The sequence below is a fragment of the Sus scrofa genome, chromosome 11 (genome assembly GCF_054392235.1).
Source record: "Sus scrofa isolate SSC_HxYL_T2T_F1_AM1 chromosome 11, Sscrofa_HxYL_maternal_Yorkshire_Landrace_v2.0, whole genome shotgun sequence".
Taxonomy (NCBI): domain Eukaryota; kingdom Metazoa; phylum Chordata; class Mammalia; order Artiodactyla; family Suidae; genus Sus; species Sus scrofa.
Genome location: NC_139393.1, coordinates 61,369,469 through 61,441,557, shown reverse-complemented (window position 1 = coordinate 61,441,557; position 72,089 = coordinate 61,369,469). Strand labels below are relative to the sequence as shown.

Sequence of the window (72,089 nt, the reverse complement as noted above, 5' to 3'; positions counted from 1 at the left end):
AGATTAATTTCATTTCTCATTTCATAAACATTCTGACTTAAGTAGGCTTTGGGACCACAATAGTTTTCCCCTATTAACCACTCCAAGGTCAAGTTTTCCAAAGAGCAATGCTATTTCTGAAAACTAGTAATCACTTACAGGAGGAAATAAGAAATTGTATGGTATAAAGCATTATTTTAATAGAGGAGTATACAACATAGACTAGTAGAGACCAAGCCGACTTTCTCTTTCTGCATCCACCTTTCGTAGCATCCAGAATGGCATAATATTGCAAGCCTAGCTGTATTCTCAATATTACTCAATGAGTTCATATACCACGTTTTGCTGTATTCAGAGGTAAACATAAAGACCCATTTCTTAGATGTTCCCTTAAGTTTTCCAAAACTTAGGATGCAGATATAATTCTCCAAAGCCTGCTTTTCTCATCCAGTGATACATTATGAAAATAATCCCAAGTGTCCTATATAATAATGACTAGTGATGAACCAGTCAGCTTAATAATAGTCCTTAGAAACCTTGGAAAATAAGTATAATACTTTATCAGCTTCTCCCATATTGATTCTATTTTTTGCCTTTATAAAAAAAAAATTTCAATAAACTTTCCCATGTATGTATTCTGGTTAAAAAATTGCTATATACTACATTCTCCAGAATAGATTGATGAGTTGTATTTTTAATTTTTATATATTTTCCACATTGCTTACCAAAACAGCTACTAACAGTTCACACTTCACTCAGCAATGTATAAAAACACTTTTTCCCTCACTTCTGCCAAAAATAGATATTATACATAGGTATATTTTAATATGTTAGTTTTATAAGTGTTAGGTCATAGGTCATGGTTGTTTTAATTTGTATCCATATTATCAGTAAAGTTGGCTATGTTTCCAAGTTGTATTGACTATTTGCTTTTTCTTTACAGTAAAGTCGTCTTAATATATCCTGTCCAATTCTCTATTAGATTTAGTTCTTTCCTTCTGGTCACCATTTAAGTGTTATTTGTTCAGTATAAATGCCAAAACTTTGTCATTTCTATTTCAACAAACTTCAACATATATCTCTTGAATTCTTATATATATATATGCCAAATTTTAAATTATATATATATCATTTATTTATATTTAATATCCAATGAATCACCCCTTCTCCCATCCTTTTTACATATTTTGAAATATATATAGAGAAAAAAAATCTCCTTTTCCAAGGTCATTTCACATCAAGGTATAAGCTTGCTACATATCCTGCAAGGTTGACTATTTGTTCATTCTAGGAATATATCTAAAGGTCAAACAGATGTTGACTCTAATTGAACCTGTCATTAGAAAGATTAGGCCATATTCTGCATCTGAGATAAGAAAAATAAGTTTTTAAATGTGCGCCTGATTACTGTTTTTCCCATCAATCACAAAAATGTCTTATCAATCTGATATTACTCACTCCTCAATCTAGGAAATAGCTCTAAGTATCTCATATTAGTTCATGAAATCCTCGTCTCCTTACTCAACCTAATTCTTCATTTTCAAAAGGTCAGATGAATGATCTCAAGGATGATACAAATGTATTCAAAGAATACCAACATAAACACTTCAGAAGTATGTTTAAATTACTTTTTCTCAGTCTCTGTGAATATAAATTTGCTAAAACATACATAATTATCACTTCTCACAGAAAAGTCCATGTTAATAGCATTAAGCTATTTTTTCCCATATTTGTGTAATAAAATACAGTATTTTATAGTTGATTTCCATAAATCATTGCAATTATTATCTGATTAAATATACCTAAGTACAGTTGTGTTTCAATAAAAAAAACACAAAACACATCACAGTGTAAAAATATAAAACCTATCAACATGCCCACCATGAGTGTAATGCCATATTTAAGACAGAATTGTACATGATAAATGTGCCTTGTCATAGAGTGTCCCAATATAACCTAGGTAATATAAAATGTATTAAGTACATTAAAATCTAGGAGAATGATAAATATAGAATATTAAACTATAAGGAACAAATATTTAAATACAATGTAATATTTGCCATATTCAAGATAAAAGCAATAGAATGGATAAGAAGAAAGACTGATTCTTTAATGTATATGCACCAAATACATACAAAGAGGCTATATGTGCCCATGTAATATATATACATATGTATATGCTAAAATTATTGATAGATACAATTATATATGCTACACATTTAATATAGTATAGATCTAATATATCATATATAATGGATTGTATATAATGATATATATGTTACTTAAATATATGCTTAAAGGTAGCACTTTAAGAAACAAATATAAATCAGTGTTTTAAAATTTATACTAATTATTCAATGAGTGTCGTTAATGTGCTAATATTAATAAAACACACAAAAAAATCTAAGAATTACTTTCAGGCATGAGCATATATGGCATTTTTCTACCAAAGCATAAGAATTTTCTTTTTAATCTAACAGATTTTTCATGAAAACTAATTCATATGAATAAATGGAAAATATTGAATTATTTAATGTCTTCTTATTTAAAAATAGTTCTTAATGAAACTCTAAAACAATGGAAACACATTTGTGGCAGGAAAGGGGACCCCTTTCCAGGGCCTAAGAGTGGGTTCTTTTCTAATACTTTGAAATGAATTGTCTGAGGAGACACAGGTGGTGACAAAGGGAAAGACTTTACTGGGAAGGGGCTCCTGGGAGGAGAGCAGCAGGGTAAAGGAACCCAGGAGAACTGCTCTGCCATGTGGCTCGTAGTGTCAGGTTTTATGGTAATGGAGTTAGTTTCTGGGTTGTCTCTGGCCAATCATCTTGCTTGGCCCAAATTTGGTTTGACTCAGGGTCCGTCTGGGTGGCATGTGCATCTCTCAGGCAAGATGGTTCCCAGCATCAAGGATTCTGGGATGCTGGTCATCTATCTCCTCTTTCCTAATGGCCCTCCTGAATCCTTCCAGGTAGTTTTATAAGACGTATTATGGGCTTGCATCTCTTTCTGGTTTTGGGCCCCTCCCAAATTCACCTGGAGTAGCACCGTGTTCCTTACTGGGAACCTCTTGTTAGGAGATAGTTCATGCAGTTATTATCTTGGCTTGCAAAGGTGGGCAGTGTTGGTCAACAGTTCCCTAACACATTCAGATATCTAAACATCTAAAATTTAAGTTTCTATTTGGGGAAATCTGAAATAACAACTGCTAATTGTCTTGGAAAACTTTAAGGGATATTCATTTTGGAAGAGACTGTACAATGTAAATATTGAGTACAATACTTTTCTAATTACTTAATAGCCATAAAAATAGAAATTTAACCTGCTTCTTAATTAGCTATTTAATCAAGAAGTTATTAAACCAAGAACAGGTATAATTTGAAATTTCATCCTATGGTTTCACAAAACCAGAACCTTCTATTTTAAAGATACAAAAGAGAATATTTCAAAACTAGTAAAGTATTTCCCTCAGCTCTCTGGACCAGAAACAAAGTAGAGGACATCAGTGTCACTTTGGGAACAGTTCTGTCAAAAGGACAGTGAAAAGAAAGGTGAAAACAGCTAATGCCAGTGCAGGTCAAATCTAATCTTATGCAAGCAGAATGTAATCAGATCAGCACAGTCAAAAGTTATTATTCAGGTAAATTCTCTAATTTAAAATTGAATTCAGATACTCAAACAGACTCCTGGTAATGGCAATTAAAATTTTATACTCATGTTTAGCTTTTAATACAAAGATATATTTTTTCCATTAAATATGAATGCTTTTATATATCGCTTATGTTGAAACCATTTTTTTCTGTTGTTGAAACCATTTTTGAATGTCTATAAGCATCTGAGAATCACAGTTGTTGAACACACACATATTAGTGTTGGGCTTAGAGACTGTACACCTTAAATTTAATGAGTATTACTGACATTGTGCTCGGTGTGGATCTCTGTGTGTCCATTTGTCATAGTTATCCCATGTTAAAGTAGTCTATTTACCATCATTTGAGCAGATGAGGAGTCCATGGCTTATAGAATTAAAATAAATTTCCCAATGTCACACAGCTTGAAAGACCCAGGATGGGAATTTTAATCATGCCCATCTGCAACATACTAGCTTTATTCTTCTCCAAAAATCACAAAAGCGAAATGGAAAAGGTACTATAAGAAAGGCACTAAAAAGGAATATGACAATGTTAAATGTAACTTTTTTCTCACTCCCCAAAATAGAAAATCTAGCAATATTCATTTATATACCTTACAGAAAAATCTGAGAATAGAAAACTACTTCTCATTGATGATAATTATGTCTGTAATGAGATAATTCACTATTTAAAGGAAAGCTACCATTTATTTTTTTATGAGCACTGATCTGAGATACAATTAGTAAGCCTTCTTATAAGTTTCTGATCATCTCTCTCCCAAATCTTAGACATACAGAAATAAAAACTTTCCTATTACAGCACACTAAATTGTACACATTTCTCAAATGTTGAGTCATTTTAATCTATAACACTTTTCTCATTTTATAAGTCTCCTTCATGTAAAAAAAAGTTTTAAAAATCCATTAAGCAGCACATATATTTAAATATGCAAATGATTACTTCATTTGTTACCAAGCAAAACAATGTATTACATTCTTATATGTCTTATATATACATTTAGATTCTATGATACTATTCTTTCTCTGATTTCTGCATGTATATGTATCTTGTACACACACCACTTTTAAGATAAATTCCACTGGGGAAAATATGTATCATTTCTGAAATTCTTGAGCTCTTCATGAGTGACATTCTTATATACCCATGTCTTGAAATGAATGGAGGAGAAAAACCCAAAGACTTACAGAGTACTAGAAATTTGCCTAAGAGGCAAAACCAGGTTCTTATACAGCATTAGGATGATGATGGGAGTGAAAATGCAACATGACTTTCTGGAGAGGCTAATAAATTTGCCCTGATCTCTTATCACACTTTATCTGGAGACTACAAAGTAAGTAGGTCATCTCAGAGGTCCTCCTGGGAAACCCCTTCATGGATTTTATTTTATCTGCCATAGGAAGTTTACTCCAGTCCCCATTTACATCCCTCAATTTCCAAACTGTTTCTAAAAAGCAAATACTATGAGTAAATAAAACTGAAAAATGAAATCCTTATTACTTGTTAACACTAGGTTTTGTTTTCTTAGACCAGAACTTACGACAACTGATTATGAATTACTCTGTTCTATAAAAGTTCATCTTTCATTGTCATAGTTGAGGCACAATATTAAGCAACAAATTTTGAAAAAATAAAACTTAGAGGCTAGTAAAAACAAAATTCTGAAATGTAAAGCTGGGAGAAATCTTGGCCACATCTACTCCACTATTCCCATTGAAAATAAAGAGATCAAGATGCTAGACTACCTTAGTATCTCACAACCAGGTTACAGATTTTGGTAGACTATTGTCCATATTACTTACTCTTACGTCGCCTAAATTCTAAAATGTAAATTTAATATTACAAATTTTATAAATGTTGAAGTTTTTTACTCTGACTTTATTTAGGGAAACTGAAAACTATATTAACCAAAATACTAATATCCTCATTTAACAAAGCACTGCTTTAAATTTTCCCCAGGAGGTTGGCGTGACTTTTTTCATGGTTTCTTACGGTAAAATAATATAGTTCTTCAAGGAGTTAGATTTATGAAGCACACTAACAATATTTATATATGATAAATCAATTTATGTAAATTAAGAAATTTTGTGACTGTGAAACATTACTTGAAACAAATATATATAATTAGAAATTATAAGATTCAAAAGTGGTCAATAGTTGTGTCAGTTCTATTACATCTGTAGCCACTCATAAGATCAGTATCCCCAAGGCTTTATGAGAATTACTTTAAATGATACATGCCTGATGTAGTAGAAACTCAGACTCTTTCAGACTTCTCTAGAGAAATTGCTCAAGAGGCTGAAGAATCATAATGCAGAGTATTATCTCACAAATACTTTTGAGGGTTTATTCTCAGGCTTAGAATCATCTTGCATTTATCTAGTTTTTCACAATATGAGAGGAAGACATCAAGAATGACATCTTACTGTATTGTTCACATATATTACCAAGTAAAAATAAGTCACTGAAAACAAATATAAGGAGAAAATGTATTTGCAGAAATTATAAACTGAATATAAAATACTAATTTAAAAAAAAATTGATTCAAATAAATAATAAAAATTTCTCCATGGTTCAATGGACATATTTTCAAAAATCATTGATAGTTGATATAGCAACAATGATGCTATCAACACAAAGTGAGCAGTGCAGGAGGCATTTAGTTACTAACAGAAAATAAGCATTTATTATATTGATTCAGATCATTAATAGAGTAATCAGTATCCATTTCTATCTTGTGAGTATCTTGGACTTAATTGATAAACCTCTCAAATGTATCAATATTATAACATCAGTGATATAAGCAAAATCAAAATTTTAAGACTAAAATCACTCATAGGTTTATTTTTTAAGCTAGTATAGTTTATTCTGGGGAAGAGATTATTCAACAACTTTCAATGAAACCTGGGTTTCCCAATTAAGGTTTAAATTCAAATTTAATGGACATTAGTTGCATACTTTGAAGGTAAATGTAATTATTATATGTAAACCTGAAACTTAAAATTTTAAAAATATCCAAAATACCATTATAGTCTCCTAGTTAAAATCTCTGAAAAGTAGAATTGAAATGGGATGGCAACTTAGTTAACTAGAACTTTATTATATCATTGCTTCTCTGAAGAAAGATTGTAATGTGAATGAAGTGGCAGTGAATGATACAAAGCAAAATAAAGCCACAAAGTGCCAAGTTAGCACGAGGTCTCCAACATCCTTAAGAAACCCCTGGCTCATGTTCTCAACAATCACGCTCTTTGAAGTGATAACATTCCTTTTGTAGAGAAAGAAATGTAAGCATATTATAGCAGAATGGAAGTAGTTGCCCGGGACTTACTATGGATGAGGAACTGGTCTAAAAGCAGTGATAAACTCCGCAACAGCTCTGTAGATTGGTAGTTATAATCACCATTGCGCAGGTGAATAAAATGAATCACTGAACAGTTAAGCGATTGGCCCAAAGTGACAGGTGTCAGAGTCAGAATTTTAATCACTGTAACTAGCTCTAAGTCCTAAATTTTAAACCATAAGGATTATTATATCTATTTACATATAAAGTAATACATATCATCATATATTTACTCCAATGGCAAATTAGAGATTTCAAATTTTCTATCTATCTCAAAAATAAATAAGCAATGACTCTTCACATGGAACATAAAATGAAAGGCAAATAAAAATATTATAATTAGCCACACACACTCCCCCCTCAACTACTTAAACTGAATCTTAAATGGAATTGTCAGAGATTCTTCACTTCTTCCATAGAGAACTCATGTATTTTAAACTTTAAATTTCCAGTTTTTTAATAAAGCGATTGTTACCTAGTGGGTACAAAGAATATGCTTATTTTTTTTAAAATGAAAAAAAATCTACTTGTGTCAACTAATTACCTAAAAAGACTTGTTATTTTCCTGCTTCTGAGCCACATTTCTACATTTACTCTGGTAGTGTGTTTTCATCAATACAAAATGGCAATGCTCTAGGAACCCTCCCACACTGTTCCTGGGAATGTATATTGGTATGGCCACTATCGAGACAGTATGGAAGTTCCATATAAAACTAAAAATAGAGCTAACATACAATGCTGCAATCCCACTCCTGGGCATAGATCTGAAGAAAAACATTATTCGAAAAGATACTTGCACCCCAGTCCTCATTCTAGCACTAGTTACAATAGCCAAGACATGGAAGCAACCTAAGTGTCCATCAAAATGAATGGATAAAGAATATGTGGTACATGTACACAATGGAATATTACTCAGCCATAAAAAATGAAATAATGCCTTTTGCAGAACGTGGTTGGACCTAGAGATTACCATACTAAATAAAATAAGCCAGATAGAGAAAGACAAATACCATATTATATCATTTATATGTGGAATCTTAAAAAAAAAAAAGATACAGATGAACTTATTTACAAAACAGAACTAGACCCCCAGACATAGAAAAGATACTTAGGGTTACCAAAAGGGAAAGGAGGTAGAGGGTAAAATTAGGAATTTTAAATTAAAACACACAAATCACTATGTAAAAAAATAGATAACAATCAAGAACATACTGTATAGCACAGGGAACTATTCTCAATATCTTGTAAAACCTATAATGGAAGAGAATGCAAAAAAGAATATATACACATATATGTACACACACATACATAACTGAGTCAATTTCTTGTATACCTGCAGAGCATTGTAAATCCAGCACATTTCAATAAAAATTTTAAAAATAGACCTGCTCTATGGAAACCTTTTTTTTTTGTTGCCACTTCTCAATGGTGAACCACTGCCTGTTGATATTTTTTTATATTCCTTCCTCTATTCCACTAGGTCCATCACTAAAGAATATGGTTGTTCAGATTCCTGACAAATATGGTGGTTTTCTCACTATTCTGTACTTCCTGGGGTCTAATACATCAAAACTAGGATAAAGAAAGACTTGAAGATTAAATCAAATGAGTGATATACCTGATGAATTTGAAGAGATTCACTCAATGGAGAGGAAAAAAATAATAAAAGAAGATTGGAAGTGTCAAAAAAAGGGGGGGGGAATTGCTTTTGTGAAAACACCTCAGGAAAGGAGCACCCATGCAAATGGAATCCCATTGAACATTAAAGATCTCATGGCCTTTGAGGAACTGGGTGATGCACTCAAGAGGATAAACAGGGTGGCATACCTATTTCCTTAAACTTCATTCTCTTATAGACCCTGCAATGTTTGCAAGCCTTATCAAAACGTTGAATTCAAAGACATTTCTCTGAATGTGTGTGTGTTTTCTTACAGTAAGATCATTTATGATCAGTGGTACTGCTCTCACATTCCAGTAGGCATTAGGTTACATCACTTTGCAGTATCGTTAATGGAAGGAAGCTGGGATTTTTGCCAATGAAATATAAATGGCACAAATAATCAGCTAATTCTTGGTATCTGGATATATTCCTAATAATTATTCATGGTCATTCAATAAAAGAGAATTAGTAATATAGTAAAAATACTCTGTTCTAAAAAGCAGTAGCTTTTTTTTTTTAATTTTTATATTGTTGGCTGCACCTACAGCATGTGGAAGTTCTTGGGCCAGGCATAAAACCCATGTCACAGCTACAGCCAGAGCCACATCAGTGACAACATGTGATCCTTAACCCACTGAGCCATGAGGGAACTCCAGTAGTAGCTTTTTAAAGTCCTGAAATGTAACTATAGACTTTAGGAATGAGGTGCCAGTTAGGAGCAGTGAGGTACCACCTCACACCAGTCAGAATGACCATCATTAGTATGTCTACAAATAACAAATGATGGAGAGGATATGGAGAAAAGGGAACCCTTCTCCACTGTTGCTGGGAATGTAAATTGGTACAACCACTATGGAAAACAGTATGGAGGTACCTCAGAAAACTAAATACAGAACTAACATATGATCCAGAAATCCAGCTCCTGGTCATGTATCTGGACAAAACTTTCATTCAAAAAGATACACATACCTCTACATATCTCTATGTTCATTGCAAAACTATTCACAATAGCCAAGACATGGAAACAACCTAAATGTCCATTGACAATTGAATAGATTAAGAAGTTATGGTACATACACACAATGGAATACTACTCAGCCATCAAAAAGAACAAAATAATGCTATTTGCAGCGACATGGGTGAAACTAGATTCTCATACTAAGTGAAGTAAGTCAGAAAAAGACAAATACCATATTATTTATATGTGGAATGTAAAACATGACACAAATAAACCTTTCTACAGAACAGAAACAAACTCTACAAACATAGAGAACAGACTTGTGATTGCCAAGGGGCAGCGGGAAGGAGTGGGATGGACTGGGAGTTTGGAGTTAGTAGATGCAAACTACTGCATTTGGAATGGGTAAGCAATGAGATCCTGCTGTATAGCACAGGGAACTATATCCAATCACTTGTGATGGAACATGATGGAAGATATTATGAGAAAAAGAATATATATAAATATATATATGTATGTATAACTAGGTCACTTCGCTATTCAGCAGATATTGACAGATCAGTGCAAATAAACTATAATAAAATTTTTAAAAATAAAACAGCTTTAATGAAAAAAAAGAGCAGTTGAGAATTGGTTTGTCACAAGAAAATCATGTAATTCTCTCTCATCCAAACTCTACCAAAATCTCAGAGACATAGACTTGATTTTCCCATAATTAACATAATCTATTAATGATATAGTTGATCATATATCCCACAGCATGAACATTATTGTCTGAAAGACATGACCCAGACTTTCTAAGTTTTCTTTTCTTCTCTTTCTATTCTATTGTGTACATTGTCTTTATATTGTAGGAAGTTTTATTTCCACTTGCACTAAATTTGTATTTATGATTCTACAACAAAAGGGGGGTGGACTTATATAAAAAATGGATTGGCAAATATTTTGTTTAAAAAGAAGACAACAGTAGTGTACTTGGAGAGGTCATTATGTTCTTATATTAGTCCTCTTTCTTTCCATCACTGTCACCTGCATTTTCTGATTTATAAACATATAAGGAAACAAAGTAATTACTTCAGCATAGTTCCATATTCAGTGAAATATCTCAGAGAGAAAGGATGCATCCAAATTAATTGTGATAAGCAGACATCTACAAAATCTGATCCATTAGAATAGCTTATGTATCCTCACATTTCTTTTTTCTTATCCATGCCTATGGTAAGTGAAAATAGAGGATTTCTTCTGAAACAATACTTTTGATTTTATTTGGAAGAGAAGTCAGCTCTCACTTCTGTACTCTTGCCTTTTTTCTATATAATGGCATGATCCTTGTTACAGCCATGGATGAAGGCTACAAAACTATAGCTAACTAGAGGATAAGTGGAAGGGGTACATTTGCTCATTCTTGTTAATTGATTAGTTCCTTTTTCTCTGACATTGTTGAGTCTGTCTTTGATAAACATTTATTCTCAATGCAGTGGTAAGCTCTGAAAAATCCTGTTTTTAGGGAGAAATAATTAAGGGCCTACAGGAAATATCTACCATACGGGAATTTGTTTTAACAGCAAGTAAATAAGAACCAGAACTGCTTTGGGGGACAAAAGAACTATAAAACTTTTGCACAGACAATGGTGGCTATTTTAATGTCACTGAAACAAAAGAATTTATAGTAAGGATCTCACTTCAATGTCACAGTATGTTTCACAGAAAACACAACGTGAGTGAAAGAGAAATTCCTTCCCTTCAGTTATGAACAAGGGAAGTCCCTTTTACATATGGACTAATGTAAAGACAGTTCACCTTTTGGATTCTGAAAGGAAATTAGGCTTTGTTTGGGGGAATAGAAGACTCGGTTCAATACAGATTTCTTCCAAAATATACCTACGAGCTAGGAAGATTTAACAGCAACTGTTAATACTGTACGATATTTAACAAAAGCTCTTTTCATTATTTCTTCCCTGACTAGAAGAAAATTAGACCAGCTGTTGAATATAAAGTCACATGCTATCATCTGAATGGTGTAGTAACAACCAGAGTACAGTAAATAAAAATCTAAGAAAATGTTTTGTCTATAAAAATTTTGTGGACATAGGTTATTACTTCTCATTATGTTGTAGAAGGTACAAGACTTAGGAAAAGTCAATAGGATCACCTGAGATTTTCCAGAGTATAGAAAAATCTGATAACAGCACAATTAACTTCTTCAGGGAAAATTCCTTTCAATTGAGTTAACATTTGTAAGTTATTGTACACATTTACCTGATATGGGCTAGTAGTTAAACACTGATACTGAAGTCAACATTGGAAAAATATTGGCCATAAAATATTTGGGAACTGATTACACCTCCAAAGTACATAAATTTATTTACTACAGACAATAATAAAATAAAGGTTTATATTATAATTCCTAGGGCACAACTAGTGTTAATAAAAATAATAATAGCAATAAAAGAGATGTAGCTAAAAAGGCAATAGAAGACCCAGAAAGAAATAACTAAAATTATTCAGTTAATCCAAATAAAAATAGCAAAGAAGGAACAGAAGAGATGAGCCATTTAAAAGTAAATAGGAAGATAACACCCTAAAACCCAGCCACATCATAAATCACATTAAGTGTAATTGAGGTAAACTTTGATAAGACTAATATTATCTTAATTAGATAATTTTAATAAGACAAAATCCTAAGTCTATGTTTCCAACAGATGAAATGCAAATATTAAAAAAAGATTAATTAAAAGTGAAATGATGAGAAAAGACATACCATTGCAAAAGCTAATCATAAGAAAACTCTGTGGTTATATTAATATTTGAAAAGTATAATTAAAGGCAAAGTATACTATGAGATAAAATGGGATGTTCCATCATGATAAAAACTTTAATTCATCAATAAAACAATCCCTAGTATGTATGTATCTTAAAACAGAGCTTCAAAACACTTAAGAGCTAATTTTAAGACACCTAAAAGTATGAAAATACAAATCTGTAATTATAGGTGGAAATTTTAACATTCTCAGTAACTGACAGAGCACACAGATCCACACACAAACTCACACACATCTATGTGTGTATATGATACATACACATATATATAAATGCAATTAAAATATAAATATTTGAAAAAATCCTTAAATAACATGACCTAATAGAAACAGTAACACTACTCCCACCAACTCTAATACACATTTTTTCAAGTGCACTTTAAATGTAAACAAAATACACCAGAGTTATAGCACCATAAAACATATATCAATATATTCTAAACTATTGAAATCAGTCATAGTCTGTCCTCTGACCACCAGAGAAATGAATTAGAAAACTATAACAAGATGATATCTAAAAATAGGTGGGTTTGAAGCTGTCTTGAATCCAGTATTTTCACCCTTATTCTTCCTGTTTATATGCCCGGACCCTGAAAGAGATAGGCAGGCTCACTTCCCCTTCTGGTTTTAAACACATGTTCAAAGGAAATTTCCTAAGCACCTGCTCTCGACTTTGGCCTAAGTGCAAGTAAAGTGTCATAGTTTATTTAGTGATTAACCTTTGTGTGTGCATCCTCTAAAATACAGAACTTGGAATTGTAGCATGGGGTGGGGGCAGTAGGATTCAAGTATGAAAACAATTCAGAATTAATTTCAAGATCTTACTACCAAACAAGAAGATTGAAAATATTTTTAAAATACTGTATTGGGTATAGGAAATAAAGTTAAAATGTGATGCTGTTAATTCTTAAAAAATAAATATTGTCCCTATGATTTTACTTATCTTCTTTTATAGGTCCTTAAATGCATTACTAAATAGTTCTACAGCAATTTAAAAATTACATAATTGTATAATAAAACTTAATTTCTCTATCTGGCTAAGATTTAATAGTTAATATTCCTTAATGGTTATGATAATGAAAATCTCTAAAATCTTCTAAAGTTAAATATTTTGTTATGAATACTGGAGAAAAATGTCCATTGGATTTTCTCTTTGACTAACAGAATATAATAGCATATTATATTAGAAATAAACAACATTTCTGGACAAATTAATTTAGTTGTTAATAGGTTTCAAAACCTATTGGACTACATTTTAACGAACATAAAGAGAACATTAAAAGTTTAATAAGGGAGAAAACTATCAACTTCCTTGTTGATTCTGTTAGTCTCTATTTTGTCTTTAGCATTTAATCTGAAAGTCATAATGACATTAAGATAAAAATATTTTTTCAAAAGGTGATATATTTACTTTCTCTATTCTTCATTATTCAAGACTGTTATACAAACTGGTTTGAGTTTTGGGGCTATCTTACAATCTGGATAATGATGGTGTGATAATAGGGTATAATATTTGACATCTCTTTTTATGACATCATTATTTTGGGGAGATTTTATAGTATTGTAATCCATAAGCAGAGGAGAAAAACTGTGGATTGTTTATATAGTTTTTAAAATCTTCTTTCATTTGTTGAAATTAGCTGTGGTCATACTTACTTGGTTATGGGGAAATAGTCCCATCAGGGTTTTCTAGAAAAGACATTTGCCATTTCATCATCATAGTTAGGAAATGCCTCAGTTTATTCTGCAAGTTCTATAATGGTCTTAAACACATGTTCAATCTTAGCTTGAAGGAAATGAACATTTCCTCTATATTTACACGGAATGCTGTGCTTAATTGTAGTAGAGATATGAAAAATCACTTTCATGGAACAGGATAGCAGTGCTAAGCACATGAAAAAATGCTCAACATCTCTGATTATTAGAGAAATGCAAATCAAAACTACCATTAAATACCATCTCACACTAGTCAGAATGGCCATCATTCATAAGTCCACAAATAACAAATGCTGGAAGGGCTGTGGAGAAAAGGGAACCCTCTTCCACTGTTGGTGAGAATGTTAGCTGGTACAACCACAATGGAGAACAGTATGGAGGTACCTTAGAAAACGATACATAGAATTACCATATGACTCAGCAATCCCACTCTTGGGCATATATTTGGACAAAACTCTCCTTAAAAAAAAAACACATGCACCGCATTTTCATTGCAGCTCTATTCACAATAGCCAAGACATGGAAACAACCCAAATGTCCATCAATAGATGATTGGATGAGGAAGATGTGGTGTATATATACACAATGGAATACTACTCAGCCATAAAAAGAACAAAATCACACCATTTGTAGCGACATGAATGGAACTAGAGACTCTCATGCTGAGTGAAGTAAGTCAGAAAGAGAAAGACAAATATCATATATCACATATCTAGACTCTAATAAATGGCACAAATGAAACTTTCCAAAGAAAAGAAAGTCATGGACTTGGAGAATAGACTTGTGGTTGCGAAGTGGAGGAGGAGGGAGTGGAATGGATCGGTAGCTTGGGGTTAACAGATGCAAACTACTGCTTTTGGAATGGATTAGCAACGAGATCCTGCTATGTATCACTGAGAACTATGTCTAGTCAGTTATGATGGAGCATGATAATGTGAGAAAAAAGAATGTGTACATGTATGTGTAACTGGGTCACCATGCTGTACAGTAGATAAAAAATTGTATTGGGAAAATAACAATAACATAAAATAAAAATAAAAGATAATGTGAATATAGTTGGGCATCCCCAATGGATGACATTCAGTTGCACACAATGAATCACAATTATAGCCAGACATATATTCAAAGCTAATGTGAATCAGACACTGTATCTAGTTTGAGTGAGTTTGTTTCAACCTTAAATTTATTTCTTTTGAATATATTTTCTTAAACCACCCAATGATTGAATATAATTACTCATTTTAAAGGCATATGTGGTTACAAAAGGGAGATAGAAGGGGGAGGGGTAAATTGCAGTTATGTAATATATTGTGTAGCTCAGGGAATTATAGCCATTAACTTATAATAACTTTTAATGGAGTATAATCTGTAAAAATACTGAATTGTTGTGCTGTTTGTCTGAAACTAATATATTTTAAATCAACTGTTCTTCAAGAAAAAGATGCATATTTGATTTTAAAGCATACATTGCTTTTTACATGTCCTACATTTCAAGACATAAATTTCATATTAAAATAAGTATAATTTAGGAAGAAACTATGAGATAAAATAATTGTTGCTGAAAGTGAATTATTTGTAAAAGAGAAATAAGGCAGTAGGAAGATGGAAAAGCATCATGTTAGCCTAGCAGAATTAGAAAGATCTAAAGAGTGGAAAAGTTGTTACAAGACAAAAAGAGACAGGCAGGGGCTGCAGGGGAGAAGAGAGAGCTGAGAGAGAGACAGAGAGAGAGAGGGAGAGATGAGATGAAAAAATGAATGAGACTGTGAAGGGAGAAATTAGGCAGAAGTTCAGATTATTTTAACTACCAAAATATGGGTTTCCAAGATCCTGGTTTATTTGATAGAATTAAACTCTCTGATAGAATTTGAGCCTGGGCTAAGGCTCCTATTTTCCACTCCTCAATGTCTTGGTAATAGAAACTCCCACTTGGTGATAATGAAATTCTAATGAGAAAAACTCCATGAAAATAAAAAAGGTAATGTGAACAAGGACTATGTTTGACCTATGTAGTTGCACCTTCTGAGAATGAATGAAGAAAATTCTGAGTGAGGTTTTCCACATAAAAAGATGCCATCCTACAGAGGAGGAATATGATTTATGATTTATGTTTTGAGAGGCACCTATAAGCCAGTGAGATTCCAAGTCTTTTTCTCCTGCCTGGGAAGCCTTAGTATAGTCAGTGTAATGTTTACTAATCCATGATGTATTTGTGTGACCAGCTGTTCTAATTTAGGCTTCTCATGCATCGCTTTTCATAAGTGAAAGCTGAGGTATTAAAAATGCAATGCTGAGGAAACACGGATGTCCCTTCTCCTGGTACTCTATATAGAGTTCAGGGTAATCTAGATAGCCTTTAATCCAGAAGGTTCTCCATGCTCTTATACTTTACTTTGAAGCTTTGGGTCTCCTCATAGGAGAGAGTTAGATAGGAGTTAACAGCTTAGAAGAGTACACAAACAGCAATGGTCCAGGTTCTATGGACCTAGACAACCATTCTATGCTGATGCGGGTGTAGAATGACTTTGTCAGAGCCCAGCATGCTTACTTGGGTGTGGTTTCATTAAGGATATTAGACCTAATTCCTGTATTCTTAGTTTCTTGCACGGATGATTTAGAAATAAGAAAGACATTTTTTTTTCTTCCCCTCAAGGAAATATAGAAAAGAAGTGTTCAGTTAATGGAGAAGAAAGATTTTCATCAGTGGAGAAAAAAAAATCTTAAAAGCATGGGTATTTTATAAAAAAAGTTTTCTTCTCCAAGATACAGCCATCTTGAAGTCCAAGAATATAAAAACAGAAAATAGGGAACAGGGACAGGTGATAAATCTGTAAGACATGAATATAACATATCCAGAAATTGAGAGAGAGGATAAAATCACTTTTTAAAATTGTCCATCTAGAATAGCTGCAACAAGACAGCAGGCCCTTAACAAGTACTTATATTTGAAATGATGAACAAAAACCAAAGCCAAAAACTCCTTATTTATATTCCTCCCTAAATGTGCAGTTTACTAAATCATGTATGGGACCTATTTACTCGCCATGCATTTAATTTGCATAATTTTTCTCATTATAAATGATTACCGAAAGTCAGCTAAACTGATCATTTTCTGATTTTATTCTTTAATATTTTTTTAACTACTAACTAATCCATATGAGTCTTCCCTTCTTCTACACAATAGACTTTTTCACTGACACTTTCCTATTAATATTCATCTTACATCTATATCAAGAATAATAAGAAACTATAAGGCATGCTTAGAAGAGATTATACCATATTTTAAAAGGTTTTTTTTTATTTAGGTATAGCATAAAGATTGTGAAGTACACATTAAGTATATAGTTCAAATAATTTTTACAAACCTAAAATACCTGTGTACCTTTTTCTACTCACACTTTAAGTGTTGACTTGTCTATTTTCTGTAACTAACTCCTCCCAATCCTACTACTTTATTTTGAACACTTTATAAATGTAGTAATCGCAATATGTTCTCTTTTGTATCTGACTTCATTCAGGCAAAATTATGCCAGAAGATCCATCTCTGGTGTTCTTTTATATTTCACAATTATGTTTAGTTGTAGGAATAAACCTCAGTTATTGTTTTCATACATTTAACTGTTGATAGTTTTAAAATTAAATACATAATGGAGGTCAGATCTGAGAATCCTTGAGGACAAAATCATTTAAGCCACATAAGTAAAACTAAATCTAGCTTATTTCTCAAACATAAGCAAAACTTAATTTAGGTTATCTCTCATAAATTCCTCTGAAATTATAAAAGAAACTCATTTTCCTAAAAATGATATGATAGTCACTTTTTTTCTTTTTAATCTTTTGTCAAGGTCTTAAGTTATTTTTTTTTCTCATAGTCTGTGGCTTCTCTTTTCATTTTTTTCCCCATTGTTTTAAGTTTAATTGAAGTATAGCTGATTTACAGTGTTGTATTAACCTCTGCTGCATGACAAAGTGATTCAGTTATACACATGCAAATAGATAGTCACTTGTAACCAATCCCCTGTGGTCTGGAAACCCCCCACTGCAATGATGAATCATTGTAAAGATTAAGTAACATTCTCATTTTAATTTTATAAGCCATCCTGTAATGTCACACCTCTGAGCTTCCTATCAGGTTTGGTTTGAAAGCTCCGAGTTCACAAACTGTTCAGCACTTTCTTACTAAATACTATTTTGTTGATCTAGTAGTTTTAATTTTGCTATTTCTGGATTTTTAACAAGAGGGATTTGAAATTTTCCACTTTGAAGCTTTACAAATATTGCTTTGAACATTCTTGTACATGTATGTTGGCACACAAATTTATGTATTTCTCTTAGATATATATCCGGGAGTGAATTCTTACAGCCATAGATTATACACAAGTTGGATTTTTAATAGTTACTGCCAAATGAGTTTCCAAAGTGCTCATAAAAAATTTATACTGTTAAGGAGTTCCCATCCTGGTTCAGTGGTTAACAAATCTGACTAGGAACCATGAGGTTGCAGATTTGATCCCTGGTCTTGCTCAGTGGGTTAAAGATCTGGCGTTGCCGAGAGCTGTGGTGTGGGTTGCAGATGCGGCTCGGAACCCGCGTTGCTGTGGCTCTGGCGTAGGCCAGTGGCTACAGCTCCGATTAGACCCCTAGCCTGGAAACCTCCATGTGCTGTGGGAGTGGCTCAAGAAAAGGGCAAAAAGACCAAAAAATAAAAAAATTATACTCTTAATACCAAAACACCACTAATTTATTTAATATTTTCCAACAGTTATTACTCAAAATTTCGTTTCTTTTCGTTTGAATATTAGCCATTCAAGTAGGGTATTGTTGATAATAGATTTTGAAGCATAGGGGATATAAAAGGTATCTGAGGTTTCTAGAATGGAAATTGAGCTTTGTTTGCAAGGCAGATTTTTTGTTGTTGTTGCTGGGGGCATGACATTTGCTGGTGCACTAATCATTAAAAGCAGTTCTTATATGTCCTAAATATGGAGAAACTAGACAACCTCAGTGCTGCAGGATACATTGCTTGATAAGGGCTCCCTTCTGAAATGTCATTTTAAAAACAAAATAACAGCAATGTACTCCATAAAACAGAAATTTCTTTGTGTTTGTGTTTATCTATGTATGTATGTTTGTGGTAAAGTGTTATGGGACCACTGACTGCAACTGCCCACCTTGGCCAGTCATGATAATAGCTGCTTGCATGAGTTGTCTCACAACAGGAGATTCCCAGTAAGCAACACCGCGCTGCCATGAAGACTTAACTGGGAGAATTTGGGAGGGGCAAGTTGGAGGGAGAAGACATCCAACCTTCCAGAATCTTTAGTGTTAGAATCCATCTTGGCTGAGAGTGTGCATACACCACCAAGAAGGACCCTCAGCAAGACCAGGTATAGGCCAAGCCAGAGGACTGGCCAGAGACAAACTGGAAACTAACCCCATTCCTGTAAAACCTGAGACAGCAAGCCACATGGCAGAGCAGTTCTCCTGGGTTCCCTTACCCTGCTGCTCTCTGTCTGGGCTCCCCTTCCCAGTAAAGGCTTCTGCTTTGGCAGCATGTGTGTCTCCTCAGACATTCATTTCCAAGTGTTAGATAAAAGCCCATTCTCAGGCCTTGGAAGGGATACCCCTTCCTGCAACAACCCCTTCCTATTGTTAACTGTAGGTACTAATGTTGCACAGTGGATCTCTAGAACTAGTCATTCTGCATAACTGAAACTTTATACCTACTGAGTGACAAATCCCCATTTCCCTCTCCCTCCATCCTCTGGCAACTAGTATACTATTCTCTGCTTCAATGAGTTTGACTATTTTAGATTCCTCATATAAGTGGAATCATGCATCAAAAAGAATAAAATATTTCAGAATAAATTTCATCAAGGAGATGAAAAACTTGCACACTGGAAGCTGTAAAATACCAATGAAGGAAATAAATACAAAAAAAAAAATGAAAAGACATCCACAAATTGTTTTTTTAAAAATAATTTTGACCTGTTTCACTGGAGACTAGATCCAAGGAGCTCAAATACTGCCATTCTATATTTAAAAGTAAACAGAAAATCCAAAACACTACATGTAGTCTTTACTATGCCTGAACATTTTTATAATTATCAAAGATGTAACTATTCATACCCAAGAATTTCTCTTTAAATTGGATACTATCAGGGATAGGACAACAGCAAGTAAGGACTGATTTTTTTTTTCATCTTTCATCAGTGAAAAATGTCAAAAATGCAACCCAGAATTTGTTTATCAATACAGTTTTGAATGGATGACACAATATATTATTTAAGAGTATATTAACTACATTTTGGGGGCCAGCATGAACTCTTATGACATTTGCATATGCTATTGAGCCATCAGGTACCTTCTGGTTATACTGAGAGCTTCCACTGAAGGAAACACCCTAAAATGTCTATAATTTTAATTAATAAAACAAGACAAACCATGGACTATAGAAGAAATGAAGTTCAACATTCTCAAGGGGTTGGAAATGAAGACTCTTGTAGGAATTTGAAAAGAGTGAAGGAATTTTGATTGGCTCTAATGAATGGTTACACTTGGAAATTCTTATTTGAAAAGTTTAGCTGGACAAAACCACATGGAAGCTTGCTAGTTCATTGTCTCAATGTACAATCTCATCTAATAAATTATTAGTTTTTATTATACCTAAGTATAAGAGATATTATGTTAATTTCATTAAAAAGTTGCTGGGGTGCCAGAGTGAAGTACAGTCTGTGTGCTGATTTTTGTTCACTAAGAGAAATAGGCTTATAAACTGAAGTCATTCGTGACAGAATCCTGGAGAATTATGAACCCCTCAGCAATCAGAGATAACATTATGATGACAAGAAGGCTAACAGGAGAAGAATCCAAAACTTGCTCTGGTGTACAATCAGTAGACTGCCCCTGAGCTCCCATCTCAAATACTCTCAGAATTAAAATAAATAAATATTTTGATTTCTTATCAAAGAATTTGATAATTGATGTTGCTACTCTACTCACACAACAAAAAGAACAGCAACGTAAATGGAAGAGGTCACATTTATAATTTACTGATTTTATTTTAAAAACAAAGAGATCACTGAAATCATTTTAGTGCCTTAATCTCTGTTATTATTAACATAGCCTTTAATATGGCTATACATACAATAAATAATAGAAAGTCCTACTTTCTGGTAAATAGGATGATGAGAAGATCCTGATAACATAATTTGTATTCCTATACGTAATGCCAAGGAACATACCTTCTTTATATGTTTGTTGGGGGTAATGACTGAGGTGATACATATCACCTTAGCAAACAAAGTAAAATCTCAACTATTTTTTCCCCATTTTTTTGCTTATTTCAAGAAAGTAATAATGAAAAAATTCAAAATAAAACAGTTCTTTATATTTATGTTTAGATTGTATACCATAAAGGATCTCTAATACCATAAAAGATCTCTAAAAGCATCAGAGGAATGTAAAAGACCATGAATTTTACCTACAGATGATAATTACTTCTACAAAATTTGAATAAGGATGCTAAGGGCTAGTTTATTTCTAACAATGAAGATGTGCACTATTCATTCAGAATGAGAGAGGAAGAGCAAATTATAGGAAAATCAGTTCAAATTGAAGTATATGCATTAGCAATATAGAAGACACAATTGCTATATAAAAGAACAAAAATTGAGAAGAAATTTGAATACAAGATTTTCTAAATTGGAGGGATGAATGTGATTGCTCTGTCTGGCAACAGTCTAATCTTTACAACTCTTTAACAGTAACATATGAAGGTTAGATTCAGATTCTTGTGATTCTATACAAAACTCTTTATCATCCACATGGTCATGTTTTATTACTTTTAAAGAACGTACTTTCATTTACTATATTTTGACTAACAAAAATACAAATCACCCCAGTTGTTTGCATAATTGCTGAGCTTCCAGTAATTGACTTGGAATTTTCAGGAAAATGCTGATTAGTTTAAAGGAGATTTTTAGTTTGTTTTTTTGCCTTAGTAGCCTCCCACATAAATCTCTATAAATACTTGTTGTTTGGGAAATAAAGCAACAAGAGTGAGTTATTGTATTAATTTTTCATTCTTATGAATAAAATATATTTATTACAAATACTGTAATTTAATGAAAAGAGGAACAATAATACAAAAAAAAGTTTATTAAGGCTACCTGAAAGCAGTGATACCTAAATGGATTAAATATAATCAATAAACATTGAGTTCAATTATTGATATATATCATAATCATTTGTATCATTTGTGTATCCTTTGTTTTCTGTTTATTCACTTTAATGTTTTCTCTTTCTCTCTTTTCAAAAGTTCTTTGAATTTCGTAGAATTCTTTTTTTTTTTTTTTTTTTTTTTTTTTTCGCTTTTTATTAGGGCTGCACCTACAGCAAATGGAGGTTCCCAGGCTAGGGGTCTAATTGGAGTTATAACTGCCAGCCTACGCCACAGCCATAGTAACACCAGATCCAAGCCGCGGCTACAACCTATACCACAGTTCGTGGAAAAGCCAGATGCTTAACCCACTGAGCAAGGTCAGGGATCAAAGCCCCAACCTCACAGTTCCTAGTCAGATTCATTCCCACTGCATCATGACAGGAACTCCAGAATTTGTTTTTAATGTATCTACTGTTTGTGGCCTATGAACTGGAGATTGTCACTTGCCATCTGCCTCTACATGGATTGAATCACAAGGCATTACAGCTGCTAACCCTCAATGCCCCCAAAAGGAACTCAGGATGGAGATTAGGAGTGAGGCACTCTCTGCTCTGGGAAAACTGGCAGACTAGGTCTTTAGATAGTTAGATATTTTCAGAAGATTTTATGAGTCCAATTCTCGTGTCTCCTTGTACCTAGAAAAGCACTAAAATCTTCCATAGTGACATCTGCTCCTCATGACCAGTAGTAACCTTCACAAGACTAGCAGCTCCCTTCTGTAAAATGTGTGCTTAGTTACATATACCTCCCCCTTCACCAAAATCACATACGACCTTCCCCCCCTACCTCTTTGGAAAGGTATTTCAGAGCTGTATGAAATGCTGCCTGCTGGGCTGCGGTCCTCATTTTGCCCCAAATAAAACTGAACTCTCAACTTTTAGGTTGTGCATATTTTTTGAAGTCAACAAGCCATATATCCTTACATATTTTTGTGATGTTCTAGACATGAAATGCATCTCTAAATTCTCATAGTCTACTGAGAAGTAATACTGTAGTACTACACACAAAATATAGAAAATTTTCAATCATAGATATATTCCCATCCTCTGGATTCCTTTTTTGTTATAGTTATCACACTTACTAAATCTATAATTGCTATATATCCATAAGACAATGTTATAATTTTAGCTTTTAGTGGCTATGTAGATTTTAATAAAAGAGAAAAGTTTGTCTTTCATCGGTATCTGGCTATCTGCCTTTTATTTGTCTGCCAAGAAAAATCAATACCCTTTTATTGATTTCAAAAAGATCTGAGTTTACCTCAGTATAATATTACTTGATATACAATAGTACATATGCCACAGGTATATAATAGAGTGATTCACAATTTTTAAAGTTACATTCCATTTATAGTTATTATAAAATATTTACTATAATCCCTGTGTTGCACACTATATCCTTGTAGCATGTTTTATACCCAATAGTTTGTATCTCTTAGTATAAACTATCTTGCCTCTCCCCCATTCCTCACTCCACTGATAACCACTATTTTGTTCTCTCTATCTACCTACTGAATATATCCCCTGGCATCATTTTTCTTCGGATTGAAAAACTTCCTTCAGGACAAGGGTAGATATGGTGACAAAATATATTCCTAGGTTACTTTATCAGAAACTATATTTATTTGATTTTCATTATAACAGGTTATTTTACCACATGTAGAATTCTGAGATTTTTTTTCTTTAGGCATTTTAAAGACTTTTTTGCATTGGGTCCTAGACTGCATGGTTTTTGATTACTACTTGTAGTTACTGAAAGATTATTCCTTTAATATGTCATTTATTTTCCCACTTGCTTTCAAGATTTTCTTTATCACTGTTTTCAAGAGTTTGTCTATGAGGTGCCTCGGTTTAATTCTCATTAATTTTGCCCGCCTTTGGGCTCAATTAGCTTCTCAAGTCTATATAATTATATATTTCACCAAATTTGGGACTTTTAGCCATTATATCAAACCTCTTTTCCTAATTCGTAAAATTCATAATCCATTCAAGTTTTTGCCACTATACCTGAAACCAGGATCAACTTTTATCTCCTTTTTATTTTATTTATTTATTTATTGCATTTTAGGTCTGCACCCATGAGATATGGAAGTTCCCGGGCTAGGAGTTGAATTGGAGCTACAGCTGCTGGCCACAGCCACAGTGGATCCAAGCAAAGTCTGTGACCTATACCATAGTTCACAGCAACAATGGATCCCCAACCCACTGAGCAAGACCAAGGATCAAATCTGCATCCTCATGGATACTAGCTAGATTTTTTTCTGCTGCACAAAACGAGGTCTCCTTATCTCCTTTTTAATCAATTCCATGTTATCTAGATTTCTTAGAATTTTTATATTGTGTTTGTTCTCCCCTATCCTCCCACTTCTCTCTTTCTCTTTACTAACTTTCTCCTATATCTTTAGGTGTTTACAAATTGCCTGATATATTGGAAGCATCCTATATTCACTGAATAGTTTAATCCCTCACTTTTACTATCTTAATTTTATCCTTAAAATTAGTATTTTAACCTGATCAATGTTTTCCATCCTATATTTTGCAATTAAAAATAATTTCAGCTAGCACCTTATTTCTTTTTTAACTATTTAAGCTTAAAATACAGCATACATGTATACATTTGCAACACACATTTTAGGTCTATAATGTGGTGATTTACTGCAAATTGAACAAGCTTATGAAACTCTTGCTTCAATGAAGAAATAATCAGCTGTATTCTAAAAACATCTTCTAAGTCTCTTCATAATTGCTGCTGCTTATTATAGATTTAAGGAAAAATACAGTTTTTTCTTCTTCCATTAAATGTCTCCTCTCTTTTCATTTGTGAGGTCTCTATCATTACTCTGACCAAATGTAATATGGCATCAATAAAGCTGGTGTCAGATTTTGGGCCCAGGACTTAAGGGAATTGAAGCTTATACTTCCTATCTTTTGGAAGACTTATACTTAAAAGCCAGCTACCACAAGAAAAGTTTCACTATCCTAAGCCAAGCACACTCTGAGAAATCAAAGCCATGTAAAAAGCCCCTAGAGAATGGATTAATGGGAGGAAGAATGGGTCAAGGAAATTGAGTGAAGTAGATCTTCCAATTAGAGCCAATCCTGCTGAGATCAGAGTTGAGCCACCCAGTCAAGCTGTTCCTGAACTCCTGACCCAGAAATTTATGAGAAATATAAGTAGCCTCTTAGAGTCACCATGTTTACTATGTAGCAATAGATATTAGCTTGAATAGATAACTGGAACACTACTGGTCCTTATTTCTCACTGTCCTAAATTCTAGCATCACAGCTTAGTCTGATCTGTTTTTGACTTTTATGAAATTTAATTACACAAATATGTGTGTGGGAATGGTTTATTTCACTCAGTTTAGCAAAGATATGTATCTGTGTGTGGAAGGGGGAGTTCTTTTTCATTGTTCTATATACAATGAAATACATGAATATACACACATTGTATGAATATATGATATTTACTGTCAATTCTCCTATGATGAACATTTTAGTTATACCACATTTGGATTTATTATGAATTATACTTCTATAAATATATTTATAAATGTCCTTTATTACCCCTTATATGGATTTCTATTGGTTATGAATAAGAGTGAAATTGCTAGGTTATAAGAAATTTACATTTTCAATTCCACTAAATATTAAACATTACTATAGATGTTGTACCAGTGTATACTCCTATCAGCTATGTTTGAGAATGCAAGTTACCCAAATCTTGCCAAAATTGAAGATTGTTAACTTGAAAACTATCTTATTCCAGTGGTATTTCACTGCTAACCAAATCGTTCTTCACAGACAACAAAAGAGAACATTTAACATTTTATATTTTTATTGGTTACTAAGACATTATCTTTTGCAAAGTGATTGCTATCCTACTTTTTCTATCCATTTTCTGCCTTTTAGGCAGGAATTCTTTTACATTGGAATTATTTCAAAAATGTATTAGATATAAGCTGGTATTGGTTATATGTGTTTTAAATATCTTTTCATGCCATAACTTTTTTTTTTGAAAATGTTCTTAATTTTAATATTGTAACTAAGCAAGACTCAATGGGGTCCTCCAGGGCACAAAAGCCTTTCTATGTCCCCAGTTTCTTATTTGCAGGATAAAGCTTTCAGCCTCCTAGACCTTCCTGAACACCAAAGAGCAGATTCAAACAGTTACTAACCAGGAAAGTAATGGGATGCAGAAACACTGGAGGAAAAATCTATAAACTATAGTGCAGGACTAAAGCAGGATCCTGGTAAGGGATATGCATATTATCTTTGAGCTTTTTCTACAGGAGCTAAGCCCCCCCACCCCACCCCAGCCAGGTTGAAGCTGCTAATTTCAGGCTGAGCACTAGATTCCTGAAACACCTCTGTTATCTCACCACCAAACAATCAGAAGAAAGTCACATACCCTGTAAACCTCACACCAAATTTTGCCTATAAAAGGTTTTCCTTTTATAGGGTTTTTTGAGTATAAGTCATTCTCCTTTCTTGGCCTTGCAATAAATCTTGCTCTGCTCCGAACTCCAATGTTTTAGTTTGTTTAGTCTCACTGCATATCTGGAACACAAACTTTTGTTCAGTTACAATTCATCAAACATTTCCAATCATGTTATGTTTAGTATTTTTGCATCCCATTTAAATATTTTTATAACATGAACGTAATGCTGTATCTTCACACATTTACGGTCCACTCATTTTATTTCTTTTTTGTTTCACATATAGATACAGACCATCTTAGTGTGTTTGTTTTTGTTGAGAAGCAAAAAGTCAACTTTTTCACATGGATATCCAACCTTTTATTGAACATTTATTGAACCAGAACCCATTATTGAAAAGAATGACTCTAACTTTTTTCTGCAAGGCTAGCTTGTTTTAAATAATGTAGCTATATGTACTTGGTTCTGCTTCAGGACTCTATTCTGTTTCATTGACCTATTTGTTTATCCTTGTGTCAATACCAATTCTCTGAACTACTTTAACTTTTATATATGTCTTAAGATCCAGCAGAGTACATTCAAAAACTGTGTACTTTTCCAAGATTGCCTTGGCTATATTTGTCTCTTGTATTTCCATATTCTTTTTAGAACCAACTTGTACATTTTCAAAAACACCTGCTGAGATTTTGATTGGGGTTATATCATCTTTATATATAAATATGTGGGGAAATATCAACTTTATAATACTGATGCTACAAATCAATAAAGAAGGTTGTATATCCGCATTTAGTGAGATATTCTCTACTCTCAGAAGCTTTTTATCTTACTGTGGAGAAATACAACCCAGTTTTTATTTATTTTTAATCATGTGATTCTGATGTGATCCAGATGTTTTATTTCCTATTTTTATGGCCCCACTTGTGACATATGGAAGTTTCCAGGCCAGGGACTGAAACTGAGCCACAGCTGTCAATGCTGGATCCTTTTTGGGGGGTTGAGGGGCTTTTTAGGGCCACACCTGTGGCATATGGAAGTTTCCAAGCTGGGGGTCGAATTGGAGGTACAGCTGCCAGCCTATGCCACAGGCACAGCCACGCAGGATCCAAGCTCAAGGCCTACATCTGCGAACTACACCACAGCTCAAGGCCACACTGGACCCTTAACCCACTGAGCAAGGCCAGGGATTGAACCCACATCCTCATGGATCCTTGTCAGGTTCCTTACTGCCGAGCTACAAAGCAAAATCCCTAATGCTGGATCCTTTAACTGTGCCAGGCTAGGGGTCCAATACATACCTCCACAGCAGCCCGAGCTGCTGTAGTCAGATTCTTAACTCACTGCACCACAGTGGGAACTCCTAAATATTATTTTTTTAAAACTTCACTTTTTAATGTTTACAGTTGCTTTATACAAATAAAAATTGAATCTGTATACTGGCCTTGCATCCAAAAAACTTACTAAATTCCCTTAAATTCTAACAGTTTAATTGTAATCTTACTAAATTAATTTTTTAATTAACAGGTAACAACCAATTGCTATGGACTCTACTGTCTCACTTGTCTACCACACTTATTTTTAATCCCTGTGCCACCATTCCAGTTGAAACCGCCTATATTTTTTCTCATTTGCTGTAATAGCCTCCCCATTCATATCCTACATTCTCTCCTATTCCATCTGGTTTTTCTGCAACATAGTAACCAGAATTATTCTTTCAAATTTCAAATCTGAATATCTCATTCTCATATAAACATTTTAGTGGCATCTATTACTTTTTTCACCTTAGCATATTTTCTTTCTTGGTTTTTCCACACACAAGCTCTCAGCCTGTTACATGGATTATGATGTTTCTGCCTTCCATGTCATGTAAGGTTATCACAATATATATATATAAGATGCCCAGTTAAATTTGAATTTGAGTCAAGCACAAAATATTCTTCATATATTATTTCATGGGCTATATGCTTGTATTTTTTTTAAAAAGTATTTGCTGATACCTAAAATTCTAATGAAATTAGGCATCATTTTCCCACTAAGTATGGCAATTCTACATACAAATAATCCTATGAAACCTAGTATCAAACCACCCGCTTGGAAACAATGATTAGTTCTGGAATAGACCTATGCCCTAAAATAGGACTGTTATGATCCTGAAGATTTTTCTTGGGCTATACAGAAGTATTTAGTTTTTAATCTGTGATTTCAATCGGGTGAATGATATTAGCTTTGGCTTTCTTGTGGACATCTTTGTCTTGTGAAAGAAAATAAAATAGAAAAAAAATGTTGACCAGAGAGATGGAAATAGGAAGAGAATAAGAAAAAGAGAAAGATTACTGATGGCTTCTGTTAGTCCCTGAGTGTAACTGTAGAAATAAAAACTAATCAAAGGAGAATAAGCAAAGGCTATTTTCCACCATCACCTGCATTTTGGCAGAGACGCAAAGGCAGGCAAAAGAGTGGAAGAACTTAGGAGAAAAGGCCGAAGCTTCAGGTTTTCCCTGATTGGAGCATGTTGAGAAGGGTAACCTGCAACTGGGCTCACTAAAAACAAGGTATCTTCTGTGATTGGTAAGAGGTACACATTTGGCTTTTTCTGGGTGACCCTAAATTGGAAGCAGGGACAACAATTTGGGAAGCTGCTAGTTATTCATCAAGTTCTGGCCACTTGGGTCTGATGATTATAAGAGTTACTGTTTTGCTTCCTGGATTGTCAGTAGAGATTGTAATCTGGTTTCCTATAAATATGATTTACAGCAGCTGGCTTCCTAGGCTGGTTACTATAGATAATGGGTTGGTTTCCTGGGCAGATTGCTGAAGGTTATGATCAGAGTTTCATTTATATATGTGGTCTGACTTCTGTCCATTTGTATATTCAGTCTTTCACAGTCATGCATGAATCATAGATTTTCAGCAATGAGAATCAAGAAATTCCCTGTTATGTCTAATCTAGTTTGAGGTGTGGATAAGTCAGTTGCCTCAAGAAAAATTCTTACAAACATGAACACGTTAGATGTTTTCTGCCCATTTTTCTTAAAAAAGAGACAAATTATTAACCTGGCTTACAGTACTCTAAATAACTGGCCTCTGTCTCCCCAGTCTATTGCAGCATCAATCTATTGGTAATTTAGAGACATTAAAGCACTATATTGGCTTTCTTCAATTCCTGTAATGAATGGAGTTATTTTTCTTTCTCAGGGATTTTGTCCCCACATTGTTTCCTCCTGGATTGTTTTACACGTGCCATCTTTCCTGCCATAATTCACCACTATTAGTTGAAACATAACCTTTATGCATTCCTGATCCCTCAAAACAACTCTTCTTCAGGGAGCTTTTTACAATTTTAAGACAACTTCAGATTCCTATTATACACTGTTTTATAAACCAGAACTTGTTTATTAAATACCACACTTGTAATTATTGTAATACTGTTTAACATAGCATTAAATATCTATCCATCCTGTGGGCCTAAACTTTTGGTTAACTGCTTAACCCTCCACATAATGTCCCCAAACATAACAATCAAAATATATTCACTGAATGAAGATTTTACATATAATTTTTAAGTAAACAGATACAATTATATCATAGCAGGTATAATTATAATTAAATACAAATTTAATCAGACTAATAGCTGTAAAACACATTTTTCTAACATAATAACATTAAAATTACAATATGAAAAGTTGTATTAGAAATATGAAAGGGTATTTAACACAGAATTGAAGCATTTTCTGACTTTGGCCTCTCTATAATGAGTTCATGGTATCACTCTATAATAAATCATCCAGAGCTATACTTATCTGTCTAACAGTATAACAAAGCCACACATTGTTTTTCATATGTACATATTTACTTTTAAGCTGAAACATCACTTCAGATTATCAAATACGTTGTAATAACTTCCTAGGCCCAAGATTGTGCTGCTGCTACCCAGAGGGCCACATTGGCAAACCGAAAATTACATGACTTTCACACCCCTATAAATGCTCCACTTAACCAGAAAAACAGTATTGCTAGTTAGTCAATCTCCAAACACCAAGCCAGCTCTCCACATTTTCAACCCAAACAAGGTTGACTATTGGCTCCGGCCAATCAAATATTTTTATTTTTCTCTTCCCTGTTCTTTTTTGTTTGTTTTGTCTTTCCTAGGGCTGCACCCACAGCATATGGAGATTCCCAGGCTAGGGGTCTAATTGGAGCTGTAGCTGCTGGCCTACACCAGAGCCACAGCAACTCGGGATCCAAGCTGCATCAATGACCTACACCACAGCCCACAGCAATGCTGGAGCCCTAATCCATTGAGCAAGGCCAGGGATCGAACTGGCAACCTCATGGTTCCTAGTCAGATTTGTTAACCACTGAGCCAAGATGGGAACTCCTCTTCCCTGTACTTTACTCTTCATCCTTTAAAAACTTCCTGCTCTCTGCTCACTTTGCACTTTTTTGAAACTGTCCACTTCATAAAGGGTTAAATAAACATTGTTTGTATCACCTGAATTGCTTTCTTTAATCATCTTTTAACAGTTTTTGGCAACAAGGAATGGGATGCAAAGCTAAGTGCTAACAGTAGGCCAAGAACACACATAGGCTAGGAGCTCTGTGAAGCCTGAGTTCACTCTTTGTCTCCTCATTAAGGAGTACCCAAGGCAAGTCACTCTCATAGTTGAGGTCTACTCCCTTGCATGAAACTCTCCAATTCAAACACACTTTATTTAAATACATATATACATTATATATGCTGTACCCCAAAAGGTTCTGGGGCCTCAGAAAGGTTATGGCATAGTTGTGTTGGGAGTCCACAAGGGGTGGCAGTCATTAGGGGACTCACAAAGCCTCAAGGTCAACCCATAGCATGAATTACTTAGGGGTTTGGGAAAATAAATTATGATAAGAAATTCAGATAGCGTGATCATCAAAATTAAAATCTAAGTAAGCCCAAATCAGACTATTAAAAGCCACTAGGGTATTTGTCACTATAAAGAAATATTTTTGTGAAAGGAATAATAGATCTATTGCTAATGGGATCTTGGAAGCCAAAGCCCCAAAATTGGTGAGTACACACAAAAAGCTGTTAGAGCAATTGCCACCTAATTCTGAGACTCCCATGCTGACCATAAGTTGGTCACAGAAGGGGTTAATTGGACAGTAATTCACCTGCCCATCTCAAGAAAATTTTCAGGCAATGAGGTACACTATAAAATATCACAAAATCCTCTATTCTGTAGCACATTTCTCTTTGGTAATAATTTGGCTCCAAGAGACCCAAGCTTGAGCTAAAGAAATGGGATCTTCACGTTTTAAAGAATTGAGCACACCAGCTTCTGGCACACCTGCTTATTTTATGGCTAAAAACTGTAGTCCCAGAAGCTGTATCTACATAAATGACAAACCTCAAATTACAATAGTTATTATGGAAAACATTCCTATTAGATACAATCATTCGCTTAAAAAGCACACTTGAAAGCAAAGTTTCCCAAATCGAACAAACTGAAGAGAACCTCTATTTTTTTGTTTTTTTCATTTTCAGCTGTACCCCCCTGCATATAGCATATGAAAGTTCTCTGGACAAGGGATTGACTCTGAGATGCATCTGCGGTAAATGTCACAGCTGCAGTAATGCCGGATCCTTAACCCACCTCACCAGGCCAGGAATCCAACTAGCAACAACATAGAGACAAGCCAGATCGTTAATTCAGCGTACCACAGCAGCAACTCCTTGGAACATCTGTTTTAACTGGCACCCTGAAGCTTCCCTAAGGCTTCAAGATTCCAAAATAGCCTCATTAAAAGATTCATTAGAAAAGGCTAATAAAAATTAAAGACACAAGAAGTACCCAAAACAAAACAATGTAAGACTGATGTGACTCCTACTACTCCTCTCTGTTCTCTTGACCTGATTACTCACAGTCACTAATCCTCCATAAGAACTGCCTTTCCATTTTGAGGAGACTGCAAACCCCTAAGCAAAAGTCCACCAATTCTGGAGTTCCCTGGTGACCTAGCAATTAAAGATTTGGCATTTGTCACTGCTGTGCTCGGGTTTGATTCCTGGCCCAGGAACTTCCGCATGCCGCAGACGCAGCCAAAGAAAAAAAAAAAAAGTCCATCAAATCAGTAGTCTTAAAACTGCAACAACTCCAAGGCCAGTAACCTAATGCCAACACCTTGGGCTTCCCGGGTGCACACTCCTAAGGGTCTGTCATCAAAACACTGGCCCAGAAATGTGTGTTTCATTTGCAATCAACCAGAACATTGAAAAATATGTAGTCTTAGGAGGTTCTGTCAAAATCTTTCTCATCAATTTGATCACCCTGTATCTATTCTCAAGGATGGCCCCCGTTTGGGCCCTCCAAGGGCTCACAGATTCAAAGGGAATTCTCCAATGAACTGTTCCCACTTGTTCTCTTACATAGCCAAGGTGTAACTAAAAATTAATGGAAATAAACGAGTGAAAAGAGTCAGAGCTTACCAGAGTCAGCTCTCCCAGAGCTTGATGTTGCCCTGTTGAGAGAGGCAGGTGAAATGTAACGTTGTCCTTTTCTTTCCAAACCCAGACTCTCGTGACTATGATTTTTGGGTGCCTGCAAGTTGTTGATCCTCCTTCTCCCAGGGAAAACTATTTTCTTCTTGTTTGTCTCACTTGTATCTTAGAAACTTTGCCTGACTTCCCGCCTACCTACAAACACAAGTGTTTGGTTCGTGCTGGCAGCTCTACCGTCTGGCTAGAGACTTGAAAACATGGCCGAACAGAAATCTGGGTTGCTTGGGGACAGCTGTGTCCACTTTCAGCTTGAGCTTCTTAAGGCTGGTGGGGGGGCGGGGAGGTGGCCAATGATTCCTACAGCTGGGCATCATTCGCCAATGTCCAAGCCATGACCTTTTAATGTCAGAGGGCCAAAAACTCCACTCTAGAACATAGAAACTATTTTCTGAACCTGTGCTTATGAAGAAGCACATGGCTTAGCTGCACGTGCGGGCATACTGATAATTGCTTCACCTTTTTCTTAGCTCTAAACACCTTTCCCCATGATCCCCATGCCTCAGCTTTATCTTATAAATACCCCTCACCTCTAGGGAGGTGCATTTGAGATTTGTTCTCCATCTTCGCCTTTGACTGCCTCATAAATAAAACTTTTCTCTGCTGCAAACCTAGATGTCTCAGGGTTTTGACTTGCACATTGTTGGACAAAAGATCCAGGTTCTGCAATAATAACAGTGCAGTTGGATGTTTGGTCACGCCTTGATACCATTCAGGTTGCAACCTGATTCTATGAGGAATTAAAAACACTTTCCTGTGAAAAGTGAGGAAAAGCTGTACAACTTGTCTTACAAATTAAGTCCTTTACAAGAACAGAGAAAACCCATCTTTTTTCCTCAACTTCCAAACCGCCACAATTCCTCTCAAAAGGCTAGCAGGTATTGTAAAAATTCTGGCCTTAGGAAACAGAAGTCCTTCTTGCTGAAGTTGTACTCTTTCTCTGTGCTTTTGAGATGTAAGTGTTCTACCTGGGCTTCTCTAGAAACTCTACTAATTCTTTTTTGTTTTCTTTTTAGAGCCGCAAGTAGGCCAGGGGTAAAATCAGGGTTGTAGTTAGTAGCCTGCTCTACAGCCACAGCCATGCCAGATCCAAGTCACATCTGCAAATTATAGTGGCTTTCAGCAATGCCAGATCCTTAACCTACTGAGCAAGGCCCAGGATTGAACGCACATCCTCATGGATACCATCAGGTTCTTAACCCACTGAGCCACAATGGGAATTGCAGAAACCCTGGTAATTCTTATCAAAAGAAACAAAAGGGAGTATATAAATGTATGATTGAGTCGCTATGTTGTACAGCAGAAATTGACGCAATGCTGTAAATCAAGTATACTCTAAAAAGAAAGAAAGAAAAAAAGAAAAGGTAGGATTAGGTTGGGGGTATTTGGAAACTATGCAAAGGAAAAAAATCTTACGTCTTCTCCACTGATATCAGTAAAAATTTAAGACACCTGAGTAAACACAATTTGGACCCAACTATTCTTTCATATACTAGTGAGTTTTGCCATATCGTACCTATCTCATGACTAAATTTGAAAACAAAAGCAAAAGATCTCTGTTTTTCTGTTTATGTATGTCTATGTATATATGCATTGATGTATAATTTTTTTTCTGCCAACAGATAGTATTGACAAAATTAATTTTTACAAAGCTATATTTAATTGGCTTAAAGTTAAGTGTTTATATAAATTAAGCATAGTCTTAGAAATAATACAAAAACTATCCCAAATGTTTTTCAAGTTCACATGATCTAGAATAATCTTCAGTAAATAAAAGTTTGCATAAATTTGTTGGTTTATTTAAAATGGGCAATTACATGATGTTTTCTTGTGGTCCATTGGGTTAAGGATCTTGGGTTGTCACTGCAGAAGTTTGGGGTGCTGCTGTCTCAGGTTTGATCCCACATGCCATGGGAACGGCCAAAAAAAAAAAAAAAATTAAAACAGCCGTGTCTTTAGAGTTATCAGCACTAAAAGTAATGCAGAGATACAAATTTTATGCTACCTAGGTTTACTAAAAGTTAAATAAGGTCAACTATCTCTGTTGTAATATTTGTTAGCAAGAAAAATAAGATGATAGCTAACTAATTTTCATGAATAATCTAAACATAATTGTTAAGAACAAGTAAGTTAAATACATATAAGTAAAAGTTTATACGTGAATTTTCAACAATAATTACACTTTACGGTAGGTCTACTTAAAAATAACTTCCAAGATCTTTTTGATAATTTAAAGCCTTAAAGTTACACTGAGATAAATTACATGATGGATATTCACTGAATATCCAGATCATTTCCAAAAGCTGAAATACTGGAACATTAACTACTGAACATAGTTTTATTCACTTTTGGCTTTTTTTTAACCAGAAACTAAACTTATTTGGGTTTATTAGCAAAAATATTTAATGTCACATTTCTAAAATTTGTCACTAAAATTCAATAATTCAAGTCTTTACTATTACATTATGAAGGGAAAATGAACAGAGAAAGAAAGAAAAAGAGACCTATAGTTTTCTAAAAAATTACTTTGAATTATAATTTTCACAGAGCTAGACAGTATATCTATGCAAGTGGAAGAAGATAATATGGATTGTACTTATGCAATTTCTTGTCTGTTATTTAATTCTTTGGTTTTAGACTTATTCTATTGTATGAATATAATTATAAATAATAAACATAATAATTTTCATTAATAACTTAGAGAAATTGGTGACAAAGTGAGAAAGATATATAATTTTATTATTTTATATATATATTTTTGTATACAACAGGGGAAACCTATTTATTTGAATTGGAACTTGCACTGACCTTGACTCTTAAGAAATTATGTCCTGTCAAAAGGCAAAACACAATTGTTGCTTCTTGAATTTCCTAGCTGTTATCCTTTACCATAGTTAAAGTAGTTCATTAGCTAATTGACACAGAGACCAAATTAATAGCAACAATTTTAATTTATACGAAGCTATAGACGTCTCTTGATAAATTTCTTTCGATGAGTTTAAAAAAAAAAATGTACTTGACATTTTGCCACACAAAAGTTAATTGCTCTCCAGTTCCAATTAGAATGACACATAATTTGAATTGAGAGCTTAATATGTTGTTCTAAAGAAGGAAAAAAAAAAGACATATAACCTGGGGTGACTATGATTTAGTAGTTCATTGCCACAATTCACACAGAGAGCAATAAAACTAGAAATTTCCTGCCCGATGATGACTAGAGATGTCATTCAGGGTAAATTATTAATTTCTTTTGATGCCAAAGTTCAAGAAGCACCATGTGTTCTAATGTTGACTAATATTAGCTTTGGGGGAAATTTCCTAATTAAAGGCTCATGACAGTGAGCCTCAACATTTAGCAATAATAATAGTGAAAACTGAGAGAGAAGAGGAAAATCCATACAAAGTAAAATAAAATATAAAATGACATTCCATTATATTTCAGACTGGCTTTTTTTAAGAAAATGAATCTTACCTTAGTTTAGCTAATTACAACATATATTGAAAGACAGTAACACAATGAGCAAGAGCTATAGGAGTCTAGGAAAAGGGAGATCAAAGTCGACTGAAGCAAGCTGTGAGGAAATAGTAGGCTCAAACTAGACATTAAAAGATTTTTTAAAAGGCAAAAATAAAGACTTTCTGAATGAAAATGGACAATGAAGGAAAATCATAGCAGACTGACCCTGAATGACAATTATAAAAATTAACTACATCAAGAAAACTTTATAACTTTTAGAACTGAGTTTTTATCTTCACAACAAAAAGTGATAACACTTTATTCAAATTTTATCTATTAAAAATATATTTTAGGTTTTTTTTCACTTCCTCTCCTCACATAAATGTCCATAAGCAATATTAAGTAAGATAACTAGTAGAATAAAAGGATGAAGAGATTCAGGAAAAAAGGGACCCACAGATAGGGCTCCTAGAGTTTGACAGGAGCAAAAAAGACAGATTAGGCAGTCCTAGAAATCTCCAGGATATAGGCTCAGCTGCCTGTGGGGCAGAGGCTGACACTAGGAGAAAAGAAGCCCCATCTCCCTAGTTTGCTTTTTGAGGAATAATGGCAGCACTCTTTTCATCCAACCCACAGCAAAGAGTACTGATCTTCAGTCAGCAAAGAAGCTAGGAAGTGTCCCAAAGACTTTCCCCCGGGGAATGACTATCACATTTCTAGTAGAGAGCATATAGGTGATAGACTGGGACAAATCCTATTGGGTAAAACTACTACCAAGGACAAGCATAGAGTCAAGGTACGCTGGATGAAGTAAGGGCAGCTCCACAGTCAACAGAAACTGGAGATGAAATTGCACAATGGGCAGAGTGAGCTAGAAGCAGAGTGGTGGGCAAGCAGGCACATGTCTTTAATGAGAGGATTCAGACTGCTGACTGTTCAATCTTTCTCACATCCACCCTGGTGCAACCCATCTACATGCCTGTAATGAAAACCCAAAAGGGCAATACTAAATAAAGTGGTGCCATCCTAAGTTCCACCAGCTCAGAGCAATGAGGCAAATTTGCCACTGCTGTCTGCACTGTGCAAATTCTTATAAAGTTTAATTCTACTTTTAATTTTTTTAAAAAAATATATTTCAATTAATTTTATCTGACGAATAAGGCAATTAATCTGAGAAAAGGATGATCTACTTGATATGTACGTAGCAAGTATAACTTCTATTTCATAAAAAGTAGATTATTACATCTCAAGAAAATGTGGTGTTTTTTTGGTTGTTGAGTTGTATGAGTTGTTTGTATATTTTGGAGATTAAGCCTTTATTGGGTGCATCATTTGCAGCTATTTTCTCCGGTTCCACAAATTGTCTTTTTTTTTTTTTTTTTCCTATGGTTTCCTTTCCTGTGCAAAAGCTTCTAAGTTTGATTAGGTCTCATCAGTTTATTTTTGTTTTTATTTCTATTGCCTTGGGAGACTGACCTAAGAAAATATTTGTGTGGTTGATATCAGCTAATGTTCTGAATATGTTTTCTTCTAGGAGTTTTATGGTGTCAGTCTTATGTTTAAATTTTTAAGCCATTTTGAGTTTATTTTTGTGTATGGTGTGAAGATGTGTTCTAATTTCATTGATTTATATGTAGCTGTTCAGTTTTCCCCTCACCACTTGCCAAAGAGACTTTTTCTCATTTTTTTTCTTGCCTCATTTGTCTAAGATTAATTGACCTTAGTTGTCTGGGTTTATTTCAGGGCTCTCTATTCTGTTCCATTTATCTGTACGTCTGTTTTTGTTTGAGTACCACACTGTTATGATTACTGTAGCTTTGCAATATTGTCTAAGTCTGAAAGAGTTATGCCTCCTCCTTTTTTTTTTCCTCAGATTGCTTTGGCAAACCTGGGTCTTTTATGGTTCCATATAAATTTTTGTATTACCTGTTCTAACTCTGTGAAAAATATCATGAGTAACTGGATAAGGATGACATTAAATCTGTAGATTGCTCTGCATAGTATGGCCATTTTAACAATATTAATTTTTCCAATCCAGAAGCATGGGATAGTTTCCCATTTCTTTGAATCCTCTTTAATCTCCTTTATTAATGTATTATATTTCTCAGAGTGTTAGTGTTTCACCTACTTGGCCACATTTATTCCCAGTTTTTTTTTTTTTTTTTTTCTTTTTTTTTGCTATTTCTTGGGCCACTCCCACGGCATATGGAGGTTCCCAGGCTAGGGGTCAAATCGGAGCTGTAGCCACCGGCCTACGCCAGAGCCACAGCAACTCGGGATCCGAGCCGTGTCTGCAACCTACACCACAGCTCACAGCAACGCCGGATCGTTATCCCACTGAGCAAGGGCAGGGATCGAATCTGCAACCTCAGGGTTCCTAGTCAGATTCGTTAACCACTGCGCCACGACTGGAACTCCTATTTTATTTTTTGATGTGATTTTTGAAGGTATTTTTGTATTCCTTTTCAATATTTCTTTATTAGTATACATAAATGCAACCATTTTCTGAACGTTAATCTTGTATCCTACTACTTCACTGAATTTATTAGATTGAGGAGTTTTTATGTGGAATCCTTAGGGTTTTCTATTTAAAGTATCATGTCGTCTACATATAGTGATGATTGTACTTCATCCCTTCCAATTTGGATATCTTTTATTTTTTTTCTTTGATTGCTGTGGTTAGGACTTCTGATACTATATTGAATAAAAGCAGTGAGAGTGGGCATTCTTGTCTTGTTACAGATTTTAGCAGGAAGTTTTTCAGCTTTCTCCATTGACTGTTATAGTGGCTATGGGTTTGTCAGAAGTGGCATTTAATATGTTGAGATATGTTTGCTCTATACTCATTTTGGTAAGAGTTTTTATCACGAATGGATGTTGAATTTTGTAAAATCCGTTTTTCTGCATTTTTGAGATAAGCATTTAATACAATATTAAAAGGTCATATGCTTAAAAACATTACATTTTCAAATTATGTCATGTTCCTTTTGGAGTAACTGTCCATGAGAAAATTATTGAGCTAATCATCTTAAAAGGAAATTTAAGAAATGAATTAAACTTTTTGCAAAAATTTAGAAATATGCTTATTTGTACATTTGAACTATTTTAGAAAATGAACTTATACAAAAGGAAGGTGAACATTATCAAACATGAAGAATTTATGAGTTCAGTAGAGTTCCCATCATGGTGCAGCAGAAACGAATCCGACTAGGAACCACAAGGTTGCAGGTTTGATCCCTGCCCTCAGCATGGTGGGTTAAGGATCTGGCATTGCTGTGAGCTGTGGTGTAGGTCACAGACGCAGCTCGGATCTGGTGTTGCTGTTGCTGTGGCATAGGCCAGCGGCTACAGCTCCAATTAGATCCCTAGCCTGGAAACCTCCATATGCCATGGGTATGGCCCTCAAAAAAAAGACAAAAGACAAAAAAAAAAAAAAAAGTATGAGTTCAATAATTACTGAGAAATGGCATCAATAAATAGGCCATCTTCTAAATTATTGCTGGTATTTTTATTTAGATTGTACTAATAAATTACACTTTGGACCTGAAAATCACATTTCAGAGAAATGCACAAAAACAATTATGCTCAAACATTTTTCTGTCATATATTTTTCCATTTGTAAGCTTTAGTTCAAAAGGAAAATATTGGCTGCTGTTAAATTTAATCATATTCAAGTCAGTTCTAAGGCGCTATAATCTTCTAATAAGGTTATAATTCCTCTAGAAATATATGATGGGAATTTCTAATTGGTTAATTTTCTCTCTACTCTCAAAAAGAAGATAATATTATAATATTGGCAAAAATACAAATCATTCATAAATATTAAATATAAAGCATGGTGAAGAAAGAAGCATGAAAAATAATTTTAATGCACAGTTTATAAATATTCTTCAAGTGTTTGAATTAGTATTCCACTATGGTATTATTTCCAAAAAAGTATAACACTTTTAAGGACACAATTTATTTTAATTGTGTGCTCTCAAATGCTAAATGTGCAATCAAAATGCCCTTAATTTGTCTTATTTGTATCTTTCTTTTAACTCTGGCAATTCTTTAAGTTAAAGCAAACACGCACAGACATACCACTTAAAATGTCAGCCTTTAATTATTTTCTTGATTTTAAATAGTCAAATTCTGAAGTAACCAATAATGATGACACTGATTTATTAAAATAGAAAAACAATATACAAATATACCCTACATGTATTTTAAGGTTAAGACACAGTCAGCATCAACCTTGTTCAATGCTACTCTTCAAAGCCAACCTGAAATAAGTGCCAAGTACTAACATGTACAGAAGGAATATATAGAAAGAAATCCTTTTTCTTTCTTGATGTCTGGCACTTTACGTATTAGCATTAAACATAATCACATTAGCTAGAGAAACTAACATTGCCATAGAAAAATTCAGCTCTCTATTTGAGATTTATATACATACATATACATATATATTTATTTATACATATATGTGTGTCTCAATAAGTTATTAAATTATTATTCCTAGGTTAAAGAAGAAATTTTCAAACTGTGCTATTACTATATCTAATTAATGAGAGGAGAGAAAGGAAAGTGGAAGAGAAAGGAGAGGGAAAATATCAGAATACATCTTAGAAAGAGATTAGCTTGTGAATGGATGAGTATGCTTGTGTGTGTATGTGCGTGCGCGTGCGCGCACGCGCACGAACGAGAGAAATTGGTGTTTTTTTTAATTTAGTTTTTGCTTTGTTTTATTTTCTAATGTAAGTCTTGGTGAAAACATTTTGAAATCCAGTGGTTTAAAGTGGCTTAAAAAGAGTAATTACAGAAATTTCTCAGGGATTGTTTGTCAGGGATTTTGTTTGCTTATATAATATTCCTCTCTAGAGAGGTCCTTCTTAAAAGAACGTAGACAAATATGTGCCCAGATCGGCGAAGAGGACAATTTATTTGAAATAGGCAATAAATTTGGTGACCTGTCAAAGGATTTCCACCATTTTGTGTCTGTGATTCTAATTCTACTTTATATTAGAAAAGTAACTTATACTCAGAGAATTAAATGCTTAAACTTAAGTCCTCCTGGCAGAGAAATCAAGAAAATTTGGCTTTTTTGCCTTCAGTATAAAATGATAAGGGCTGGAATACACATTAACACTAGAGGGAAAAATCTCACATTTGTGAGTGTGTCTGGATCCCAATGGTCCCATTTCAGCCAAATGTCACCACAGTAAAACTACTCTGGAAAGACATTTGAAGTGAGGAGTAAAGAGCTCTGCTATTTGAAATGATTTAATTCTTGTGCAGGTGCATAGCTCTGGGTTTTATCTTTTCTTTATAACATGTAATCATTTGGTGAAAATTCTTTAATCACCTCAAATGTAAGCTTTATCAGTAGGGATATAAGGCTGTAATAGACCTCCTCCACCTAAGAAAATCTATGAATATATTCTTCTACTCTCTGGTTGAGAATGATCTAGGTATTGAGAATTCTTATCAATATTTTAGCTCATCTCGTGGGAAATCATTAATGTTTGGCAACTCTTAAATATTATATTTTATAATTTAAAATATTTTTGATGTTTAAAGAACAAAATAATCCTGCAGACATATGCTCAAGCAGGTAAACAGATGATTTGAAGTGATGAAATTCTTATGAGCAATTAATTAATTAAACACCGGAACATGAAATAGATACAAAGAAAAGTAACAGAACATAAAGAATATATGAAGCTAAAAAATATGTGCTAAAAATCAAATCCTAGTTAGCCTGGTATGGTTAAATCAATAGCAGCCATGTAAACAATCAGATCTCTTCCAAACCAATCAAATAATGCTTAGTATATTTAGAAGAATCCGAGAGGAATGACTGGATCACACACTTGTGAGAGAGCATTCTCCATTAAGGTTTAGTTTTAAATACGACAGTACTGAGAATTTTAAGAACACTGCTTTACAGTCTGATTGTTCAAAATGCAGATTATAAATACATTAACTGTTGCTTATAGGGGAGTTAAATGATAGGTCTAAAAATGTTTACATCAAAGCTATTGACATAAAGTGACAGTTTGAGGCTCAGCTATACTCCTAAAATTATTTCTATTGCAGATATTCCAATCCCTAGCCATTTAATCCCTCATGAAATCAACACATAACACAGTATTCCTTGAGTTGTTAGTGGTATTCCCTTTCTTTGAGAAATCACTCTTCAGACATATGACAATTACTATCAACCAGAGACAATTAGAAAATTGTCCATGTTCTGTTGATTTCCATGTTCTACATAAATTAAAAATACTTAGGAATATCTACATGGAAACTGAATTAAAAGCATTCATCAAAGAAACTGAAGAGTAAAACTTGTTTTCATAAGACTTATCCCTAGATTACAATTTTTGATAAAAGTTACTACCATGGATGCAATTCTGGGAGTTTAGAAGTGTATGATTGATTTTTGTGTGCAATATGGGAAATAGAAAAAAAAAGGCTGAAAATTTAGATAAATGGAAAGATTTTTTTACTTGAAAGTTACAGAAAGTTTCTTTTTTCCAGTCCGTGAAGATATTTAAACTCTATTTTCTTTAATTTTTTTTTTTTTTTTTTTTTTTTTTTTTTTTGGCCTCTCAACATGTGGTTTCACAGTATGCTTGTTAGAGTGGAAACATGTCTTTGATAAACATTTTCAGGGGTGTGAGAGAAGTCTTTAATTAAGAACCAAATACAAACAGGCTGCCTGTCAATATTTGAGGTGCACTATTCAGAAACAGCTCATAATTAGTCCCCTAGAGAACAGGAAGCATTATACCATTCTTTTCCAGGAACATTATACTCACCTAATTTTGTCTGTCCACTTGCAATATTTTTATTATTTTGCACTGTAGAGCACTAAACTTTTAACATTTTCACATGTTTTTAATCCTTTGCCTTTTGCCTTTTCCCTCTTCATTCCAAGTGTCCTGTGAACAAATTGACAATCCTCTCAAATTAGTAAATTAACATTTACCTAGTTTCCTGGATTAAAAGGAAAGCTGATGAGCCTCAGCATAAATACTCATATATTTTCCTTACAATTCTTGGTCACATTTAATATGATTTAACAATGCAAATCTTTGTTAAAGGTACACACGAATGTATGTCCAAAAGGGAGCAATTCTCCATTTTAAAGCACTTTATACGAGGAATTCAAAAAGCTGAACCACATAGGATAAATGTATTAGTTAACCGGTGTATTTTGAATCCAGTAAGTGTTTTAAAATTGCAAGGGTGTCCCAGCCAGGATAATACTTGAAAATGTTATTGCTTCAGGGAACACTATAAATGCTGATGACCGAGCCCTGCAACTCTTTAAACCATTACTCTGCTGCTGTTTCGTTCAGCAAAGCATTCAAAGTATGTTTCTATTAGTCCAATTCCACATATGCTTACATTATATGCTTGTGGATGTTGACTGGGATAACTCTTCTGTGATTAACACATTTCTGTGCTAAGACAATAAACCAAAAGCCATCAAGGAGCTGTTCGATACATATGCGAATAAGTCACTTACCTTGTGCTCATCTCCCACACCCATATTACTTATCATTCTCTCTCAAATGTCTAGTGTATTTACCATGGGAGTCATTTTTGTGAGATGGAAAATAAACTGATGAGAAAACTTCTACTTAAATACACCCGGTAGAGATTTGCTTTCCATTTTCTAGTTACAAAATCCAACGAACTTTCTTCTGTTCTAATTTTGAACTCTGTAAAGTGTTATTTCCAGGAAATAATTTCCACTTCCAGCTAATAATTTTCCTCTCTCTTTTTCTTCTTCTTTATCTCTCTTTTATTTGGCTAATGAAGCTCTCAGACTCTTCCTGTTTTCTTCTTTCAGCCTAACTGACTTGGGTGTGTATGGTTGGAGTCCATGGGCATCTTTTATTGGTGTATCTTATGTCAGCATCTCACTTTCCCACATGGTTGATTTTTATCTCAGTGCATCTCACTTCCTCACATTCATCATCAGCCTTAGAATATCTCCTAAATTCTCAAATCTCCTGTCTAACATCATTTAATAGCATCTTATTATATTGGGAGAAATCTGAGTCATCTTTATATTTCATTTACTTTGTCCTCTATGGAAATTATTAGCTGCCTTTTGCATAGTTCACCTTTTTAAAATGGTGCCTGTGTTTTGTCTTCTGTATCCATTCCACTACCTTCCTCAGTCAAGTGGACAGTTGTTATTTTTATTATATTGGTTCTATATAGGCAGAAATCATATCATATCTCACTTTAAATACATACAGATATAAATAAGACATCCTGTCCCCCATTTCCATTTCATGAACACACTTAGTCTGCTGGATGAAGAAAAAATTCCCCTAAGGCACAAACCTAATCTCCCCAAAATACTAATATAAAAACCAGTATCTAATCTTTGTATTAATCTCCATATTTGAAATTCCATTTTCTTAATAACTTAAATAATTTCACTCCTATTTTCTACTTCTATCATATATTTTTAACATGCAGTGCAGCATTTGATTCTATAAGGCTATTTATTATCCAGCTCTCTCTTCTGATGTTTCACTCTTAATCTCCTCAGTTGTGTTTGCTGTCTTATATTCCTCTAATCCTGACTTATTAGACACTTGACAAACGTGATTAATTTTCTCTTCACTTACCCATTATATAGTAATTTCTTATTTATCAATACTCAACTCAAAAATTTAAATCTATTTTTTCTTTCTTTTCTAAGAGAATGATAGAAGTTATCTTAACACTTTAGTATTCTCTTCGCTAAAATGCAGAAAATAAGTGACTTCAAGTATTGTTGTGAAGATTAGAGGCAATTTATTATAAAATACTTAGCAAAATGCCTGGCTCAGAGAAAGTGCTCAATAAGTGCTTGTTTTTTGTATTTGTATTTGGGTTTTTTTAGGAAGCTCTTCTACTTTGGAAATCACTCACAGTTTTCTTGCCATTTTGAAGCAAATTTAATAATATACGTACATGAGAAAAGATTCCACTTTAACAGCTGTCTTCATTTTAAGCACAACTCATTGCAAAAGATCATGAATAATATTGCTAGTCAGAAAGCAGTATGTAAATGCTGTTGTATGCATTCCACAGTGCCAGAATGATATTTATGTATTCAGTGTTGAGAAGACAGCTGTGAATATTGCTGAAAGAATCCTCTTGAAGTTAATGTTTTCTTTCAAGGCAAGTTAATCATGCCCAAAACCTAAGTATCTTTAAAATATACTTTTTAAGGAAACATTTGCTATTTTGAATGCAAGAGCCAATGTACCTTATGCTTTTTACTTTTTTTATTTTTATAGAATTCATTATATACTTTATCACATTTTTTTTTTAATTGGGACATTTGGTTGCATAAACTACCAGAAGCTTTAAAATGAAGAGTTTCAAAAATAGAAAGAAGACTGTTATCATAAACAATAGTTATTGTGATTCAATTTCTAAATTCATCTCACTTGATTGGGATAATGTATCTTCCTTCTTATTCCTTTCAGGACAAAATAACTCTTCATTCCTAAATCACTTAATTTGACTTTCAAAACACAGTGGTGAATTCCTCTTTTGGTTTTCAAATTCTAGGAATCATCCAAAAAAGAAAAAACAACAACAAAGATGCATTCTTAGAATTTATAAATGAAATTGTTTTGGAACAATATTGCTTGAAATGTAAACTGATCATTTTGATTTACCTTTTATAAGAGGGACAGGTTTCATCATGATAATTTGATATACCTTGATATATATTTTGAAATAATGATTTAAGTCAGTATCCTTACTAGAATTAACATATATTTCAAGGTAATATTTTAAATTATATAAAAATGTGAATAACTTTTGTCTCTTGAAGGTAGGCTGGATGGACTTTTTAGTTCAATTTTTAGCATTTTTAAAGACACTGAAATTACAGAGCTTGTTGTGATTATTCATTTCGAGGTTATATATTTGAAGAAAGGGAGAGGAGAAATCTAATTAAAGAGTCTTAACACATCAGTGATCTCATGACTCTTTACTCAATACAAGTACAGTGTTTAGGTTTTTTAGTGCATTCCTAAGTTTTCTTAAACATTTCTACTTCTATTTGCATATGCAGTCCCTCAATCTGAATTATATAATCCTTTATTTTGATCAGATGTTGACATTTTTTAAGCATTGAATAATTGCTCTTTTGTCACTGACTGATTCTATGAATAACATTTTTTTCACTTTTTTGTATATTTTACTTTGTAAATCATCATTGAGATATAATTTACATAATATAAAATGCAGTCATTTTAATTGTAGAGTCCCATGTGTTTTGACAAATGCATTGATAAACACCATTTAGCCATCATAATAATGAAGATACAGAATATTTTCATCACCATCAGAGTTACTTTTGCAGTCAATTTCTCATATTCTCAGCCCCAGGCAAGCATGTTTCTATTCTCTGTCACTGTAGAATAATTCTGACTATTCTAAAACTTGTTTTTATTAGGGCCACACCCACATTATATGGAAGTTCCCAGGCTAGGGGTTGAATCAGAGCTGCAGCTGCTGGCCTATGCCATAGCCACAGCAACACAGGATCCTAGCCACACCTGTGACCTACACCACAGCTCTTGGCAACAATGGATCCTTACCCACTAAGCAGGGCCAGCAATCAAACCTGCATCCTCACGGATACTAGTCAGCTTTGTTACCACTGAGCTATGATGGAAACTCCCTATTCTAAAACTATGCACAGTGGAATAAAGCAGTATGTACTACTTTATATCATGATTCTTTGATTCAGCATAATACTCTTAATCCACCTTACTGGATGTAGGTTATAGGTTTTTTTTTAATTGCTTAGTACTATGTCATATTATTAATATACAGAAATGTGTTTCTTCATGCATTAACTGGTAGACATTTGATTTTACTTTTCCAAGTGTGCAGTTATTCTTAATTATGAACATATATATTCAATGTGTAGAGTGCCTAATGTACAGTTACCTTATCTTGTGTGTGTTTGTATGCATGTTACCTGTCATGGATGTTAGCTTCTATCAAGGTACCTAAAATTTTCTCCTAGGTAGTACTCTAGAAGGTATATAACTTTAGCATTTACATTTATATCTATGAATAATTTCAAATTATTTTTTGTATATTATATGAGCTAAAAATTGATATTTACTTTTTTCATATGGATATTATTTTGATCTAATGATTTTTTTTGAAACACTTGAATTGGCATGTCTATGAATTATCAATTGACCATATATTGGGAGTCTATTTCTGGATCCTTTATCCATTTCCATTGATCTATATCTATGCTTATGCCAAAACCACACTGAGTCTCTGGAAAGGGAAAATACAAAACACAAAATATGTATTGAAATAAATGTACTGAAAATGCTAAATAGTAAAACTTAAATTAGCAGAAGAATCAGCAAACTTGTAAGTAGATCAGTAGAAATTATATACTAAAAACAAAGAAGAAAAATGAAGAAAAAATGAACGGAGACTTATAGAAACATTAGACTTCATTGAGAACACTAATATAGGAGTTCCCGTCGTGGCGCAGTGGTTAACGAATCCGACTAGGAACCATGAGGTTGCAGGTTCGGTCCCTGCCCTTGCTCAGTGGGTTAAGGATCTGGCGTTGCCGTGAGCTGTGGTGTAGATTGCAGACGTGGCTCGGATCCCGCGTTGCTGTGGCCCTGGCGTAGGCTGGCGGCTACAGCTCCGATTCAAACCCTTGCCTGGAAACCTCCATATGCCGCGGGAGCGGCCCAAAGAAATAGCAAAAAGACAAAAAAAAAACAAAAAACAAAAAAACACTAATGTAAGTGTAATTGGAGTTCCAGAAGAAAAGAAGAATATGGAAGGAACTAAAAATTTTTCAAAGACATAGTGGTGAAAATTTTGCAAATCTGATGAAAAACATTAATTTCATTCCTAAATCAATGGTCTCCAAATAAAGCAAAGATATCCATAATCCAGATGTTGTACAGAAAAAAAAAAATGGTGAAAGAGATAAAGAGAAAATTTTGAAAGCATCAAGTAAAAAATGACTGATAACATACAAAGGAACTCAGTAAAATTTACAACTAACTTTTAATCAGAAAGAATGGAGGCTGGAAATAAGCTGACATATACAAAGTGCTGAAAACTGTCAACCAAAAATCATAATCCAGAAAATCTATATTTCAAATATTAAGGTAAAGACATCCTCAGAACTTGTTGCCAGCTGATCTGACCCAGAAAAAACACTACACAATATTCTTTAGAATAAATAATCTTAAGGCTCTAAATCAATTCTATATGAAAGAAAAAAGGTAACATAACTGGTAAAGGCAATTATGTAATTATTAAGACAAAAATATGTATTTCTTTCTTTAACTGATTTAAAAAGCAATTGTACAAACAATGTGTAAATGATTCTACTGTTGAGCCTCTAACATATAGACACGTGCCTATTGCTGTCAACTGTTGTTGTCAAACAATCACAGCACAAAGAAGGTGGATTTGAACAAAGCATTTGGAGTAAGGGAAAGACAACAGATGGTGACTCAACCATACAGGAAGCAATTAAGAGAAACAGGGAGAGTGAATAAGAAAGTTGGTATAACAGGTTATCTTTTTTTTTCTTTTTTCTTTTCTTTTTTTTTTTTTACTTTATAGGACTGCACCTGCAGCACATGGAAGTTCCCAGGCTAGGGGTCCAATTTGAGCTGCAGCTGCTGGCCTACACCACAGTCACAACACCACCAGATCCAAGTCACGTCTGCAACCTACTCCACAGCTCACAGCAATGCCAGATGCTTGACACATTGAGCAAGGCTAGGGATTGAACCCACATCCTATTGGGTTTGCTACTGCTGAGACACAATGGGAACTCCCACAAATTATCTTTTTTAATTTAAGCATCTTTACTGACATAGAAATTGTAAAATAAAGTAACACATAACAATATGGCTTTGTGCTTGCAACAAATTTAGAATATTCGTAATAATATTAGTATAATCAAAGTGAAAGACAGGATAGAACTATATAGGAATAATATTTCTACATTTTACTGTGTATATATATTTATGCATATATATATACACACACACATATGTAAACGTATAGGTATGCATATATGTCTGAAATAAATATAAAGTAGAATCTGATTAAAAGGAAGTATAGTTGAAGCCAAATGAAATAGAATTTGATAAACAAGAAGTATATTTTAAGCTAAAGATCAGCCATCAGGAAAAATATTCAAATATACTGAAAATATAACTCAAGGAATTAAAATACTACACTTGTAATTATTCCCTTTAGGAAAAATAAAGCACCAAAGGAAGACCAGAGAAATAAAAAAGACGATGTATATAAAAACCAAAAGTTAAAATAGTAGAAGTAAATCCATTACAATAAATAATATTAAAGGTAAGGCAATATTATTTTGTACTTCCTCCAATAGCATAGTAGATTTCAATTTCTGAACATTATTGCCAGCCCTTAACATATAATAACCTGTGATATTCTAACAGTGTAAGATAATATCTCACTGTGGTTTTCACTAGCTTTTCCCTAATAATTAGTGATATTGAGCACCTTTTCAGTTACCTTTGGCCCTTTTGCATGTCTTCTTGGGAGAAATGTCTATTCAGGTCCTTTGCCTATTTTTTTTTTTTTTATCTTTTTGCTATTTCTTTGGGCCGCTCCCGCAGCATATGGAGGTTCCCAGGCTAGGGGTCGAATCTGAGCTGTAGCCACTGGCCTATGCCAGAGCCACAGCAACGCGGGATCCGAGCCGCATCTGCAACCTACACCACAGCTCAGGGCAACGACGGATCATCAACCCACTGAGCAAGGGCAACCTCATGGTTCCTAGTCGCATTCATTAACCACTGCGCCACGACGGGAACTCCTCCCCTTTGCCTATTTTTAACTGGAGCTTTTGTGTTTGCTGTTATTAACTGAGGTGAAGGAATTCCTTACATAGTTTGAATACTAATCTTTTACCATATACATGATTCGTATACATTTTCCCCATTTTTTTTTCATTTTTCTTTTCACTATATTGATTTTTTTCTTTACTGCACATAATATTAAATTAACATAGTGCCACTTTTCTAATTTGTTGTTGTTGCAGCCTGTGTTTCAGTGTCATATAAAAAAATAATTGTTATGACTGATGCCATGAAGCTTCGCTCCTCTTTTCTTTTAGGATATGTAGTTTCAGCTCTTACATTTAAACCTTTAACCAATTTTGAGTTGATTATTGTGTATAATGCAAGATATTTCATTCTTTTTCATGAGGATATCCAGTTTTCCTGACACCACATCATTTTCCTATTGTGTATTCGTGGCACTCTTGTCCAGGATCAGCTAAGTGATGTGAGGGTTTATTTTTGGGTTTTCTGTTATGTTCTATCAGTCTATATGACTGCCTTTATGCTGATACCATACTGTTTCAATTAGTGTAGTTTTATAATATATTTTGAAATCAGGAAGTGTAATACTTCCAGCTTATTCTTTTCTCTCAAGATTGTTTTGGCTATCCAGGGTCCTTTGTGGTACCATCTAAACTTTAGGATTGTTTTTATTTATTTCTGTTAAAAAAACTCATTGTGATTTTGATAGGGATTGTACTAAATTTGTTGATAGCTTTGGGTAGTGTGAACATTTTAATAATACTAAGATTTGGAAACTATAAACACAATGAAAAGACACCCTATAGTATGGGAGAGACTGTAAATGATGCAACCCCCAAGGGCTTAATTTCTGAAATATACAAACAACTCATATAGCTCAACAACAAACAAAACCAAACAACCCAATTAGAAAATGAGCAGAAGACATTTCTCCAAAGACGACATGCTAAATGGCCAGTGGGCACATGAAAAGATGTTCAACATCACTAATTATAAGAGGAATGCAAATCAAAACATAGAGACATAGAGAGTAAACTTGTGAATGTCAAAGGAAAGTGGGGAGGGATGGAATGCGAGTTTGGTGTTAGTGGATGTAATCTATAACACATGGAGGGGATAATCAACAAAATCCTACTTTATAACACACAGAATTATATTCAATGTCCTATGATAAATCATAATTGAAAAGAATATATTTAAATGTATATAATATTTTTATACTTTTTTACATGTACACATGTATAGTTATACATATAACTGAATCACTTTGCTATACAGCAGAAATTAACACAACATTGTAAATCAACTATACTTCAATTAAAAAAAACAAAAAAACCCCAATACTGTTTTTCAATACATGAACACAGGACAGCTTTCTATATATTTGTGTTTTCCTCCATCAATTTTTTTGTAGTTTTGTAGTTTTCATTGTACAAGGCTTTCACCTCCCTATGTAAGCCAATTCCTAAATATTTCATTCTTTTGCTGCTATTGTAAATGATATTCTCTTAACTTCTTATATTAGTATATATATAACAGATTTTTGTATGTTGACATTGATATTGTATTTTTCAATTTTAATGAATATGTTCATCATGTCTAATAACGAAATAAAAGGAATCCAAAAAATAAAGGAAGAAGAGAAAATATTTGTTCATACATGACACGATCTTCTATGTAGAAAACTCTACCGACTCTACAGAACAACCTTAAGTCTAATTAGTACCACTATTTAAATGTGGGCTTTCCCATGTCTCTACTGAAAATTTCAGGTATCAACAAAATCTCTCCACTCCAGCTGACCAGAACTTTTTTGGTGCTGTGTTGTATGACTGGGAATTGACTCCAGCTTACAACTCCTTGGCAGTTGTTTTTCCATAGCAGTGTTTTTGACTACTACCCTCCAAGGATTTCATCTAACATATATGCAGTTTATCATTCAGCCAAAGATTCAAGTGGTCCTCTGACGATCTTTCAAGCTCTTTCTGTAAGTAGCTCTCTCTTGTCCAGTATTCTGCCTGCATATTGCAGGCACCTTACCTTCCTTGAATTGTGATTTCTCTATCTACTAAGCAAAATGTCCCAGTTCTGCTCAGTTTCTCATCTGAGTACTGTAATTTCAAGAAGGTTTCTATCAAGAGAGACAGAGTAATTGTAGAATACATCTTGTTTGATTACTCTCCACATTGATCTCAATACGTAACTGGACTTTTCCAATGTGTGAAAAGTTATTCCATTTATTATGGCTATCTTTGTTATTGTTCTTGTTGTATATGGTAGGAAGACAGAATCCAGTCTTGACGACTCCACAGAAGTAAAAGTATTTCTCACACCTAAATTGTGTTGTCTAGTGGTGTTTTTATATCTTTGCCAAACATAAATTATCATCATGTTTATAGAGAAGGACTCGCCTAGGTTTTATTTCCAAATAACTTTCACTCAAAATAGTGACAAATATCAAACATATTAAAGGAACAACTGATGCCATAATATATCCCTGAATTTATCTTATGTATGGGGCTTGCATAGTTCCTAACATATATTTGTCATATAACACTTAATCCTCAATACACCAAGAGCTATTATTGTATTTTCAATGCATTAAATTGAAACATATGGCAGAGCAATACCTTTTTTAGAATTGGGGAAAATATTCATGTGAAAGTAGTAATAACAAGTTAAAGCCTTCAGGACTGGGTGAGGAGTCATAAATGTTGCTTCTTTCAACTTTGGCAAAACGAACATACTTTTGTGTGTGTACATGCACATTCATACATAAACAATACTCTCATTCATTGATATCCTCTGCAAAACAAAAGTTAATACAGAATGAAAGTTCTTCTCAGTCCTTGGCATAACTATTATCATTTTTCTGTTTCCTCAGTGAAGTTAGTCGACTCTGGTTATGACTCTAACAACATATTTTATTGTCAATCTGGAACATTTCTTTAATGGCATTGATTTTAAAACAAAGCCATCTGCATTTCTTTCTACCAGGATGAATATTTTACAAGATTTTTTTACTATCAAATTTAAATAATAGCAGGGCTTAGCATGAGAAATCTATGAAGTTTAAACTAATTTTTAAAATTTAACACTTAAATGGTAATATATTAATTAATAAACTACCAGTTCCAAAATAGTTCTCAATCTAAAATAATTACATTTTAAAAGGTGAGACTAAAATGTAATTTAACTGTAATATATAACTCAAATCATATTTTGTACATTTATATGTATAAATATTGAAATAGAATTTTATTTATATTTGCAAGGTGACTATGACTATCCTCAATTTATCATCTCTCTGTTGCAGTTATTAAAACATTGTTTTGAAATAAATTTTATTTAAAGTAAAAATAATATTATGATATACATGTATATATATGCATATATATACACATACATATATATAAACATATCTAATTCTATACATATAACATAATCACTAACAGGGGTATGTTTTCCCATTCACCATTATCCTAAGGAGGGCATAAATATTTAGCAGATATAGCTCTCAGATTCCTGGAGATGTACTCTAATTTTGACTAAGTGACTTTTAAGATGCATAGCTAGAGGATCACGAGAGGCTCCTCTCTGGCTTCATCAAAGGCTAGATTCCAAAAGCAGCAAGATCAGTAGATGGTGTTGGTTCCATAACTTCCTTCATGGATGGAGAGCACTAGCTCTTCCCATGAAATGTTTAGAGAACAATGGTCCAAATCTTGTCACTGCTGCTGTGATGTGTCATGCTAGTGGTAGGAACTACGGATTAGCATTCATGGCTGGGGAAGGCCTAGTCTCTCTCATAATATAATCTTGGGAAGAAAGTCTAAATTTGTCATTATATCTTCTATGACATAGTGGATCAGTGAGCTGATTCTCTACCTCAAACCTACCAGATTTTATTACTTCAAGTAATGAGCTCTAGCTGGTTTCTACGGAGATTTGTAAAAGGCTAACTTTAGATTATCAGTCTTAAAAAATAACTCCCTTGCCTCACAATACTGATTTTACATTTTTCTATAGTACCAACATTATGAGGCTTTTTCACACTTATGATTTTAACTATTTTATGCTTCAGTATAGTCTGTAGGATGAAGCCCCTAGTATCCATCTTTACTTTTATCATAGCATAAATATTTTTTAACATTTCTATATTGTGGGTACAGGGTATAATTTTAGCCATTAATATTTTAAAATGTTTCAAGTCATTTGCCTAACACTAGATGTTTAGCTTTTCTGATTTTTCATACTGTAGATAACATTGTAATGTAATATACCACTTGATTTACTGACTCAATATGTTAAAGAAAACATAGTGTAGTTACCAAGTAAGGAAAAGAATAAGCAATGAAATTACACAAATCTAAGCCTAAATTCTGGCTCAGCTCTTAATTATGTGCATGACCTTGGGAAATTTTCCATACCTGAAAAATCACACAAATGCAGAACTCTCCTACTGGTAGGTAGTGCATGTAAAATATCTAATCACATTTTGTGCCTAAAGAAATAAGTCAGCTGCATTATAATATCATAGGGTAAATTCCTAGTAGAAGAAAACTGTATTCAAATATGAATAAAGTATTTACATTCCTTTGAGTGTATTTACAAGCTGCTTTAAAAAGTAGTTATGAAATTTTCAATGACATTTACTATGAAAATTCTTTTCTTCACTTATTGGCATCTGTTGCTACTATTACAAAATTTTTCAGAAATACAATTTTTTAATTTTAATTTCCCACATAGTGTCTCTAAAAAAAAGAGAGACAAACAACATACTAGGACTATTATTTAAATAAATTGATAATTATTTTATTATAGAAAAGATCCATAAACATGGATAATTAAACAACTTTTCATGTTCATTGTCAGCTCTGCTCTGACAATTCATATATATTCTTAAAAAATACCCCTCTGTGCAATATTGTGTAATAAAAATCACAAGGTTTATGGGGAAAAGTTAAAGACATAGTACTAAAAAATTCATCAGTGACATATCAAAATAAAGGAATCAAATAAAGAACTCCAGTTTTGCCTACATTAAATGTTTTAGAAATAAATACGTACTCTAATAAATATGGCACAGTATCTTAAAAATACCTGTTTTGCATGCATAGATGATGAAAAGTTTTTCTCCTTTTGAGTTTAGGAGAAGTGTGCAGAACATGGAAGAGTAACACTGGAGATATTGAGAATAAAGAAATTCTATTTTTAAATGGAAGAAGAAATTGCATCGTGAGGAGTTTTATTTTGAAAGAAAATGAGAACTGGTGCTGAAGCTAGAAGGATTTGTAGTGTCAAGAAAAATTCTTTAAAAATGGGTTGAATAACATTATGTTTTGCAAATAAAAACAAGTCTGGAAGCTAGATAGGGAGAAATTTTAATGATAATGAAGGACTATCAAGATAGGAAGGACATTCCAATCTCAGAACTCTGCAAACTTCTCAAAATCAAACAGAAAAGAGATTTTTAAGGTGACGGAAGCAGCAGCGAGAGCTAAGCAGAATCTTTAGAGGGAAGATGGACAAGCATGGAGAAATAACCAGCAGCATCTGACTGGAAAATGGTCTCACTGTGGTCAATAGAAAGTATCTGGAGAACCTGATAAAGGAGACACATTCCACATTTTTTGGTGTTTGCTTAGGTTTGAAGGTAAGAAGAGTTCAGAACCTGATAGGACAGAGAGAAACCTAATATTTGGTTAAGACCAAGAGGTGGGAAAAAAACGGCAACTGTGAATGCTTGGTCGGTGTCTTAATTGAGAAAAATGTTGCTGCAGGACACATATGGAACATGGTTGGAGTGACTCCTTAAAAAGATAAGAAAGGATGGATGTGATGGTAAATGGGATTGCTTCCCTAATTTCCTTTTCTGCTTTTTCATTGTTAGTATATAGAAACACTGTCGATTTCTGTGTATTGATTTTGTATCCTACAACTTTGCCAAATTCGTGGATAAGCTCTAACAGTTTTCTGGTAGAGTCTTTAGGATTCTCTAGGTATATCTTGTTTACCATTGCATCCAAAAGAATAAAATACCTAGGAGTAAACCTACCTAAAGAAACAAAAGACCTGTACTCTGAAAACTATAAGACACTGATGAAAGAAATCAAAGATGACACAAATAGATGGAAAGATATACCATGCTCCTGGATTGGAAGAGTCAATATTATCAAAAGGACTATACTACCCAAGGCAATCTACAGATTCAATGCAATCCCTATCAAATTACCAAGGACATTTTTCACAGAACTTGAACAAAATATTTTAAAGTTTGCTTGGAAGCACAAAAGACCCAGAATAGCCAAAGACATCCTGAAAAAGAAAAATGGAGCTGGAGGAATCAGGCTCCTGGACTTCAGACTATACTATAAAGCAACAGTCATCAAAACTGCATGGTACTGGCACAAAGACAGACATATAGATCAGTGGAACAGGACAGAACGCCCAGAATTAAACCCATGCACTTACAGCCAACTAATCTATGACAAAGGAGGCAAGACTGTACAATGGAGAAAGGACAGCTTGTTCAATAAGTGGTGCTGGGAAAACTGGACAGCCACATGGAAAAGAATGAAATTAGAACACTCCCTAACACCATACACAAAAATAAACTCAAAACGGATTGAAGACCTACATATAAGACCAGACACTATCAAACTCCTAGAGGAAAACATAGGCCAAACACTCTCTGACATAAAGGACAGCAACATCTCAGATCCACCTATCAGAGTATTGACAATAAAAACAAAAATAAACAAATGGGACCTACTCCAACTTCAAAGTTTCTGCACAGCAAAGGAAACCCTAAACAACACAAAAAGACAACCCACAGAATGGGAGAAAATCTTTGCAAGTGAATCGACAGACAAGGGATTAATCTCCAAAATTTATAAATACCTCCTACAGCTCCATACCAAAAAAACAAACAACCCCATCAAAAAATGGGCAGAAGATCTAAACAGACAATTTTCCAAAGACATACAGATGGCCGAGAAACACATGAAAAGATGTTCAGCATCACTCATTATTAGAGAAATGCAAATCCAAACCACTCTGAGGTACCACCTTACACCAGCCAGAATGGCCATCATCTGAAAGTCTACAAACAATAAAAGCTGGGGAGGGTGTGGAGAAAAAGGAACCCTAATACACTGTTGGTGGGATTGTAAATTGGTGCAACCACTGTGGAAAGCAGTATGGAGATTCCTCAGAAAACTAAACATAGAACTACCATTGGATCCAGCAATCCCACTCCTGGGCATCTATCCAGAGAAAACCACGACTCACAAAGACACATGTACTCCAATGTTCATTGCAGCACTATTTACAATAGCCAAGACATGGAAACAACCTAAATGTCCACCGACAGAGGAGTGGATCCAGAAGAGATGGTACATATACACAATGGAATATTACTCAGCCATCAAAAAGAACGAAATACCAGCATTTTAAGCAACATGGATGGACCTAGAAACTATCATGCTAAGTGAAGTCAGCCATACAATGAGACACCAACATCAAATGCTTTCACTGACATGTGGAATCTGAAAAAAGGACAGACGGAACTTCTTTGCAGAACAGATGCTGATTCACAGACATTGAAAAACTTATGGTCTCTGGAGGAGACAGTTTGGGGGGTGGAGGGATATGCTTGGGCTGTGGGATGGAAATCCTGTGAAATCAGATTGTTATGATCATTATACAAAAAAAAAAAAAAAAAGATAAGAAAGGATGGGATCTAGATTACTGGGTGGTGGGGGCTGGGAGGGTGGGACAGGAAGGTGGCCTTTGCTAGAAGTAAGCCCATTTCCTCTGCAGTAGCAGGAAAGAAGGAAAACTTTTTTTTACCTTTCCCATTAAATTCAGTAGCGGCTATCTTCATTTCTAGTCTCTATTTTTGTTTAATAATTTATATACAATTTTTACTAGAGTTAGTACTAAGAATGTTTTTGGTAGAGGTGCTTGTTTGCCCTTATCTATCAAAATAATTTGTAATATTCTTCTCTATACTTTTTCTGATATATTATTTAGCCAATACCTTAGTTTCAAAAAATACTCCTTTGGGTATTTCATTCTCAATGCAGAAATGATATATTTTAATATTTGATCTCTCTGTACATTTAGGAAAGGAAAATAAGGATGATAATAAACTTCCAAATCATTTACATATTCAGATATTCTTTTAAATCTAATAAGGTATTGTGGTTTACTCTTACTATTGCCAATAGCCATTGTGTTTTCCAGTTGCATTATTGTTGTTTAAATTACTAATAAATCACATATATCAAAATCAGAAAATGAGTAAAAATTTTATTAAGCAGCTCTAGTACTTAAGTTAAAATAGAGGTCTTATATCAGTTTAGATTGAAACAGATGTATGAATGGATAAAGAATAACATTTTTCCCTTTAAATGCTGTGAAAAAACTATAAAATGTTCTTTGCTTCTCTAGTATTCTTTAAGTATAGTAGAAAGTAATGGATCTCCTCTTGTGGTACTTGATTATCTCATTTTGTAATTGGTGGCTTTATTTTTCCAGAACATCTCTATTTATGCTATTTTTGGGTGGCTGTGACAATGATAATATGCCTTTTCTTTGATCTAAATTCACTTATGTAATTAATACACAAGTGCAAACATACAATAACATACAATTACTTAACATACAGTAACATATTAAACCAATAGAGTAGTCAGAGTAATTGGCCCAAATGTTTGCCTCTCCCTGGATTATTGTAATTGCTGCTAGTGGAGGTGTCTTATTACTGGAAAAACAAAGTTGTGCATAAGGGAATCAGTCCAAGAGCATTTAAACTGTCATGGGGAGAAAGTGAGCTTACAATAAGGGAAAACGTAGACAAGGCAAAGAAAATTTTAGAGGCAAGACACAAAAACTGGTTCTATTTTATGGTTTTCTTAGTTATGTCAGCCAATTTTTTTAATTTGCTGAAATTACTTTGAATTTGGATTTTTATGACTTTCAACTGAAAGAGTAATATTAAAGCAACATTTTGGTACATATTGTTCTTTCTATTCATTAAACTCTATGAACAATAATCAAAGGGCTGGTATGCTCACTGACCTTGTTGTAAACAAATGGATAGACAGATTAAAAATACTATCACTACCTTGAGGACCAGGTCATAGTTAATTAAACTCCATAGGAGTTTCTATACTTTGATTTCTTAAAGTTCCTAGGATACTAAGTTACTTGATAATCTCTTCACAGTCTGATAAATTAATCAAATATGCAGAATAAAGGTTTAATTGGATTTCTTTTCTTCTTCTTTTTTCTTTTTTGGTTGCACCTGAGACATGAAGTTCCCGGGGCCAGGGAATTTGTGCCATTGCAGTGACCTGAGCCACAGCAGTGACAATGCTAGATACTTAACTGCTAGCCACCAGGGAACTCTAGGATTTCTTTTCTCATTCCTCAGGTATTTTGACCTAAAACTTCCAGTTTATTTGCCCTTTATTAAAAAAAATAATACCAATTTGAAAATGTTAGTCTTTTAAGAGTGCCTTTGGTAAAGTAAGTTTTGAGCTTGGGCTAATGATTTTACAAAGATTATCAATCCCGGAAATGGCTAATTTTTTCAAAACACCCTGTCTCTAACATAATAGTAGTGGTTATATTCTTGAGGGAAATAGCCACAGGATTCTTGGAACTTATAAGCACAGAGAAAAACTGTGGCAATTAAAAACCTTAGTCCAGGTCATTTCAATTTCCATAGTAACACACTACCAATAATTTGACTTTTTCCTTCAGTGTGGTTAGATCTTTTGAAATAGAGTGTAGTAAATATTCTGCTTTGTGATTCTGTCACATCCATGCATTCTAATACCTTGATCATATTCCAAAAAATAAGGAAGTTATCTTTATTCTAGATGGCCTAGCTCATTTTCAGAATAATGTACTCAGGTGATTCTTCTCCTTTAGGAAGCCTTTTGGAAAACATCTTCACACTAAATCCATGTAGACATTCAAAGATGGATTTGGGGAGTTCCTGTCGTGGCGCAGCAGAAACGAATCCTTCAAGGTACCATGAGATTATGGGTTTGATCCCTGTCCTCACTCAGTGGATTAAGTATCTGGCATTACCATGACCTGGGGTGTAGGTCACAGACACGGCTAGGATCCCGTGTTGCTATGGCTCTGGCTGTGGTGTAGGCCGGCAGATGTAGCTCCGATCAGACCCCTAGCCTTGGAACCTACATATGCCGCGAGTGCGGCCCTAAGAAGCAAAAAAAAAAAAAAAAAAAATATGAATTTAACTTCAAGATTGAGTTCTTTCTTCAGAGAAAAAGATTTTATATACATGTATATATATATATAAAATATGTGATATATAGTCTTTCTGTACATGATACAATTTAATGTTTAATTATTCAGAGTTAATAGAAAAGAAGTGATAATATTTGAGCTTTTACAATACAGAATTCAATAGCTAAGTACATATCTTTTTAATTTTAAAGCACTAAACATAGAGAAAGTTTCCTAGGCAGTGCCTGGAAAATTAAAATTATAAGAATTAAACACTTCACATTATCACTTGTTGAAGAAAAAAAGACAGATTAATTGAAAATCCAAACGATGTAGTTCATGGCCTCTTATTCCTAGAAGTTTCTAAAATGATGTTTATTTTTATATAATTATTTAATTATTGCCATTGCAATGGCTCTTCTGGTTTTTATATTATATTTAACAAACTTTAACTACAATCTTTTCCTAAGTTGTAGATAGACTTACTCTCATTTTCCACAAATATTTCACTTATGAAGATGAAAGTTTTAGAAATTCCCATTTATCTTTTGCTATATATTGGAAGACTTCAATCTCCTTCAGTTATAAGACATTTCTAAGGTTACTTATTTCTTTTTATTTTCTTTTTTAACGATATCTGTTTCTAACTATACTTGTGTTGAATTTTTAATCAGTTACTATTTTTCTAATTTTACCAAAAGAAAGTAAGCTTCTATTCATTGCGTATGTTATAGTGCTGACTTTTGTATATTGTTCTGGAAGTGAATTACAATTTAATCAATCAGTTTGGCGCATTATCACCACTGGAAATAATAGCAGTGAAACATTTATAAATAAAACATTTTAGTATAACTTAGAGCTGCACCATGGTAATTCTTAATCTTACTACAGGTATGTAGTACAGATGATCTAGATATGAAGAAATACTGAAATCTAAAATAACAAAACTATTACTTTACTAAATTTGGTGAGAAAAAACAAGGTTACCTAAAATAGGAGTTTTTCTAAAACAGTTTCAGCTGAGCTGAAATGTTAACTGTATGCTCCCAATACCGAAAATTGGATTCAGTGTCATTTCTAACAGAATAATCACAATATATATTATTCTACTTTTACTTTTTACTTTTTTTTTTTTTTTTTTTTTTTGTCTTTTTGCTGTTTCTTGGTCCACTCCCACAGCATATGGAGGTTTCCAGGCTAGGGGTCGAATCGGAGATGTAGCCGCTGGCCTACGCCAGAGCCACAGCAACATGGGATCCAAGCCACGTCTGCAACCTACACCACAGCTCACAGCAACACCAGATCCTTAATCCACTGAGCAAGGCCAGGGATCCAACCTGCAACCTCATGGTTCCTAGTCAGATTCGTTAACCACTGAGCCACGAAAGGAACTCCCTTTTATTTTTTAAATAATCTTTTGGCTACATTCAAGACAAGTGGAAGTTCCAGAGCCAGGGATGGAACTTTTCCCCACAGCAGAAAGTGGTGCTGCTGCAATGACAACACTGGATCCTTAACCTACTGATTCTACTTTTGCTATGCTAATTATTTCATGGAGTTTAATTAGCCTTTTGGCACTGCAGTGATCAAGGTGAATCTTTTTCTTTCCTAAAATTATGTCCTGTGTCTTGCTTTAGCTTATTTCATATTGTAACCTTTAGTTAAAAATCTGTGTAAAATTTTTTTTCATTGCTTTCAAAGACTGTGCAAAAACTATCTAAATATGACTAATCAAATTATGAGTCCAGCTTTCTGTGATAAACATACACATCACATAGCTTCAATTCCGATTACTCTATAACCACAACATTTATGGTACAGTAGCTTAATTAGCTGTATACTAATTTAATCTGGAATTTTTATAAATACTGACTTAGACCTCTTTACATTATCTTTCAAGGAGCATAGGGATGGCACAAAGCAACACTAACTCAATTTGATACATTTTTAAAAATGTGTCACTTTTCTTTCATGATTTTTCACTCTTCTAAAATATGTTGTCAAAGTTTTATATTCTGTAGTTCATTGGACCAAGTAAAATCAAAGTATTTCTCTCTAAACTGCATAGGTAGCTCACTCTTGATTATTCTACCTCAAGAACAAGATCTGATGATCCCTCAGTTTCCTTTTATTGCACATCTTTTAACAATATTGGCCTAATTTTGCCTACTGTTAAACACACATACATGAATAGCCTTTGGAAATACCACTTTTCTACAAAGATCAGGGAGGTTCTTATAAATACAGAACGATGTGGCATCTAAAAGCGATCTTCAAGGTGTATTTTTCTTTTAGAAACTATAACTGTAAGAGAAAGACATTACTATGTAACTATCAACATCAACAATTACACTTTTAACAATTATTGAGAACTTAATTACATGCAGAGCAAAGTCTAAATCACTTACATATATTAACTGAAGCATGAGGTCCTTTGAGGTAGGCACTGTTATTATTGTGATTATATAATTAAGATAATTGAGCCACAGAGACAATAAATTATGTGCCTATGTTCACATAACTAAGAGGTGAGAAACCAGAATGCTAATTCAAGTATATGCCAGAGACTGCATTATTACAGATAAACTATTGTAAACCTTTGTCTTTATTAAAAGTTAGTTTTTATTTTTATTGTTGCACATATTTGAAATAATCCTTCAGTTCTAAGAAAAGAGAAAAGGGTACCTCTCAGTTCTACCTTTCCTCATTTGAGCTCCCTTTAGAGAAAAGAATTTTTAATTCCTATGGTAATTTCTGATATATACCTCCGTATTACAAATAATATATGAATATAGCTATTGACTGAATGTTCAAATGAAGTATATCAATTGACCTCTCATCATTTTTTTCTTCAAATGAACTTCATTTTATTTACTATTTGAAACCAACTATATGATATTTATGTTGTTCCTAAAAGTCAAGGAATGACTGATGCATTGATTTGACACTATTGTTTAGAATCAAGTGATGTGATCCAAAGTCTACCTTTAAATCTGTTAAAATACAAACTTTTGGCTAGCTATCGTTGGAACTTAATAGTGTGAAAGCAATCAAGGTGTTGGTAGCATTGAATCTATTTTACTGTCTAGATCTCTTAGTAATATAATACTACAGCATTATTTCAATCTTTGCATATGACCACTGAATACTAAATTTATTCATTTCTAGACTTGGAAATCCTGTGCTCATTAGAGCTTCAGTCACTGATCAAGTACTAAACTTCCATATTTTGTACATAAAAATATTTTCTCCTGTTGTCAAGTAATTAAAATGCCTGACTGATGACTTGACTTTGAAGAAAGATCTATGCATTTTTATATGTATACTGAAGCAGCTGAAATATATTTAATGGACATCTAAGTAAACTATTTTCAGGAAGCTGTGTTAGATGATAACTTTTTTATTTTGGACACTAAATGCTGTCTACATGATGTAGCAACTAAAACTATTCGTTTACAGTAATAATTGGACAATTTTCATGACTGTTCCAGCACCATTTATAAAGAAGATATATTATCTATATTCATTTATTTTTTGAAGAATATGGCTTCTGAGGTTACCCTGTAACCTTTGGAGAAGAGCCAGCTGACTGCTACATAATTTAAACTGTGTTTTTTATTTATTTGTTTTCAGATGAGGTTGTCTCATTTCTATTTATCAACATCACTTATATGATTGCACTAGGGTATATCATACCACACAGATGGTCAACGACTTACTATGTTTTGAGTTAACGTTGACTTTATGATCCTGCAAAAGCAATACACATCCAATAGAAACTGTAGATCAAATTTTGAATTTTGATCTTTTCCCAGGTTAGTGATACACAGCACAATTTTCTTGTGATGCTAGGTAGCAGCAGCCACCACAGTTCCCAGGCAGCCATGCAATCACCAGGGTAAAAAAACTAATACACTTATAACCATTCTGTACCTGGACAACTTTTTTTTTTCACCTGCAGTTTCAATATTCAATAAATTACATGAGATATTCAACACTTTATTATAAAATAGGCTTTGTATTAGATGATTTTGCCCAATTGTAGGCTAATGTAAATGTTCTAAGCTCCTTTAAAGTAGGCTGGGCTAAGCTATGATGTTTGATGGTTAGGGGTATTAAATGCATTTTCCATTTACGATATTGTCAACTTTTGATGGATTTATCCACAAGTAACTGCATCATAAATTAAGAAAAATCTGTATATTATCTTATTTTTCCCATAAGTATTTTTCTTTAAATTGTTCTGTGAATTTTTATCTTTGTTTTATTTTGCAGAATAGTTATTTTCCCCTGCTACTTAGTAAAGTTTGGTTCTTGTGGCTACCTTTCTCCTTTTCTTTTTTCTTTTCTTTTTGGCCACATCTGTGGGATGTGGACGTTTCCAGGCCAGGGATTGAACCCACACCATAGCAGCAACCCAAGCCACAGCTGTGACAACTCCAGATCCTTAACCCACTGAGCCAAATGGAATTCTCTGTGTTTATATTATAAAGTTGTATGGTACCTATAAATTATTTTTATTTATGCCCAATTTATAATTATCACTGAAGATGCTTACATTTTCCTCCATCACCTATGTTTTGCCAATATTATTTTTTTCTTGTTATTGTTTTCACTGTTCTACATAGTGTGTGGTGTTGCTTTGTCAAGTTTAAATATTATTTTTTGACTTTGCAGTTATTAGAAACTGGAGCACTACAAAACTTACAGCTCCCCAATTTTTTCCTCTTTCTTCACTAAATTTTAAAAAAAATTTTTTGGTTTAAATACTCACATATCTGCTTACTTTAATTCCCATATTTTATCATATCATACCTAAGTAAATACATTCAGTTAGATATATACAGTATTCAAAACTAGGGTTTTTTGTATGTTTGTTTATTTTGGTATGGCATCCTAGTCATGACTTGGTTGCCTGATCTGTCTGGAATAATTTCTATGAGAAAAGTTCATGGTACAATATTCTTAAAGTTTTCTATGGATATAAATGTAAATTGGAAGCTATGTTCTCTTAGTATATTAAAGACAGAATTATTATCTACAAAAATAAAATACATTCCAATACAAAGTAACTTGGAAAATTATTCTCAGTACATTATTTGCCCCATATAGAGAATTACACTCCCATGACCTTTGGCATGTGACTTTATAGTTCCCCCCAATTAGGCAGAATACACTTTCCCACCTACTTGTTTTAGCCAATCAATGTGAGTTTATAAGACTTAATGTAAATTTTAAATGTGCTTGTATTACTCAGGCTGGCCTCCTTTGCTTCCATGATCCACCATGAGAAGAACACGCTCCAGGTAGCTGCTGCTATTTCTTCCAGTGGTTGAGAATGAAGACATAGAGTCAATCTTACCTGACTGGAAGTCTGCAGTTCTGACTTGCCCAGCTGGTAAGCTCTGCTGAGATAAGCTGAACCTACAAAATATAAAAATACAGAATGGCTGCAGAAGCCACTGAAATTCTGACGGGTTTGCATACCAAAATTGCAGAAAAGACTAACATACATTGTTTCTATTAAATTGTCAACTACCTTTTTTTTTTTGAATGTTTTTCCTGTTATATTTTCTGACTGCTATAAGGCTTTTTCATTGTTTTTGTTACCTACTTCTTGTCATGTGTCTAGGAGTATTTTCATTATATTTACCCTTAATAGGGGCAAGGGAATTAACAAATTTTCTTGGATTTTCAGACAGATGATTTTACCAGTATTGGAAAATTTCACTCAGGATCTGTTTATCTATTTGTTTCTTCCCTAATTTCTCCCTTCTATTAGCTCTGTTTCTTGCCTATACTCTTCTCTTTTTTACCATGTTTCGCAAATTTTTATAATCTTCTATTTCAATACCATTCTGTGCTTAAATCTGAATGAACTCTCTTCCAATCTACATTCCTTAGGATTTCCTTATAATTAGTTCCTAACTTTTGTTAATCCATTTCTATAATCTCTCATTTGTATTTGGAAAAATTCATATTTTATTCTAAATAATCTCCTATGCTTTGTATTCTTTTTTTTTCCAAATCTTTGAATCACAGCTATTTAATGTTCATGTTTAGTCACCCCAATATCTGTACCTTCTCTGCTTTTTAGTTTTATGCTCCTCTGTAGGTTTTTTTTGTCACATATTTCTTTTTCATATTTACTTGTTTTTTTCTCAGTGCCAGACAGGTGGCATGCAAATCTGTAGAGGATAAGTTTTAACGCTTTGCTAGTATGCTGTGTTGTTGCTTTTGTTGTTGTCTGCCTCCTTCTGGTTTTTCTTCTGCTGCTTCTACTTCTCCTGCTGCTCCTCCACCTCCTCTTCCTTCTTGTCCTTATTTTCAATCTTATTTTTCTTCTCCTTCTTCTTCACCTGTTTCTTCTGCTACTTCCTGTCTGACATTTTTTCTTTTCTTGTTTTTTTTTCTTTTGCAACTAGAAAGTTACTTGCTAAAAAAAATTAATTCACTGATGATTAAAATGAAACTTCTCTCTAATCCTATTTAATGATATCATTTTTTCCATTTAATATTGATTGTTGTTCCCTTTTATATCTTCCTGTCTCTCAAGCTCTTCCCATAGTTGTATTCTTCCTTACCCTTATTGAGATAGTCTTAGAGGAATTTTTTTTCCTTCAATTTCCACTTAAATTACGTTTCTCACTTTGATTTTCCTTTTGTCTCACTGAGTCTTTTCTTGGATCTGTGTACTTCCACTTTGTGATTTTCCTTCATAGAGAAAATTACATCATCAACTGTTTTTGAATAGTAACCAATCTCAACAAAATTTAAATATTTTATGACAATATTTCAACAATTTTATTCTGTATCTTCATGATCTCTTGGTATGATTCTTTTCTATATTTCTTTATATTACTAGTATACCTGTATGTCCTAATTTATTTTATTTCATTTTTTATTAATTAGAAAATAAAATAGATTATTCCAGAGCATGTACTTGCAGACAGTTTGGAATATTATAGAGAAAGAGACAGTGCAATCAAATTGGAAATCCTGTTAAGAAATCACTTCATAGTTAAGTATTCATTTTTGAAGTCAATTCAGGTAATTCAAAGTATAGATCTAAACTTTTTACTCTAAAAACTAGGTTTTCAATCAAAGGCAGTGTAACTTGACAAACTGTTTTTGTGCCTTGAAGATACTGAATTTTTGTAATTTGAATCTTTCAGGTTGTGCATAAGTTCAACCTAATAAAGAATCTAATCAACAGTCTTTAAGAGAATTTCCCTCTCGATATAATCTGTGTATAATGGGTATCTATATATCTTCATAATAACAATTTTTTTGTGTCTTTTTAAAGCCACACCAAGGCCATATGTAGGTTCCCAGGCTAGGGGTCAAATTGGAGTTGTAGCCACTGGCCTATGCCAGGGCCATAGCAATGCCAGATCTGAGCTGTGTCTGCAACCTACAGTAGAGCTCATGACAATGCCAGATCCTTAACCCACTGATCAAGGCCAGGGATCAAACCTGTGTCCTCAAGGATGCTAGTCAGATTCATTTCCGCTGAGCCATGATGGGAACTCTCATAAAAACAATTTTAAGAGGAAAGAATATTCCTATCCACATAGTTTTTTTTCCAGGGCCCTTCTGATTATGACATTCCTTGTCACTCTTGCTTCTCTGAACTTTATGCTTTGTCCTAATTGATTCTGCCTGTGATGATTACAGGTTCAATTCAACTTTTGGATATGCACTCGTACCTGCTGTTCTTTCAGCCAGAGTTCTTGATGATGAAGCTCCACTTTCTGTGACCTCCTTTATGACTCCAGGCTTGTTCACCTCCCCTTTTAGCTTCTCCAGCACCTCCTAGGTCATGCAGAAATGGGTTAGTCTCTTGCACAACAGCATAGTTTTCATGTTCTGTAGAAATTTCTCTCCATTCGTGCCATTCTATTGCCCTTATGCAGGATGTTAATGGAAAATGAACACTAGCTGGTGAATCTATCCAGGTGTTTCAAAAAGTGCTCTTTTCCTTGCCTCCTCCTAACTGTATCTTTCCTTTGTTCTCATCTCACCAGAAGGGATGGTATGTTGACTTCTTATGAGGGGATACACTGCGTATTTCACATTCTAGGTTTTTCCTCCCTTTTGCCCGCTATGAAACTATGTGATCCAAGTTTATCAAGTATGTCTCTAATTATGCAAAAGGAATTACTGGAATTTAGAAAATCTATTTTCTCCTGTTTCAGTTATCTGAGTTATTTGTTATGTTGCTGCATGACAATCCACCCCAAAATTTAGAGGGCTAAAAAACAAGAACCACTTATTATTTATGAATAATTTTGTAGGTTAATTGGGCCCAGTTGGACAGTTCTTCTGCTTCATGTGATGTCTAATGAGGCTTCAGGCACCTGAAGGCTCAGCTGTGCTAGAATGTTCAAGATGACTACTGCACACAGCTGGCAGGTGATGCTAGCCATTGGCTTGGAAATGAGCTAGGGCAGTTGACTCTGTTCTCTCTGTGGCCGCCAATATAGTATGAGTTTCTCTAAACTTGGAAGGGGGATTCCAAGCTTTCAAAAGTGAAAACTAATGATTTCTTAAAGTAACCTCATAGTTTAAGCAGTATCTCTTTTGACAAATTCTATTGGTTAAAGTGTATCGCAGGACCAGCCCAGCCTCAAGGAGAGTGAAAGTATATTCTACCTTGTGAAGGGAGAAATGGAACATTTTTTTCTCCTTAATTCCGAAATCCCTTGTAATAAGACATAATTCCAAAGACTACTGTATCACCCTGGACCATCCACAAATCTAATCTGAGAGTCAACACAGAGCAGCACTTTTTTTTTCTAATCTTTTTTGAGAAGTTCTAACTTTTAATTCAGTGTGTTTGTATCAAGATAAGATGCAGGAGTAATAAAACATGTCTGTTCAAACTTCTAACATATTATCCCATCAAAAATAATTTAATTAAAATCAGGATTATACTTTTGAGACCAGGAAGATGACAATGTTAAAATTAAATTAGAAGAGATATAGTTATTCTGGGACTTCCTAAAACTGGTAATTTCCTATCAGCATTGCAGGTTGTTTGTGATGAAGTTCCACTGATAATCAGGCAAGATAGTTTAGGATGTTCCTGTTAATTTCACACTCAGTGGGAAATTGTGTAAGCAAGAAGAGCTAACATGTTTCCCATCTGTCCTCTGGAATCATTCAGGAATGGTCTCTTTTATGAAGTCCTAATCATCAGGACAGAAGTGGAAAAGGAATGCAATGATTTTATTTAAAATCATAATAGAGAATATTTTCTGATACTAGTATTGAATTTATATACATTCATATTTATTTTATTAAATGAAACTTTAGGAAATATGAATGATTATTAATTAATATAGGTACACTTAGATATCTCTTGAATATAGGAATGATTATCATGAGTGCTATTAATAGAAGGCCTTTTTGGCTATGACCACTCTCAGAACTATTTACTATATCACTATTATACCTATACTACTTCAAATTTACATGAGCATTACCAGCTTTAGAAAAGTCTTAAAAATCTGTTACCCATCTAAAATTCCCCATTAATTTTCTAGGTCCCTAAGTATTCTACAATTTTAAATATTTAATGGGAATGAAGTTATACAATGTGTAAACCTTTAAAATAGACGTTTTTCACTTAGCATAACTTTCTATAGAGTCATCCATGTTGGCAAATGTATCAATAATTAGTGCCCTCTTCATTACTGAGTAGTAGTCCATGGTCTGGATGTACCAGAGTTTGTTTAGCTACACACTTGATGAAAGACACTTGGACTGGAGTTCCCGTCGTGGCTCAGTGGTTAATGAATCAGACTAGGAACCATGAGGTTTCGGGTTCGATCCCTGGCCTCGCTCAGTGGGTTAAGGATCCGGCGTTGCCATGAACTGTGGTGTAGGTCGCAGATATGGCTTCAGATCTGGTATTGCTGTTGCTGTGGCATAGGCCAGCAGCTGTAGTTCCAATTAGACCCCTGGCCTAGGAACTTCCACATGCTGTGCGTGCAGCCCTAAAAAGACAAAAAAAAAAAAAAAAAAAAAAAAAAAAAAAAAAAAAAAAAGGAAGACATGAGGACAAATTTTAGTTTTTAGCTTTGATGAATAAAACTGCTATGGATATTCATGTGCAGGTATTTGTATGAACTTAACTTTCTATTTTTTTCCAGGATAAATAGCCAAGAATGCAGTAGCTGTGACATATGGTAGTTGCATGTTCATCTTTTTAAGAAACTGCTAAACTGTTTTCTGGAATAGGATTTAAATTATTTTCAAAATATTGGATGCAGTAGCTGATATATTTGTATGACAATAAGTGATTTTGTAGATAAATGTAATTAGAATTCTCGAAGATCTCTGAACAATAGTTTTGTCACTACATCATTTTATTATATAAAATATTTTGCTACAAAATCTTAAATAACTATGCCATATAATACAGCTTTATTACACTAAGCAAAGTGATTTTTATTATCTTTTTTTTTTAAGGTTCCCACCCACAGCATATGGAAGTTCCCAGGCTGGGGGTCTAATTGGAGCTATTGCTGCTGGCCTATGCCACAGCCACAGCAATACTGGATCCAAGCGGCATCTGTGACCTACACCATAGCTCATGGCAACACCAGATCCTCAACCCACTGAGCGAGGCCAGGGATTGAACCCACATCCTCATAGATACTAGTCAGATTCATTACCACTGAGCCACAAAGGGAACTCCCAGCAAAGTGATATTTTTTGAAGCTCAATAAACCTTTATCATTATTTTTCTTATTTTTAATGACTTCAATTAGAAGAAATTAAACAAACAAAAAAAGTCCCTGCAATAATCAGGTTGACCTTGAGCAGAAGATAAAATATAACTAAGAAAGATGAAAAAGTAATTATATGTCGAATAATATATTAAAGCTTTAATTATAATTAGGATTGGTTCAAGGAAATAAATAATGGTGCACTCAATTTCTACAAGAATCTTAGAGGTTCTGTACAGTTAATAGCACATCAAAAAGACTCTAAAAGTACAAGTTTAAGAATGAAAATATTACAGTCTTTTTTTTTTTTTTTTAAATAGCTCCACCCATGGCATATGGAAGTTCCTGGCCCAGGGATTGAATCTGAACTGCAGCTTAATTTACAATGCAGCTACAGCAATGCCAGATCCCATAACTGACTG

The 72,089-nt window shown here is 33.8% G+C and overlaps 1 long non-coding RNA gene across 1 annotated transcript; it reads right to left on the bottom strand.

The window, feature by feature from the left end:
• Positions 1 to 30,146: 30,146 nt before the first annotated feature.
• LOC146398657 (uncharacterized) lies at positions 30,147 to 68,939 on the bottom strand. The gene is made up of 4 exons (XR_014820026.1): positions 68,641 to 68,939; positions 66,294 to 66,355; positions 43,586 to 43,708; positions 30,147 to 34,657 (listed from the first exon to the last, which is right to left on the bottom strand). It is a non-coding gene; the product is annotated as an uncharacterized LOC146398657 (long non-coding RNA).
• Positions 68,940 to 72,089: the final 3,150 nt, after the last annotated feature.